The 60,948-nt window shown below is 46.0% G+C and overlaps 3 long non-coding RNA genes across 5 annotated transcripts; 1 reads left to right on the forward strand and 2 right to left on the reverse strand.

Annotated features, from left to right (window-relative positions):
• Positions 1-27,983: 27,983 nt before the first annotated feature.
• LOC128341798 (uncharacterized) lies at positions 27,984-32,395 on the reverse strand. 2 transcript variants are annotated; one of them, XR_008314582.1, is made up of 4 exons: positions 32,073-32,395; positions 31,828-31,905; positions 31,083-31,155; positions 27,984-30,901 (listed from the first exon to the last, which is right to left on the reverse strand). It is a non-coding gene; the product is annotated as an uncharacterized LOC128341798 (long non-coding RNA). The 2 variants fall into 2 exon arrangements; XR_008314581.1 differs by having other exon boundaries at positions 27,984-31,155.
• A 3,401-nt stretch (positions 32,396-35,796) lies between these two features.
• On the reverse strand, positions 35,797-44,020 carry LOC128341799 (uncharacterized). Its single transcript, XR_008314583.1, has 3 exons — positions 43,666-44,020; positions 36,623-36,732; positions 35,797-35,862 (listed from the first exon to the last, which is right to left on the reverse strand). It is a non-coding gene; the product is annotated as an uncharacterized LOC128341799 (long non-coding RNA).
• LOC128341800 (uncharacterized) lies at positions 43,732-54,942 on the forward strand. 2 transcript variants are annotated; one of them, XR_008314585.1, is made up of 2 exons: positions 43,732-44,079; positions 53,703-54,942. It is a non-coding gene; the product is annotated as an uncharacterized LOC128341800 (long non-coding RNA). The 2 variants fall into 2 exon arrangements; XR_008314584.1 differs by lacking the exon at positions 43,732-44,079 and adding an exon at positions 45,217-46,224.
• The last annotated feature ends 6,006 nt before the right edge of the window (positions 54,943-60,948 follow it).

Below are 60,948 nucleotides of genomic sequence, written 5' to 3' on the forward strand. Positions count from 1 at the left end.
TCCCATCCCGCATGAGGAGGAGGCGGTGGTGGCGGCTCAGCTTGGCCACCGACAGCCAGACACAGGCGGGGGGAGTGGAGGAGAGCCAGCGAGAGGGCAAGGGGGCAGGGAAGTGAGTGGGGCAGCCTGTGGTGAGTGTGGGGCAGGGGAGAGGGGGAAAGAGAGGGGGCAAGAGAGGGGAGAGGGGCAGGAGGGAGGGGGCAAGAGAGAGTGGGACAGGATGGTGGGGGAACAGCCGGCCCCAAAGAGCGCACAGATGCTCTGTGCGGGTCAGCTAGTATGTATTTAAAAGACACATATGAGCAGCTTAATTTAAAGGGAAAAAAACACCAGACACAGACAGTGGCTTGCTTGAAGCACAAGGGGAAGGAAAGACATGTACCTCATAGATTACAAATTGAGATGATTTGTACCAACGTGAAGAGTCCATTGTGACCACTCTCCCACTGGTTTTCTTCACCATAAAACAGGATAGGAATGTGCATAACATGGAAGGCATCTTGTGTTTTCCAGTTTGGGGACAAAAGGGCAAAAGCTCAAACCCATTTTCACCCTTTTGTCCCACTTTTGCCCGTTTGCCCTGTTTTTGCCCTTTTGTCCCGCTGCCTCAGGAACCTAACCCCACAATTCCCATTGCCTTAGTGCCCCATTATCCATGGTTTCACTATCTGTTCCCCCCTCCGCTGGAACGGAACCACCGCAGATAATGGGGTTCTCCTGTGTATGCCTCATCAGAACTCTACAGAAGGGATTAATGCTTTGGCATGGATACCCAGAAAGGTAGCCAGCTCACATCTAGAGAATGTGCATACAAATCAAAATTCCTCAATACAGATGGAGAGGAGGCAGCTGCAGCTTCTTCTACTCATTCTGTTAATGGTACTGCTCCTGGGGAATTGGCAAACACCCCTGACTACTTTTGGGCTTGTGTGGGGAACTAGCAAGCTTGAAAGGAACAGTCCACCTCAGAATAAATTTGTGCAACGCTTCGGTTTTGGAAAGAACTGACTGAGAGTTTGACATTCAAAAATAGTATCAGGTTTATTTTACCGTTTGGGGGTGCAAGAAATGAAATATTGATTAACAGACAAAACTAACAAGACCAACAAACCAATAAAACTAAGTGAAGCTCACGGAGAGGCTTTTTAGCTTGAGATCCAAATTAAGTTCACTCAAGGCTGACCAGAGAAACGGTCTTAGAGAACAGTTTTGGATTTTAGAGAGAGCAAGAAAGGTGGGAAGTGAGAGGCTTGAGGACAGAGATTAGTTATACCTAAGTCCATCTGGTGGGGTGAATGGACCCTTGTAGCTCAGCCAATGCCAAGGGATCTCTTGGACAGGCAGGAAGGCAAAAGGCAGGAACGGGGATCCAAGGGCCAAGCGAGAGTCCAAAAACCAGGCAAAATCCCAAGAGGACCTGATCTCAGAAGACCAGTATCTCGCAGCCAAGAGTGCTGTGCTGGTTGGGCTTGGGAAAAGGGCCGATCTGGAGACGACAAGCGGGACAGGAGCGAAAGTCCAGGCAAAGCAAGATGGAGTAGTCAATGCCCAAATACACGAACACAACTGGTGTATCCATGGAAGAGACACACTGCTTGATTGTATCTTGACTAGAAAAAGACAGTGTCTCTCGTTCAGAGATGGAATGCTAACCACACCTTTCTGCTGAAAAGGGGGACAATAGGGATAAACCAAATAATACATTTTTGTCCTGTTCAGATTTGCTGGGTGCGCTCTGTCAGCACAATAGGTAAATAGGTCTGAGGAACCTCTGTGGGGCAAAAGGAAATGGGTACATCAGTGCTTATCTTATGTTTTTCCGAAAACCTTGGGAGTGACTAAGAATGTTTTAACAAGTTAGCTTCCTGCTCCCTGAGCCAGGCATTAACACATTTGTTGGGAGAGGAGATGACCTATTACCTCTTATCTCATCTTCCTGCATAGGTAATAAGCTTGAACTGATCTGATGTGCCAACCTGACCTAGAGCCATCTTTCCACAGGCTATGTGACAAGTGACATACTTCATGAGTTAACTCATGTGAACCATATGGTAAGCCCATGAACCCATGAGTTCTGAAAGGCAAAAAATGGAAACTACAAGCCTATAGCTCCAAACCAGATGTAGGGGTGCTCCTAGGAGCTCCCAAACAGGCTATCTCGATAACAATTCCTCCCTCTACTGCCAAGTTACAGGAAAGCAGCCCATCCAGCCAGTAGACAGTAATTTTTAGGCTAGCATACATCCTCCTTTCCCCAGACATATCTCCATCTCTATGAGAAAGCTAAATGCCATTGAGAAAAGGTAATTTGTCCAATATTGGCCCATTCAGCTGGCAGACCTGGCCCCCTTCAAGCCAGTGGCCAGTGTGAGGATACTATCTTTTTAAAAGGGTTGGACTTGAAAGATTATTGCCAAGTGCCTCTGCATCCCCTCAGTTCGAGCTAAGCTGACAAATAGTGCTGACCTCATATTTCTCTCTAAGTATAACATGGACTCTTTAACTATGTAAATAGTTTTTAAAAAATTATTAAAAAATTATTTCATAAGTGAGAAACTGGAAGTTATTCATACCAGCATATCACATGGTACCAGGGATGGCTGGTTGATTGCCAGCTGGAATATCTGTACAGCAGACACCAGGACACAGAACAAAGGAAGTAGGACCAGCTCAGAACTCCAGCACCCCTCACTCTTTCCAGGAAGGCAGCAGAAAAAAACTGAGAAAGATTCAAACAAGAATTTGACCTCTTTCTGAGGGAAATGGAGCTGCTCAGGAAGAGGATGAGCAAAAAGGGAGCTATATTTTTTAATACTGCTGGGACTGAGGCCTTAGATTTATTTATTTAACTGTTTCCACCAGAGTGAAGAACAGCAAGTTACTAAAAAGACGGTATTACAAAAGATTTCAGGAGTATTGCACCCCTTAACTATATGAGGCATTTGAGAGTAGGGTTGCCAACATTGCACTGGACAAAACAGGAACATGGCACTGGGGAGGCGGGGAGGGCAGCGAGGGCTGGGGCCACCTAGGGGCGGGACTTGGATTGCCTCCAGCACGCCTGCCCTGCTCCCGACTTCTCCTGTCATCGTTTGGGAGGCGGGCGGAGTTCTCGGCGCTATCCTGCTCTGCCGCCACCGCAGAGCAGCAGCTTTAAAGGTTTTTCCAAAAAGAAAAAGAAAAAGAAAAAGAAAAGAAGTCAAAAAGTGGGAGAAATTGAGTCCCTAGAGGGACAAGCATTTTCCCGCAGGAAATAGGGACATCCCGCGCAAAGAGGGACAGTTGGCAACTCTATTTGAGAGATATCAAATGACTAGGAATGTCCCCCCCCCCCCTCACTCCCAGTCAAGCTGTGTCTGGGAAAGAAAAAGAAAAAAACAAAGTATCAGTAATCTGCAAAGCGGAGAAAGCGCCAGTGCTCCTTTGTAAAGAGAAGACCAACATTAGCATAGTGGAGACTAGGGATGTGCATGGGACCGATCTGGAGGCCCTTTTCGGGCCTCCAAACTGGTTCAAAGAACCGGCGGTTCTGCCAGTTCGACGGCGGGTGTGTGTGTGTGTCTAACTTTAGGGGCGTGGGAGGGCGTAGTTACCCTTCCCACCGCGTTTCCCCTGCTGGCATCTGTTTTTGTCAAAGTCCATTGTGGCGGCAGCATACCTCCCTGCCACCCAATTGTCAGAATATAACCGGAAATCTCCAATGTGCTTGTACGTGTCAGCGTGGGCATGGGCACGGCATGGCCGACGCCCACCCGCACCCAATGTGCGCGTGGGCGGGTGCGATGTGTGCGCCCCCACGAAGGTACGTCAGATACTTCCGGTTATATCTGGACAACAGGGGCAACGGGGTGGTGGGGAGGTACACTGCCACCCCAATGGGCTTTGACAAAAATGGACACTGGTGGGCGGAAAGCGGCGGGCGGGGTAAGTGCCCTCCCCCACTCTTAAAGCATCACCCTTTCTGCCTTCCAGCCTCCCCCACGCGGTTCTGTGCACATCCCTAGTGGAGACCTTTTATGTGGGAAGTTTGCAAAACACAACAGCTTCCAGTGATTGGACAATAAACTAATGGGACTTTTGTTACATACAAGCTAGAATTAGGCGCTCAAGTGAATGTGATATCGGAGGTTACTGTGAGAGGCCTAGAGGAAAAGCCAAGTCATATGGAATACAAACAGGTTCAATTCATGACTTACGGTGGGGAGCTTCTTCCCACTCTGGAAGTCTGTGAACTAGATGTCGTGGTAAAGGTAACACAATGAGGCTATTGTAGTGTGTTTGGGATACTTATCTTGATATACTTAAAACTTGGAAGACACGTGGTCTTATTGAAAGGTTATATCATGTGGAAGACCAAGAGGCTATTCACACGATCGGGCTGGCCTCTGCTAGCCCGACTTTGTCCCACCGTGGGAACCACCGGGCTCGGCTGTGAGCCCCGTGGTTCCTGAGCGGGTAACCCGCTCAAGTAGCCCGCCCCTTAAACGGGGTTTGCAGAGCGAGTGCTCTGCAAACCCGGTTTTTGGGATTGTGAGTAGCCACAGTGAGGCGCTGCGGTGTGGCTACTCCTGAGTAGACCCCCGTGGGAGGCTGAAAAGCATCCTCCTGGCTCGGGGGTCTGTCCAGTAGACCGCTTGCGCAGGGCATACTGGAGCTTCCGGGGGTGCGCAGCCCCTGAACTCCTCAGCCCTGCCAGCTTCGTCACGGAGCCAGCAGTTGTGTGGGCGGATGATCCAGCTGCCCAGGCAGGTCTGCCCAATCATCTACAGGGAGAGCGGGCTTAGCCTGCTCTCCCCGCAAACCCAGACAAAGCTGGTCTCACTGATTGTGAGACCCGCCTCCAAGCCTTCATGAACACTGAGGACCACTTTCAAGATGTCTTTATGGGCATGGGCATTATGGGCATTTACAATGGGCATTTACAATCTTATCTTATGGGCATTTACAATCTTAACAGATTGTAAAATTGAGCTGACTAAGCCTTATCTTCTTGTCATTCATGCACCCAGGAATGTTCCTTTGGCTCTGTTCCTAATTTATCTGATCATACAATTAATCTCAGGAACCTATTGTGTAAAAATGCTCAGTGGACATGGGATGCCAATCACAGAACTGAATTTGAGAAACCTCTTCTAAAACGTCTACTAAAGACATCACCAGTTCTGCAGTTTTATGACAACAAAAGGCACATCAAGTTGTCAACAGATGCTTCTCAGCATGGCCTTGGAGCAGCATTGCTACAGAAATATGGTGATCACTGGAAACCTGTTGTTTATGCATCCAGAGCATACCAGGCAAACCGTTTTTGTGCACATCCCTAACTACAACCTTGCTACGCCCCTGGTGTGGAGTTTAGTTGTTGCAGCTATTTAAGGAACACACATGGAGATCACTGTAGAGTCTAAACTAAATTGATTTATTGGTGAAGTACATTTGAGATAGGAAAGACCTAATTCCATCTATCAGCTACATAATGAATAGATAGGGGGAGAGAGATGTTTCCATCTTCTCTCTAGGAGGAAAGGAAGAGGACTGACTCACTGCAGAAAGTACCTGAGGAGTCAAGGCAGGGGTCATAGAGCAGAGGTGAGCAGGGACAGGTAAGGAGACCCTCACTAACTACCTCTGCTCCCAATGCCTCTACTGACCATTAGGATAGTTGGTGCAAAAGGTCAGTGCACTAGAACTCCATCTCCAACAAGGTCTACTGCCACTGATGACCCACCCAAGTTGATTGGAAGACCTGGCCTCTACTTGTAAGCCCCCATCCCACTAGGCAAGGCAGTAGAAAGGGTGTCCTTATTTTTGAAGTTGAAAATATGGTAGCCCCAGGGCCAGGACAGATGTCTGTGGTGAGCCTCCTAGAATGCTTGGGCCCCAGCATTTAACCAGCCCTTATATTGCTGAGTGTGGTTGAGCATCAAATGTGAAGCTGACTACCCTATTTTACAACAGTCTGAAGAATTCACCTTCTTTATAGGTTTTATAAGGGTATTGCTGATGTTTAAATGTAAATGGTTGCGGGGGAATAGGCCTGCGTTACAATGTGTCCATATAGGCCTTGATAATATTTAATGTAAAGAGACTTCTATTGGCGTGTGAGGCTACTGGCATTGCTAGGTGCCATTTCTGTTGCTAAGGAAGTGACACGTGTCACAAATAGCTGACACGTATGCACGTTGGCTGTGCGCTTACAGCAGAGCTACCATTAAAAAGATAGGGGCCAGTTTGAAATCCCTCAAAATGGCTGGGCTTTAAAAAAAAATTGCTAAATGTATATATCTCCTTTCATAATAAATCCCAAGGCAGTTCACAACATATTAAAAACAAAAATAAAATCTATAAAAGTTAATAACACAACCAATAATGGCCTTTTCAATCCCAGGCCTTTTCAGAATTCCCCCCCTCAGGAACACAAAGCTGTGTTTTCATTTTCACACAAAACTGTGAAATGTCTGGTAAGAAAACAAAAGAGTTTCCCCTCAGACATAGAAGGGATTGTGACCGTCTTGAGGGAGTATTCTTCAAGCTAATAAATTTCTCACTCTTTTTATTCAAGTCCTCCTCACCACAACATTTCATTTCACATACTGTTTATCTGTTAACTGTTAACCTCTGAGCTCATGAACATTCTGTCCCATTGACTAACATGGAGGCGCTGTGTGTGTGTGTGTGTGTGTGTGTGTGTGTGTAGGAAATGCCCTTTCTGCATTTCCAATTTCATCCACTATCAGCCCAGTGGAAAATGAAGGAGGAGGTAGTAACAGGAAAGAGGAGGAGGTCAGAAAGGAGAGGAGCAACTCTTGCCACCACTTGGCAAAGAGTGGCTCATATGGCCAGAGCAGCACAGGGCTTCTTGCTGCCTGAGGCAACCATGCCCTGCCTCATGGAAAGACTGACCATGAACAGCCCACAGGGATGGGGCCAGCATCCAACCAAAGGCAGATCTGAGCCAAATAAATTGGCCTATGAGAGAACGAGAAAAGCAGAGGAGTCCAGATGTGACCAATGGGGCATGCCACTCCTCATGCTTGTTATATAAGATGCAGAAATCCCAGCTGGGATTGGGACTTCTTTTCCTAAAAATCTAAGCTATCGATTTGTACAGGGTGGTTTTTGTTTTTTGTTTTAAATGTAAATCATACTATGTAAATTTTGGCACATGTAGAGGTATCAGTTTTGTATATCGTCATGGTTGTGTGTCCAAGGGTTTTGAATGTTGCCCAGTCTATTTGGATAAGCAAGCTGGGTCTTCTTTTCAACAGATACCCAAACCAGGCAGTACTCTTAGTTTCGATTTGAATTGCACAAGATCAAGCTCAGGGGTGCACCAAGGTAATTTGGGTGCCTGGATCCCCCCGCCCCCCATGAAGCCACTTCCAAACCTCCTTGGGGGGTGCCTGCTTCACCAAAGCTCTGCTTTTTTTTTTTACTCTTACCACAGCCAAGGGATGGCTGTGTGTGTGTGTGGGGGGGAGCAGAGCAGTCCTTCTCCCCCCCCCCGGGTGGTAGTGGGGTGTGAGCAGGAGCAAATTGCCTGTCTGTTCGGGCAAGCATCTTTAAGCAAATGCAAGGCACGCCTGCGCAGAGGAGATCGTCGCAAGCCCATCCCACCCCACTGCCGCTGGGGGAGAAGGGAGAAGGGAGAAGGACTGCTCCGCCCCCTCCCCCAGCCACCCCTCAGCCACAGTAAGAGTTTTTTTTTTTTTTAAAAAAAGCAGAGCTTTGGCAGGCGGGCGGGCGGGCAGGCGTAGGGTGGCTGCCGGAGTTCCTTGGCCCCAGCTGTTTGGAGGCTACCCCGAACCTTGGAGGATCGGACCGGGTTCCCGAGGTCTGGGGGTTAGTGCGCCTCTGACCAAGCTTGGAAATGACTCTTCCATACAGAATATTGCACCTCTAAAAAGCACACAGGATTCATTCCATCAAAAAATATTGGATACGTGCATTTGGATAGCTCCCAGGCTGATGGCTCTGCTCTTTGTTGATGTCTGAAGAAATAATATATGTAAACTAGCTAAACCGGGAGCAGAGCATCTGTGCCTCTAGTTCTCCCACTTTCTCCCCCCACCCCCGCTTTCTCCCCGACCCACCCGCTTGCTGGCTTGCCATTTGGCCGGCAGGCGGGCCCAGAGAGGGAGGCTGCGCTGCCCTCTCCACCACCTGCTTGGCAGTTCTCCAGTGCAGGCCAACCTGGGACCGGAGAGGGAGGCTGCGCCGTGCTTTCCTCATTTCACATTTGGCCCCAGTGCAGGCCATCCTTTGTTTGGTCCAGCAGGTGGGCCTCTCATTCACCCCCACCACTTCCCCACCCACCAGCCGGCCACTGTTTTCTTCCCAGCCACTCCCGTACACCCACCATTTTCTCTGCCCGCCCACCAGCCGCCTGCCCACCACCATATCCCGCCCGCCACCAGCCTAGCTGCCGCTGCCACTGCCATTTTCTTCCCTCTCTCCCGTGCCCATTGCTATCTGGTCAGCTGCTAGTGAACTCTCACAAGAGCTGCCACACATGGGATTAGCAACGGGTACGCCTAAGAGAAATATATAGATATAGATGCTTCAAAGACTATTTTAAAAACAGATAAAGCCAATCCTGCCAGTGTAAGTGGTACTAGTTTCTTTTGCTTGTGTGATTATAAAGGAATTATAAGGCCATACTCAGTCAGCAGCTTCATCTCAGTAGATTTATAGTTCATTTTTACTGGGAAGAACCAAAGTACCCAGAGATGCACCTAGATAATTTTGGAGCCTGGACCTAAAGGCCTTGAAGGGCCCCCTCCCCTGCTAATTAAGCATCAACGCTCCGCCGGGTGACCACACCACTCGGGACAGACTAAAGAGGATTGGGGGTGGGGCTGGGGCTAAGGAGGCCCTAGACCCCGAAGTCCAAGGTAAGAGCGCCTCTGAATGTACCATCATGAGAAATGAATCTACAAGCTTTAGGAGTGTTCAAGAACTCCCTGCAGCCCTTCCCCGCCATAATCAGTGACTCCTCTGCAGGCTTTGGCCTTGAAGTTCCATCACCAGGTGGCTTCAGTAGTTCACTGGTAGGCAACAGTGTTGGACCAATTTTCTAAGATAGCACTGAGCATTCTGGACGGACTAGCACAAAGGCACAGGATAAACAACCTAGAATGTTACTGCACTTCTGATCAGAAACCCATTATGTACTGCCACAAAGATCTCTGTGTTCTTGACAGTAACCCCCTGGAAGAGTTCTGCTCCCTGTTAACAGGGAGGTGCTCTGCTTCTGAGCAATGTGCTCCAGCAATGCTGATAGTACCTCGTCTGATGTGCCTGCTACTGCTTCTGGGATTGGCATAGTAGTGAAGGTAGCATGCTAGGAATAGAAGAGGTATCTGGAGAGGAATTGTTATCCAAGGATGTTGTTACCCCAACAACTGCTTCCTGAGTTTTCATCCAAGAGGAGAGTCTCCACCACTTTCAGAGTTCCTTATATTCCAAGATTCCTCCTCTAATCCAAGCCCTGAACCTCAAAAGAAGTGTCGTTAAATGGCCTAAACACTTGACAAGACCATCTGAAGCAAAAAGAAACTTGAGCTATTGTATCAAATGTGGTGTGTTCCATTTGAATGGGCTCAATTTATTGGGTATCAGTTTCACGGAATTCTACTACCCTATGGACTATTCATGCAACAGCTTTTTACATGGTGACACCAATATTTTTTCAAGAACGTGTGAGTTGAGATTGTGTCTCACCAAATCCTAGTTCTGTCTGCTTCTGGGGGAAGGTTTTCCAGGATACAATAAATCATGATCTTGACATATGTCGAAATCTGTTGGTCCACCATGCCCACATCATCTGAGGACTCAATTTGTAATGACTTCACAATGGAAATCATGTTTTGAACTCCTCCTTCCCCAATCAGTGGGAGTTTCACATAATCTTTTGCTGGGTAAACTGTATTCCAAGCTTTGGAGCAGCAGAAAGCACAAGAGACTTAGGACGCCTATAACACTTCATTTAGAAGTGTGCAGGTTGACCAGGTGAACATGGGTGAGGAAACAAGCAATCTGTAGCTCAGTAGTACAGCATATGCTTCGCATACAGAAGGTTCCAGGTCCAGGTTTGATCCCCAGCATCTCCAGGTGTGGCTGGAAAAGGGTTCCATTGGAAGCCTTGAAGAGCTGCTGTCACTCAGTGTAGACACTAAACAATACTGAGCTAGTCAGATCAATGACTTAACTCAGTCCCTAGCAGCTTCATATATTTATTTATATGGCCTTAGCTAAACCTCTACATGTATGCACAGTGGCCTGAAGCTCTTGGAAGAAACTATAAAGTTATGAAAAAGTAAAGAACCCTGAACTCCAATGAACCTATGAAGGGGACTGACAACTCACTCAAGTCACATTTTGAAACTAATACATGAGAAAATTATAGTATCTCTGCAAAATAAACATCTTGATTAGAACCATGTGTGGGAGGGCAAACGCACTGAATAAAAGTGCTGTGATGGAAATTACCGATGCTTAAGAGGCAGCAGTTCAAAAACTGCTGTATGTACATGCATGCGTGTGTGTGTGTGTGTGTAGAGAGAGACCTAACAGCTGATCTTAACCAAAAGCAGATCAAGCTATCATGAAATGTGAGCAGCAAATCCTATAGAAGAGAGTGAAAGTACACCTGTCATGCCCATTGAAGAAGCTTGCAAATATGTCCATAACAATGCCTACACCATAATATGTTTAACTAGGACACCTGCCCACACATACTGCACTTGTGTAAGTCATTTCTGGTACATCAGACGCCTGAAAAGGTGTGGGAACGAAGTGGCTCTTCCAAATTAGGAAAGTGTCTTGAGCCATTTCACATTTATGGCAGCCCCCACACAAGTGCCTCAGACAGGGCCAACATAACCAGTTGGCATTGTCAGGCCCCAGCAGGAGGCCCACAAACAACCACAGCAGTGCTCTGATCCTGCAGCTCATGCTGCTCACCTGCCCTCATGAGTCAGTGGGCAATGACTCTCTTTTTGGAAGGCCATGCGGACTGGGCGGTCGAGGCCTGTGGGAGCTGGCGAAAAAGGCTGTTGCTGGGCCAAGAAGAGAGGGAAAGCGGCCGAGGGAAAACTCGGGGTGGGCTGTTAGGAGGTGGCGGTGGAGGCGCTGGCAGTCCCAACTGCGGCAAGGAGGGAAGGAGGAAGAAAGGAGGAAAGGCAGAGTGGGGGGAAAGAGGAAGAAAGGAGGACAGCCAGAGTTGGGCGAGTGGGGAGGGGGAGAGAGCAAGAGAGTGGGGGGAACAGAGTGAGAGATAGAGAGTGGGGGGGAGTGAGAAAGTGGTGAGGAGAGAGTGCGAGCGAGAGAGTGAGCGAGAGTGGGGGGAGGAGATACCGAGTGAGAGAGTGGTGGGGGAGAGAGTGAGAGAGTGGTAGGAGTGTATCTAGGGTGGGGCAGGAAGAGCACGTGCCCTGGGTGCCACTTGAAGGGGGGGGTCGCCATTTAAAAAAAAATTTAAATTAAAAAAATGGCTGCTGAAAACAAAATGGCCACCGCGCATGCTCAAATGGCCTCTGTGAGGCCTTAGGCCATGCCAGGTCTTGCAGGGGCCATTTGAGTATGCGCGGTGGCCATTCGGTTTTTGGCGGCCTTAAAAAAATTTTTTAATGGCCACCACACATGCTCAAATGGTCCCCGTGAGGCCCTAGGGGCCAGCGGGGGGAGGGGGAACCTTTGCAGACCCCCCCCATGGCCTTTAGGAAGCCGCCAGAACGGGCTACAGGTATTTTTTTAAAAATAATATAATATAAGTCACGGTGCACATATTCAAATTGGCATTATGTACAGAGAATCAGGGCTTGTGAATACTGAGCTGAAGCTTATGAGCTAGGATTGTATTCATTTGCTCTTAATTTGCTTCTTGTGATAAGTGAGTTAAATGTGATGTCTTAATAATATGGCTATTAATGGTGAGTTTGTCTCTGAATCAGTGTGAAATCCTTAGTATTAAGGCCCACTGGGAGTTTCTTGCTCTCTTTCTCTCATTTTAACTGTCTCTGAAATACTAGAATATATTCCAAGCAGTGACACAGTTTACTCTGCATATCCTTTAATTATTAATTAATCTGGGAAAAGTCAAATTCTCCATTGATTTTTAAAACTTATGTAATAGTGATGCTACAATGCATAGTAGAGAATTAGACAGGCACTTCTGTTTAGTTTGCCAAGTACACCTCCACATAGTATTTGGGTATTTCATGAGCCCCAGCATACTGAAATTGGTAGTTTTCCAGCATTTTTTGGTCTGCTATGTCTACTGCTAAATAGTTTTTGAAATATTAAAAGATTAATGAGCTTGACTTGTATTTTTCAGCTGATATTATGGTAAAGTTATCTGATAGATGGGTGTCAGATATTTAGACAGGTGGCGCAATTTCAGTGCTTGCCCTAGGCGCTATTTCCCCTAGATATGCCTCTGGGTGGGGGGAGAGAGCGAGAGAGTGGTGGGGGAGAGCGCAAGCGGGAGAGTGAGCAAGAGTGGTAGGGAGGAGAGAATGAGCGAGAGAGTGGTGGGGGGAGAGAGAGAGAGAGCTAGAGTGGTGGTGGGGAGAGGGGGGGATGCCACAGGCTCAGTTCACTACTGCACAGATGCTCTGTGCAGGGTCAGCAAAAAACTCCAAAGTAAGTAAACTACCACACAGATGCTCTGTGTGGGTTCAGCTAGTATTTATTTATATGGCCTTAGCTAAATCTCTACATGTATGCACAGAGGTAGAGCACTGCTATTTTCTATTCTGACAGGCAGCAGCCCTTCAATGTTTGAGGCAGATGTTCACTTATCTCAAAACTAAAATATTTTGAACTGAAGATACCAGGAATTGAACCTAGTAGGACATGCAAAGCCCCTGGTGGCGCAGTGGTAAAACTGCCGCCCGAAGGTTACAAGTTCGATCCTGACCAGGGGCTCAAGGTTGACTCAGCCTTCCATCCTTCCGAGGTCGGTAAAATGAGTACCCAGAATGTTGGGGGCAATATGCTAAATCATTGTAAACCGCTTAGAGAGCTCTGGCTATAGAGCGGTATATAAATGTAAGTGCTATTGCTATTGCTATGTGTTGCACCACTGAGTTAAGGGCCTTTCCCAAAGTGATGTTGGAAACTTGTCCAGTTGATGGGACTGTGATTCCCTCAGCATTTTTGGTAGTCCTGTCTAACATAAGAAAGAAACACAGCAGCATTAGGGCAGGGACCAACATTTTTGAAGAACGTGTTAAACCTACAGCCAATCATCTACAAGGGCCAGAAGATGGGGTTATTGAACACATTCCAAGGCCAAAGGTTTAATTTGAGCTAAGGGCAGCCAGGGCTCAGCTTCTGCATGTATTTTAAATGCCAAACCTCAGTCTTCAAATATGAAGAACAATATATCTGAATATGTGTGGAGTGCCTCTTCCTGATTGCTGAGATTGGGGCAAGGTTCCATATCAGATTGTGGCCTTGGTTAGAAATTAAGCACCGATTGTCATTTCCCCAGCTCCAGCTTTCCTGAACCACTTAGAATATGTTCTGCAGGTTATCACTGGGTGTGTATATGTGTGTGCGCGCATGAAAGGGGAACTTTCAAATAACCAGTGTCCAACTCCCATGTTCTAAAAGCTAATAGATTTCCGAGAAAACTCATCAGAGGGGATTCAGGGCTAGCAGTACAGTACAATTGAATGGCTGGAACCAATAAGCTCTTGAAAGAAAAGTTGCTCACCCACCATCTCGCTAATGGCCAATATGGACAGCCTGTTCACGGATGGCTGCAGAGCAGAGTCTCCTGGATACATAGATGTACTGAATTGCAGTGTTTAATTTCTAAAACGGGGAGATGCTGCTATGCTGGAGAGACTCAGACTTGCTGGGTCACAGTGTTATCTGACTCAGAAGATCCTGCTCATCCCCAGATGTGTGTGAACTGAGTGCCATTACTTACTATTGAGGAGAAATAGCACTTTGTTCATGCACAGGAGTAAGCTCACACACTCCCACTAGCTTTACTTACTAGGAACAATCCAGTTTTATAGTATCTGTCCCTAGTAAATCACAATCCCTATTTTGTTGTTTGTAATGCCTTATTAAAATGTTGCTAGAATCTGCTTCTAGAGGCGTCAGTCTCCAAGGATCAGTTCATTCCCCCTGGGTCTTGTAGAAGTTATAGTTTGGAGTGGAGTGCAGATACCTTTTGTCCCTAGTGCGCATGCATGCAAATACATGCGTGTGAACACTAAGGCACTATGCAGTACATACAGGCTGTCAATTCAGATTGCAGTCACTGAGAAATGTTTTGGTCTTTTGACAATACATTGTAGAATAATGATCTTTTTCTTTAACCAAAAGAAGCATCCCCTTTCCTTTTAGAGCAATAGAGCAAAAACAGGCTTTTGCAGAATAAATTAGTACAGGATGCACCAGGTGGAATAGAGCCCTCTGCAGCATGTGTGTAACAGAAGTGGGGAAGCCTTGGCCATGATCCTTAGCATGAGCAGGGGGAAAGGATGGTACAGGTGTGTCCTTATTTTCATCTGTAAAATGCTGGAGGATATGGATTCTTTTGTTGCTTCACATGTCCTAGGGAACTAATCTTAGTTCAGGAGAGGCTCCCGGACTGTATGGAAGTTGCCCATAAGCAGCTTTTGTAATCATAAATTTGTGTGTTTATTCCACAGAGCAACTCTAAGCCATGGGAGGCTAAAACAAATAGCGAGAAAGACGTTAATTCTTATTATAAATTCAATTCTGTCTGTTTCATATTAAATTCTAAGTAGTACACAAAGAAGTTTCCAGTAAAATTACATACAGTAAAGGAAAAAATTATGACACACTGAAATCTGTACAGTAATTTGAACCAGAAACTGCAAATTCCTGAATTTAGAAGATCATGCACATGCTCAAGTAAAAACAGTCTGCAGCGCCTTGCAGATTTCAGCTGTGTCCAGAATTGTCATGGCAGTGCCACACAGAAATAAAGATAGACCTCAGGAGTGGGGCTTACTTCTCAGTAAGCGTGCATTGGATTGTGCTGTTAGTTGATTATAACTGTATGAGTTTTGTTTCATTGATTAAATATCCATAGATGTGCATATAGATCTAAGAAACAGTTCTGAGGGGAAAAACAAACTTTCTTCTTCTTAGAAGATGCATCATATGTTGTAGCAGGTAGCATCATGGAAGAGGTATTCTGTCGTAAATCTGTTGGCTCAGCTGACCTGACAGGAATTTACAACCCCTTCAGCTCTACTTCTGTGAGTTAATTAGAAATTCTAGAAATAAGAGTAGCAGCTTGACTGCACGAAAGTGAAAAATGACTCACAAAGAAAAATAGCATCAACAAAATAAAGTCCCTTGAACTAAAATAGGTACCCCTCCTCTACAATAACTGAGTAATAACTGAAATAAGGGAACAAGGAATGAACAGAACAAGGACAGGCTGACACATGAAAGGTTGGATAATTCTTAAGTACGCACACTGTCTGCGATAGGCAATGTTGCTGACAGTAATCTGTGCCAAGAACAGTCTGCTTAATATAGGGCTCAAGATAACCGTCAGCCAATCAGGCTTTCCTGACTCAGCATTTCTATTTCCTCTCCTATGAGGTCTTGCGCCTGCGTGTCTCCCACTGAGCCTTTCTCTTGAGACGTCTTCTTAACACAGGTGAAATTCCAGCTTCCTCCTGATCAGTCTCCTCAGCCCTCATCTCTGCCAGCTGTTCCAACTCAGCTCCAAAGTCTGTTCTCCCAGCCAAATCCTGCTGCTGTGCCTCTGAACCTGTACTCCCAACCGAGTCCTCCCGTTCCTCTTCTGACTCAGAGGTCTGAGCCATGATATATTCCCTCCTATGTACGAACAAAAGGGAAATGGCCTCTTCTAAGATGGCACCGAATACCTTTTGTAAATACTTCTATTTTAAGACACTAACATTATTTTTTAAAAGCTGCTACCTAGTAATCATATGCTCAGGGGCGTAGCTAGGGGAGAGGGGGCCCGTGTTCATCCCTCTTTCTGGCAGCCCCCCAGACTAAGGGAAATAATGAAGAAAATAGGGAGGGATGTAGCTGGAGGGCCCTCAGGAGCTGGGGGCCCGTGTTCTTTGAACCCTTTCGTTCAATTATATCTATGCCCCTGCATATGCTGCAAAATGAGCTTCTAAGAACGTTGTAGTAGTAGAAGGGACTGTACCATTTCAGACTACAGGTAGGGACACCAGTGTTGAATGCTTCCTCATATAAAAACAAGTTGTTTCAAGAAAAAATGGCACATCAGGGAAGAAATTCTAGCCCAACTCATTCCCTGTTGTGCTAGTTTTCTGGTTTCAGGAAATTGTTTCCATGTAGGGATGCATTCAAAAATGTGGCCTGAAGTGGTACAGTTGATTCTGTCACGTCAGAACATTTCCTTCTTATTTGACTACATGAGTAGACAAGGCCTGAATAATCACAGGTTAGACCTATTCACACAACCATCAATATCAGTGTAGGAGGTCTTGTACCCTGGTTTGCATAGTTGTGTGAACTCACAAAAATTCCTCCAACCCAGTAGCTCAAAGCAGAGTAGCCCAGCTTTTGTACTTTGATCTTAACCAAGGTAGGAGGAGAAGAGAGTTCTCCTACCTTGGTTTTTTTTGGTTACGTGGATCCAGACACCTTTTCTATCAGCAGCAGGCCTGGAAACAGCAAAGAGCTGTGGTGACAGGGACCTAGATCCTAGTAAGTAAGGCCAGTGGGAGTGTGTGAGCATACCCCTGTGCATGAACAAAGTGCTATTTCTCCTCAACAGTAAGTAACCACACTCAGTCCACACACGTCCATGAGTGGCTTTTGCCACTCTGCAAAACACACTCTATTATCCTATACTTGCAGCCACTTCAGCAGGGCTGAGCCTGCCTTCTGCCCCTTCGTGCGCAGTCAGAGGGCAGCTGTTGATGAAATGAGACTTTCTAGTCTACTGGCAGAACAAAGCATGCTGGGAAGACCTGCCAGGCCTTTGAAGAACTCTCTATGTTGTCAGTTCCTGATTTTAGCAATGGCTGCCTCACCTGGCTTAATCATGTGTTTCCTGGGTTTGCTGACCCAGTCAGAGGTTCTGATAATCTGTTGCTACTAGGGTAGGAGCTCACTAACCCCCCAACCCACCTCCGTATGGTCACATGAAAGGCCCTATTAAATATATGATTATGATTGATGGTGTATACATTTTGTTTCTTCAACAATTAATAAGTGGTAGCAAGATTTCAAAAAACGATTGTTTTATTTTATTCTGATATAATTTGTTAACTTAGTCATTTTAGCACATTCATTCTATTTGTTTCCCCACTCTTCTACTTGTGAAACTGACTCTTACATCTTCAGTATTTGGCAGAAAATATTATTTAGCAGTTACCTTATGGACAACCATGCAGAGCATCTGTGCCACCAGCTGGCCCACCCACCCACCACCTTCTTCCCAGCCCGCCCGCCGCCTTTTTCTTCCCCTCCCCACCACTTTCTGGCTGGCTGGGTGCCAGCTTCTCCCCCCCCCCCCGCCTTCTGGAGGGTGGGCTGGCCAGTTTCCTCTCCCTCAACCCCCCCCCCCCCCACTTTCTGGCCGGCCAGGCACTGGCTTCTTCTCCATCCAGCCCGCCGGCTTCTTCTCCTGCCTGCACCCCACTGCCACTTTCTGGCTGGCCAGCCGCTGCTTCTTGCCCACCCCACCCCGCCTTCTGGCCAGCCAGGCACTGGCTTCTTTTCTCTCCCGCCCGGCGGCTTCTTCTCCTGCCCGCAGCTGCCACTCTCTGGCCAGCTGGCCAGCTGCCTCCGCCACCATCGCCATTTTCTTTCCCTCATCCCTTCCGGGGCTATCCGGCAGCTCTCTGAACTCTTACGAGAGCTGCCACGCATGGGATTAGCCACAGGTATATCTTAGAAAACTATATATAAAGAAGATAGTTTTTCATTGTCTCCAGACATGGTCAGGTCTGTAGTCCTGCATTATAGGCAGCACTCTGCACATGACTAGAGTATCTCTGCTGGAGTAGTTCATGATAAGGCCAAAGTATCAAGGCATTAGAAAGAGTCAGAAAAACACGGAGAGAAGCAGATCACATCACAAAAGGAACAAGAACATGGTCACACAATGACATGTACATGATGGAGCACACAAGCTGCACGGATGCAATAAAAGTAACGTCTAGTTTGAGCCTGGGTTGGACTTGGAAGCTACCAGGAAGATGTTGCTATTCTTTTCAAGTGAGCAGCCCGAGGCTTCTGGAATTTCCACCCAAGGATAATCCCACACGGAGTGTGCTGCAGAAGTTGATCCTTGAGTTTACTAGAATGTGGAGGCTGGAGCCTCTGTTTTCCAGGGACGGAATTTAGCCTGCAGATAGAGCTGTAGTAGCAAGGAAGGTTGCACATCTTATCCAGGGGAATAGCCAGCCAGTGACATGCAATGGGGTTGCATTTGTACATGTGGTGAACAACTCAAGTATTCTCACCATGCCTGCAATATAATATATGATGTTACCATATGCATCAATTACCCATGTATACCCATGCCATGTCATATATGACGCCGTACATGTGCTGGAAGCTGGGTATGTCAGACCCTGAAAGACACAGGACATTGGGATTGGCTGGACCACTGCTAGATTCTCACCAGAGTGATCATTCAAGAAACCCACCAGGTTTTTGCTGCCTCCAAATGAAATGAATCCAGAAGAGGTTACATGGGTCAGAGAGTTTGTAGTTGACATTGCCTAAATTTGCATTTGATTTCATAGAAAAAGGTCATTTTATGCTACTAAATTGCCCCTGGCATTTTTAGCAGGTGCATTATGTAAATTAGCAGCCAAGGTGGATAAACTATGGAAATGCATCTCTAAGAATCGATGATAACAGACAGGTCTGAGCCCCAGAATCAGGTGCTTCAGAGCTTTGAGTTTACATGGAAAACAGACCGAGTAACTGAATATCCTCTGGGCATCAACTTTGTATTTAGTCAAACTGTTTAGTGGGCTCACACTGATTTTAATTCCTACCTCATGAAAGTAATTGCACCCGATTCTAGCTCTGTGTGATTGTTGCTTTGGTTCTGTAGTCACAGATTTCAGATGTGTAATGATATTTGACTGCTGAAGGAGGGTGGATACATCTGCAAAGATGTGTACATCGAAGGAAGTGGGCTGATGCACTTGGAAGATCGTGCCACAATAAACTGAAAGCCCTTTTCTCTGTATAATGTGATTGAGTCCAAACTCTGCCAGAAGGCAAGCCCATCAATCCAGTATTCTTCCCCCCTCCCCAATCATTAAAAAACAACCTGGGCCACAAGTCAAGAGCAGATGTTTACCAGCTGTCGGAGCCATACTATAGGCAACTGCTGAACAGGAGCTGGGATCCCTGGGAGTCAGAGCCAGGAGTCTGAGCCAGAGCCTATAAAGACAATTATTGCCCAGGCCAAGTCCCAGTCTGAACAGGAAGCATTTATAGCCCTTCCTGTGGAGGAGAGCCAATGGCCAGCCTGGGTGGAAGGAGCCATTCCGGTACCCGGAAACCTGCAAATGCCTAAGGAGGGTCTCATCATTGCACAGGGCAGCTGTGTGCACTGAGCCTGGGTCCCCAGTTTGCCCCTGAAGCAGTGACTTGCAGTGAATGGCCACTCCAGAAGCCATCAGATTGCAGTTTGAGGGGGCAATTTTGGGGGTGAACATAACATAGGGGGAAAGCGTTAACCCTTTTCTCACCATACATTATATTACCACAACAGATTCCCCTTCCGACCCCTACTGTGGCTAATTTTTGAAGAGCAAAGGACTGCTTGCAGTCCACTTCCACAGCAAGCGTATCTTCTAAAGCAGGGGCGTAGCAAGGTTGGAGTGGGCCCAGAGACAAGATTTTAAAATGCCCCCCCCCCAAAGTCCAGGGCCTCCGCACACCCCAGGCCCCCAAGGATTTAAGTCTGATATTCCAAAATAAGTATGCTGCCTGCAAATACATTTCACTGAATACACACACACACACGTCACAATATATAGTGATATACATTGAGTACTATACATTTGTATTACTTTTAATGCCTAGAACACACTAGAAAGATGAATTATTAAAATGGGCCCCTCGCTGCAGATTAGCAAAGGAGACTTTCAACCATGCAGGGTGAACCTATGTTTGTTTTCCCAGAATTCTGAACAAATTCAGTCCAGTTTGATTCCAGGAGGTTTTTCACAGGAGGCTTTTAAAGCCCTTTAAGACACATCTCCTCTGGAATGGAGGTGCTGCATTCACATGTTGGCCAGATTTACCCTGAAGTCCCTGCAAGTTATTGGGGAGCAGTTCACACACAAGAAAAATAAAATAAAATAAAAGCACCACACATGCTTCACAGTTCTCACTCAGACCTTCTGGATTGCAAAACAACTTGAACATAAGTGCATTTATAAATGAATGAATGAATAAATAAAATTAATAAAATACTGTTCCAGAAGCTTTTGCAATTTTCTGCCATGAAACAAGCCACTTATAGGACTTTTTAGATAGTTTTTTTTAAGTCAGCAAATTTTCCAAGCTGTTTCAAAATAAATATTCAGAGACTTCTCGGTCCCTCCCCCCCCATCCAAGCCCTATGGCAAGCAGATCCCTATATATGGGGGGGCGGGCGGGAAAGGTAACCACAAAAAGGAGTTCACACTCTACCTGGCAAATGCTGGTCTGGGTTGAGCAGGGCAGCAAGGGGTCTTCTGCTGCAGAGAACACTCTGGCTGCCTCCTCCTTCCTGGCTTGCTTGGGCCCTACTCGAGTTCAGGCTTCACTGCGGCCTACACGGAGGCCTCCCTGGAAGCCCCGCCCACCCGCCGATCAGCTGAGAGGCGGGAGAAAAGGAGCTCTTGGCAGCTGGGCTGCTGCTTCGATTGCGGGCCAGCAGAACAAGCAGGAGAGACGGCGAAGAGGGCAAGTGGCTGAGAGGCTATGGGGCTGGGCAGGGGGCAATGGGGAGTCACATGAGGTGCCCCTCCAGGCAGTGGGGCCCCCAGACAACTGTCTCCCCTTGCCCTATCATTGTTACCCGCCTGAAGACATATTTAATGTCACGTGTAGTTTGGCTCTCAGCTCGAGCAAACCAGCCACATTCCCTTCCTGGTGGCGGTGGGCGTGACTCACCTCCCTCCCAGAGACTTGGGACAACCCACTGCCCCTTTGTCCTCCATCAAGGACCATACCACAGCGAGAAGGGAAGGAGAGAAAGTCTTTCCCTCCCTTTACATAACAAAACAGCGGGACTCACCGCAGTATATTATAGGTGTGAAGGGAGAACACACGTTCACGTCAGTCTGTGCTCCTAACATTCTGCAGACAAGTCTGAATTAGAGGTGAGGCAGTTGGTCCTGAGGTAGCTAAGGTCAGGATGGCAAACACAAAAGGTTGTGTCTCTTGTGAGATACTGCTGGTCCCTACTATTTGGATTCCAATGATTTACATTCCATTCCCAGAACAGGTACAAAGAGATGCTTTTAAAACTTGGATGAAGCTAGGTGGTTAAGGAGGAACCGAGTGGTGACATCAGAACAGAACTCTTGTTTTTTGTTGAAGACAAGGACAGAGAGGCTGTTGTTAGTCGCCAGGATGAGAGCACTCCTTGAACAAAGTACAAAAACCATGTTTCTAAATTACATACACTGCAAGGAACACTCCACTCTGCCAGGAACCTCTTTGTTCCTACCTCATTGTTGGTAATTAAAACTTAAACACTGCTGTACTTGTTTGAAGCTCGGAGCCAATATTGTTTTCCAACCGAGGGTCACCTACATACCTCTGGAGGAATAAGCCCATGACCCTGTGGGAAAGAACCACGGCATATGTTTTCGTTGAAGGGGCAGGGTGTGTGTGTGTGTATGTGTGTGTGTGTGAGAGAGAGTACAAGTTTCAAACCCTCAAGGTTCCAAAAATATGTTTGAAAGTACATGGGTGTTGCCTGACGAAACCTCACAAGCTATAGAGATTGTATGTTAAGATAGTAGTCAGGGGCGGGGCTACAGTGCCCTACATAGCTCTTTGCCCAACCTACAATTACCAGAAACAGGCTAAATTATGCAAAATCGTCTCCATGTGGCAGAATAAATTATGAGAAATATAAGAAAATACTAAGCGAGGTGGACCAGTGGGCTGACTTGTAGAAGGTAGTTTCCTAAAGTACATACTCTACCTAGATCACAGATTTCCACTTTTCATTGAGTAGAATCTGGGTATTCACATGTGTATTGTAGCCACATGGGACTGCACCTTGAGAAAGCAGCTTACACACACCTGTGTCCTGTGACAACTTGTACATGTTGGGAATTCTCTCTGGTAGAGAAACCCTTTCTCTTTATAGCAGAGTGCACAGAGGCACAACACAGCGGAATTTACTTAGGCATGCGTGTATGCTGAGAGTAAAGTAACTTGGAGCCAGTTCATAGTTTCAAATCAATATAAGTGGTATTTATTAGAGAACTCCATTCTAGATAGGGAAGTGAGGAGTTAAGATCTCTAATCTATCTGTCTAGCTGGATGCAGATGGATTCTGCATCTCTGCACACATAGTGCAGGGAGAGAAGGGAGAGAGAAAGTGCAAAGCAGGAAGGAAGGAAGGAAGGAAGTTAGTCCCTAAGAGTAGCAATCTACATTCCAAAGGGATAGTGTCAGAGCAGTAGAGAAGGGATGACCAATGTCTTGACCCTCTAGCCCTCTGACTCACTAGTCTGTCCTCCTATGTCACTGAGACAAGAAACAGCGCAAAGTCCTTAACTTCCAACAGTACATAATGGTGTCCTGTGGATTGCCTGGCTTTGTTTGCTGCAGGGTCCAAGGGTAAGGGGTTTCTGAATCAGTAGGTGTTGCATGTGCCTGGAGCAAGCAGTTCTAGACTCTGAATGGGGAATTCTTGGGGTGTGCTGTATTCAGGCATAAAAAATTGTTCCTTGTAGAACTGCCCATGCGCTAGACCAGGGCTACACAATTTTGGCCCTCCAGCTCTTGCTGGAGGAGAGCTGGCCTTGTGGTAGCAAGCACAAAGTGTCCCTTTTGCTAAGCAAGATCTGCCCTGGCTTGCATTTGAACAGCAGATTACATGTGTGAAGATTGGAAGATATTCCCCTTAGGGAATGGGGCCGCTCTGGGAAGAACACCTACATGCTTGCATGCAGAAGCTTCCAAGTTCCATCCCTGGCATCTCCAAGATAGGGCTGAGAGAGACTTCTGCCTGCAACCTTGGAGAAGCTGCTGCCAGTCTGTGTAGACAATACTGAGCTAGGTGGACCAGTGGTCTGACTCAGTATGAGGAAGCTTCCTATATTCCTGTGACTACAACTCTCATCATCCCCAGCCACAGTGACCAATAGGGATGAATGGAGTTGCTGTCCAACATCTGCAGGAAGGCCAAAGTTATGCAGTCCAGTGCTAGACTCTCCATTCCATCTCCTCTCTTGGCCTATGAGAGACCCTGCTACAGCTCTGCCTGTGTTAAGAGTCTTGCCAAAGGACTGTACGGAAACAGGGTTGCCAGACCTCCAGCTGGCACCCACATTTGGTTGCGTGTGTGGGTATGTAATCCAGTCTTTGGGGTCCAGGGAACTCAAATCACCCAGTCTCAAAACTGTTCACCACCCCTGAGAAGCGGGAAAGAGGTGGACTGGCACCACAGTGATTTGCCTCTTCCTTCTCCTTTCCTGTTCCTCCTTTGCTGTGTTGTGCTTTTCTGCCTCCTGGAGTAAAGGTGGAGTAGAGCAGTGGCAGTAATGGGAAGAAGAGAAACAGGCATGTGGTAATAGCAGTGGCAGTACACTTGCCTGCCCTACATGGCAGTGGTGGTGCTGCCAACAGGTGTGATAGTCAGGATGGTTTGCTCCCCTGTCCACCCTGCCTTGGGGACAGCACTGCCACTCCAGGCAGATGTGGCAGCAGGAGCAGCAGCAGCAGCAGTAGCAGTGTACTTCCTGTTGGAGGGTGAATTTACCCATGACGGGTTTTGTGATCAATTAGCAGAGCACTAAAAAGGCTACCCACTCCAGTTACAGAGTAGAACACAGAGTTTAGTTGTTGCAGCTATTTAAAGAAGACACATGGAAATTCTTGTAGAATCAAAATACTAAGGAGATTTATTGGTGAAGTACACTTTGGATAGGAAAGACCTAATCCTATCTATAGGTTACATAATGAATAGGTAGGGAGAGAGATAGATGGTTCCATCTGCTTTCCAAGAGGAAAGGAAGGGATTCTGACTCACCACAGGAAATGCCTGAGGAGTCATATCAGGGGTCATAGAGTAGAGACAGATAGGAACAGCTAGGGAGACCCTTACTCACTAGCTCTACTACCAATGCCCCTAGTGGTCATCAAGATAGTTAGTGCAAAAGATCAATGCACTGGAACTCTATCTCCAACACTTCCCTGCCTACTTGCCTACAGCAGGAGTGGCAACTCTAACAGTATGCCTACCTGCTTGCCTACTCAGGAATGGCAGCAGAAGGTAGGGGTGTGCATGGAACTGCGGAGCTGCGGTCCGGCACTGGGGTGGGGGGTTCCATTAAGGGCGGGGGGGTTACTTACCCCTCCCGCCGCTTTCCACCGTTGGCACCGTATTTTCTGAAGCAATGGGGCGGCAGGATACCTCCCTGCCGCCCCTTTCCCCGCTTGACTGCGCGCCTCCTGTAGCAATGGGGTGGCAGGATATCTCCTCAGCTCCTGAGGTCTGACTTGATGGGGTCGGGGGGACAGAGTCGACCAGCACAAGAAAGAGGGCTGTACTCTCTCCAACTACCAAGCAGTCCGCCTTCATCAAAAGCAGTGCACACCAATAAGGACCATGTGGGGTTGATTCTGTCTGTGCCCTGCTTTCCCCCACCCTTGTTTTCTATCCTCACGCTTTTCCTTCTGTCCTGTCTCCCCATTTAATTTAAATAATTAATTGCTAATCAGACACAAGGCGGGCTGGTACTTCCGCGGCTGAAGCTGCCTGCAAACCACCCCGCTGCTGCCGCTGTCCCAAGGGCCACTAACACTCGGCTGCTCCACCCAAGGCAGAAGCTGCCGACCAACTCTCTCCCCACCGCTGCTGGCCAAAAGTGAGTGAGGCACCAAACCGTGTGCTGTGCTGCCGCCTCTGCTTCCGACCCCGCAGTCCTCCACAATAGGCTGTGCTGCTGCTTAGATGCAGCGTAAACCTTGCTGGCGACGCTCCTCCACGTGGAGCTACCGCTGCCAGCAGAAGCCCTTGGCTGGAGGCCTGCAGGCCCCAAAAGGCCGGCCACTGGGGCGACCGTCGGAGGAGCCGCTCGAGCGAGCTCCTCCTAGCCAGCGAGGGACCAAACCGCAGCGCCGGCTCACTGGATGCTGCCTCGCCGCCACCGCCCGCTGCCGCATCGGCTCCACGTGGAGGTGCCGCGGCTACCGCCGCCGCCACCACTGCCAGAAGAAGCCCTGGGCCGGAGGCCAGAAAAGGCCTGCTGCCAGGGCGATTGTAGGAGGAGCCACTGAAGGGAGCTCCTCCCAGAAAGGAAACCAGCGCTGGAATGTAGTGCGCAGTCAAGCGGGGAAAGGGGCGGCAGGGAGGTATCCTGCTGCCCCATTGCTACAGAAAATATGGTGCCAAAGGTGGAAAGCGGCAGGAGGGGTAAGTAAACCCTCCCCCCCCTTAATGGAACCCCCCCACCCCACCCCAATCCATCCGAACCGGAACCGCCCGTCCCCGGACCGTTCCGGAGGCCTGTAGAATGGCCCCCGAACTGGTCCGGGCACATCACTAGCAGAAGGAACAGTGTACCTGTCTGCTTGTTTCCAGCACTGCATTTTGAGCTGGCCAGTGGTGGGTAGTGGTGGTGGCGGCGGCAGCAACAACTTACTCCCGGGCCGGGGGGGGGGACAACTGACCCGCTTCCCCTCTGGACACCTATGGCTTTAACCATGTCACAATTTGGACTCATACAGATAGAAGCCCAGTCTGAGGCTCAGTCTGCCCAATAGGAGGTAAGATGAGGACATATGGATGGATGGGAAAGGGAAATAGAATTAGTGAATGACTGTGTATATGTGTAGATGGATGAATTGATGGGGAAGACAGAGTGAACGTGAGTGAGTGAGTGGAATGATGTGTGTGGATGGATGGGTGGGTGGGTGGAAATTGCATGAATGGATGGATGGTGAGTCCACGTGTATTGTAGTGGATGCATGCATACATGAACAAATGGGAGATATGTGGATAGAAAGATGAAAGGTATGTGTGTACAGATGGATGGATGCATGGAAAGTGTAATAGGATGTGTGCATGTGTGGGGTAGCTTGAGCAGTGATCCTTGATGTTGGAATTGAGGCGTGACAAGTATGTCTCTATTTTCATCTGCGAAACTTTGGAAGGCATGATTTAATAATTCAGACAAATGCAGCACTAGTGCTATGATCTTTAATTACGTAATCCATGAAGCATGGATCTAGACGTGTTGCAGGACTGTTGCAATATTGTTTTAGAACACTCCTTTTAACAGTGTTTCACTCATTCTGGAAATGAAAATATTGCATTAGAGGTTTTTTCAGTTGTTTCAAAATCTCAAAATCTTCCAGGTCTTCACACAACTGGGCTCAGCCCTTTCTTCACTGAGGGCCCTAGCACCAGATTTATTTGTCTGGCCGGAGTTGGTGGCCATGTGACATGACCAGCGCCCAGCTTGGAATCTCAGAAAATGGGATGCTGTGGCTGATCTGGCAAACTTAAAGGGCCAGTTCAGACAATATTGTCAGTCACTGGCCTGTTGAATCATGTGGGGAGGAGTGCTTGCACATCTCCCCCCAACCCAGTGCACAGTCCTGCCATCACAGAATGATGTGAGGTGGAATGTCTAAACCATTCCTCACTGTGTGATTTATAGGCAACTATTTAAACAAATACTGTAGGAATTACTTCAAAATGTAGCATTTAAACACTTGTGGAGGGGCAGTTTGGAATTGGATGCTCTATCCCTATGTGATTATGTAGGCGTGAATGGGGATACGGGTGGGGAGGACAGGATGTACAGAAATACAAGATTCATCACACAATTGGGCAGTCTGGTTGAGCAGGATCATTCAAACCAGGCCACTGAGGACCAGATTTCCATAATCAGGTTCTGTTGTGGACCACACAAAGGGGAGAGGCCTATATTGGCCTCTTTGGAATGTGCCGAGGTTAGGAGGTATGCTGCTGCCTCTAATGCCATCTATGTGGGTACGGGCCCAGTGAGGTGTGGTGTGCAGAGGGAGACATGGGTAGAAGAGCAAAATGGAATTCTTGTTGTGGGATTTTGTGTGCAAGATCCAGCCCAATAAATAAGCAGTGGGGTTTGGGTGTTGGCCAGTTGGTCGCAAAGGCATTGGACTGAAGAAGAAGACACCCAAACGTTTGTGGGCAGTGGCAAATGAGGACACCAGGAGCTGGCTCCTAGGTAGAAGGTACCTTATTCTGAGGATTTCTAAGTAAAAATTTCAACAGAAATATAAAGTGTGCTTGGCTTTCTAGGAAATGGTATTGGTGTCCAGATCACAGTGTCCTGATTCACAATTACTAAGTGTAACAAAAACACTGGAAAAGCCCTGTTGGATCTAGGGTTGCCAGATCCAGATAGTGAAAAAAGTCAATATCCACAGAGGTGCACCGAGGTAATTTTGGAGTATGGACCTAAAGGCCTTTGGAGGCACATGCACATACATACACACACACACACACCAGCTGCAAGTTAAGCATCACCCCCATACACACAAACATACCATGACAAGCGCAGTATTTTTAACAAGTGTGTTCTTGAGGGCACAAACAGCAACTAAACTCACAAGAATGTAAGAATATAAAACAGGTATATTTATGCAAATATGCACTAGCAGAAACATTTCAACACACAACTTAACATATCCCCATTCCACATATTTCTTTCCCCTCTCCCCAATCTCCCTCTAAAGCAGAGGTCACACTCCCCGCCCCCCGCCCCCCCCCGCGCACAGGTCAGTCACGGCGACCACACCACCCGGGACAGACGAAAGAGGATTTGGGGACCCCCAGGGGGTGTGGAGGCCCTGGACTTTGGCCTGGAAGGCCCGAGATAAGAGCACCTCTGGATATCCATCCCCGAAAAAGTGGAAATAGAGGATGCTTTGAACCAAACAAGTCTCAAAAACATCTCCACTTTGCATAAAATCTGCATATTTATATGTATAAAATAATTATTATTTTAATTGTTTTCACTCTGTTTTATATTTGTTGTTTTAAATTATGTACACCGCCTAGAGACACACATATCAGGTAGTATATAAATTTAAGTAAGTAAGTAAATAAATAAATATTCATATTTTGATAAAAACTGGATAATTTGAGAATAAATAGAAGAGATTTGTTAGCTAACTGCTGACTTCTCACTGCCGCTGCCACCACTGCCACCACATGAAGGAAGCCAGCTGCACCTGCTGCACCCACCCATCCGTGCTCCTGCATCACGTGGCTCTGAAACCCACCGCTGAAGCCGAACCTCCCCTCTGGCTTCCCGATTGGATGGATGGTCAGGAGGAAGGGGAAAGAGACAGAGGAAGAGGAGCTGCTCGTGAGAGCAAAGTGTGCTGAGCAAACAAAACCTTCCAGCTGCTCCCCAGAACTTCGGGCACCACACCACACATGCAAAAGAAGTTGTTTGGGCCCCAAATACTCTCTATTCCTCCTAATACAAAAAAGTCATTTGGTCCCCCAAATAGTTGCATGTCCTCTACAAAAGTCCCTCGTTGGCAACCCTAGTTGGATCAGACTAAGAGTCCATCTCTTCCAAGAACCAGGGTGGTGTAGTGGTTAAAGTTCTGGACTTGGACCAGGGAGACCTGAGTTCAAATCCCCATTCAGCCATGAGACTTGCTGGGTGACGCTGGGCCAGTCACTTCTCTCTCAGCCTAACCTACTTCACAGGGTTGTTGTGAGGAGAAACTTAAGTATGTCGCACACCGCTCTGGGCTCTTTGCAGGAAGAGCAGGATATAAAATGTAAAGGGGAAAAAAATCCTGTTTCCTACAGTGAGCAAGCAGATGCTTCAAGGAAGCCCATAGGATGCTACCAACCCTCCTATTGCTGTTGCTTCCTCCAGGAACTGACGATCGGAGAGGAAATGCTTTGATTCTGCAATTAATTTTACATATTAACTCATCTTTTAGATTAACAATTTAGTCAAACTGTTCCTATGAGCTATTGGGCTGCTGCATCCTAAATCCTCAGAGTTCCAGGAAAAAGGCAGTCCCCTGGAGGCTTTACACACAGGGCTTTTAGTGTGAATCTCCTCTGGAATGGAGTGTGCCAGTCCACATATTAGCTGCATTTACCCCAAAGTCTCTGCGGGCTATCAGGGACCAGTACAGACAGGATTCTGTGCCCCCCCCCCCGAATCAAGGCTGTGCATTCTCGCTTAGCCTGAAGTATGTCAAAAAACCCTCTAGTTTCAGCGGCTTTTGGAGAGAAAAACCCTGAGGCTTCTATTATGCCCCTCCGCTTCTCCTTTGATGTGTGGAGTGGCCATGCCAGTAATTCAGCGTTTCCCCCCCAAAATTCTATGAAGGGGATTTTGATAGCTGTGTTGGGTATGTTGTGAGGGGGAAATTCCTGAGTGAAATGCAAGCACAAACTGCAAGAAACTGCAAGATGTGGGTCTTCCTATGCTTTTTATGTAGGATTTAGATATGCAGAATGGAGACCACAGCGAGCTTCAATGTGCATGCTTCTAAAATAACCTGAGGTAATGCATTCTGCTAGTCCCATTACAAAGGCATTGGATCATGCTGCTTGGCTTCTGGAGTCTCGAAGCCTGTTAAGCTGCACTAGAACAAGAGTCGTGAGGTCCAGTGCATTCTTTTTACTTAACAGTGCCAACAAGAAAGTATTCTGGGCTTAACTCATCCTCTTGCCAGCAGCCGGCTAACCAGCTGAGGGGGACGACAGGTTTGGGGACTGGATTCTCTCTCTTTCTCCGTCCCGGACTAGTGCAGTTGCTTCTTTCTAGGGATGGCTGAATTGAGAGTGGTCAGCGCTGCAACAGATGGATGGATGGGTTTCTTTTTGTCTTTTGTTTTGCCAGCTTGTAGCCAGGCATCTCTAACCTTTTTCCAGCACAAACCTGGTTAGGAAAGTACCCCCAGAATGTAACATTCCCTTTGTTTGTCTTTCCATTTGCTGCTTTGTTCTTCCATCAGCCCCCTTGCCGCCTGGTAAGATCAGCCTTTCCTCTCTCTCTTTCTGTGTCTGCATTTTGTTTGGCTCCCTTTTCTTCCCCTCTGCTTGCGCTCCACCTTCGTGGCTTCCTCTGTCTCTCTGAGGAAACCAGGAGCACAGCCCCACCCACCCCCGCCATTCCAGCAAATGTGTCGTCGCTGCTTTCTGCTTGTGATTGAAGCGTTGCCACCACCTCTCTGATGTTGGGCTTTTTGTGCAGAAGCAATTGGGGCGGCCAGGGATCAGTCCCAGATCTTGCCAAAATGCGGGCGAGACTGGACGACGATGCTAGGGAAGGCTGAGTGTGGTCAGTTGCAGGGCATGGGGCACCAAAAGGTCACAAGTGAGCTGCTAGCAAGCAGCAGGGAAGCTTTTGGGTGTCTGTGTGTCAGATTTCATTCCATGACCCAAAGGCTCCTGGTCGGAGGGGTCTCTTGCAGCCCCCTCCTTTGGACCGTGCTTAGTTGGGGATCAACAGGCTCAGTCCTCTGCTGGATCCAGATCTTGGAATGCCAGGATAACACAGTACTGAAAACACAGTAGCTGTAAACTAAAGCACTGATTTCTGCTTTAAAATCCCCTGCCTCTTAAGTGGTCTGGGGTGTGGCGGGGGGGGGGGGATGAGGTGATGAAGGTGGTCACTCACAAAGGCAAGGCTTGGCAACTTGTCATGCTGTTCTTCCATTGCTGTCAAACGGAAAAAGAAAAAAGAAAAAGCTCTCTTGCGTCCTCCTCTTATTAAATATTAATAAACATATTAAATGGGCCGTGCTTTGCTTCCTGGCCTATTTCAAGATGCTGGTTATGAACTCTTCAGGGTACTGATGACCTGAGTCCAACAACACTCAAGCTGTGCCTCTTCTCATACCTTCCCATATCCTCCAGATCTGTAGAGGAAGTTCTGCTTTGTGTGCCATCTGTGAAGGTGGTAAGGTCACAACCTGAAATATATGAAATGATCGTAAATCAAGCGGCCCGTTTAAGCTTTCAAAGAGAGATACCTCTCTTTTCTTGAGAGATCAGTGGTGTATGGACATTTAAAATGGGAATCTTCCTCCTCATTGCATCACCATATCAAGAAAATGTCACCAGTTTCAAGCAAGGAATTTCTGCTTATGGTGCAGGAAGAATAAGGTGTCAGCCCTGGTGATGAATGGGGGCTGAGCTGAGCACATGCTAAAAACAATCATGCAGTTGCTTAAATAAGTGCCAAAATGTGCAAACTAACACAAACCACACACACACTGAGTCCCACCGATAGCCATGCGCTGAGACTTGACCTGAGCACCAAATGAACAGTGTGCAGTAGATCAACAGTGTATCCCATTGAACCTGGCCAGACTCTGGCTATGTATATCCCACCACCATTCTCTAACTGGAGGAATGGAGTCAGTTCAAGACAAGAAGATGATGGCTTATCTTGTCCCTGTCCCTTTGTAAGGTGTGACTAGCAATGGGGTCATGAAGTTGCTCCAGAAAATATACAGAGATGTCAAATGCTCAGCCAGGGTGAACTTTAGCAGAATGTGTAGAAGTGTAGAACTTTAGCAGAATGTGCCATTCTTAACCTTTATAAAGGCAGCATGTTGAGTACAACAACTGGAACATTTTACCATTTCTTCAGAACTCCGACTATGAGTTCAGCAACTCTGTAGAATGTACCGTTTCTTCAGAACTGCACACAGACAAACCTACAAAAATATACAGAGCCCCAATTATAATAAAAGTTTAGAGCAAACGGTTAGCCACCATACAAATCCCATTTCTCTCTCTCAATACTTTGTGTTTCTCATCTTTCTGGTGTTGGGGAACTCTGATGCATGCACTTGCAACTTTGAGCCTACAAACAAGTACTCACAGACCATCTCCCTTTTGTGTGTTTCCTTCCTTCCTTCCATCCTTCTGATGCTACTAGGTGGGCTGACCGCAGAGTTTCCCCCCTGCAGTTAATAATATGCAGGCGGTTTACGCACTGCACAGGCATCGCAGTATCCTTGCTCCTTGGTGCCAACAGATCAGAGCCAACTCCCTCAAATCTTTAACAGAACAGCTGTCTTAATGAGACATAAACATGTGTTACAGTCACCGTCAGTTCCCATCCAAATGAGTGACATTTTCCTTATAATGCAGGAAAATGGTATCCGTGTGAATAGTGGCTGATACTGTACAAGGATACATCATCAGCCTAGTAACACTGCATGCAGAATTTGTGCAAATGATGTTATGGGAGTAAGCCCATTATTTCCAATGGGCTTACTCTCATGTATTAACATTTGCACCACTTGCGTGCATGCCACATTACTAGGCTGATGTACCACTACACAGTATGTCAGCCACTTTAAAGCATCTGTCTTCAGCTGGTGGATTGGGACGTACAAATGAGCTATGCCTTGACCAAAATGGCCACAGCAAGCGCCATTTTATGTGGTTTGTTTAGGATTCTTAAAAAGAGGAGAAAGATGGAGGGGTGAGAAGTGCAGTTAGAGCAGGAAAGAGAGAGAGGGAGGGAGCAAGAAAAGGAGGGGAAAGAGAGGATGATGATGATGATGATGATGAAGAAAGTTGGCTCCATGTTGCAGATTCATGTTGAAAATGGGGCCCAAATAAATAAATAAATAAATAAATAAATAAATAAAACACCTGCTGAAAGGGAACATATTTAGGGCCGTGTTTGATGTTTCATGCCACAATCTTGGGAAAAGATATAATCACAAACAAAGGCAGGATATCTAGCCAGGATTCCTAAGAACTAAGGGTGGAGAATTTGACAGTGCTTCCACAGGGACTGATATTCCCAGAAACTACAGTGAGGGAACAGATCTGAAATATTGCTCAAAGAGAAGGAAATGCTACAAAAGGCCTGTGAGAAGCAACACCCAGAATGCCATACTTGGAGGGCTTTCTGAGGATGCTTGCAGACAGAGGATTCATTTGGACACCTGGAGGTTTCCAGACTGGGTTTTTGTGTGTTTTTTAACTTCTACTACAAATATCTATATACCATTTTCCAGCAAAGGTTCCCAGAGCAGTTTACACAGAAAAGTAACAAACAAACAAACAATCAAAGATGGTTTACTGCGGTGTAAAGTGGTGAAAGTTAGGGCGAGTGAGGATGGGTGTATATGAAGCACATATAATCAACATTAAGCATTAATAAGCATAAATCTGTGCCACTCACACTGTTACTTTCTATTACCGTTCATTAGAGCGCCTTAAATTTCTTCAAAAGTTGGTTTGTTCATATGGCAGGCTTTCCCCTGACCCATCCTGCCCATTTCTGGCCAATAGGGTTCAAGAGGAGACAGGGGTGCTATTGTGGCAGCAAAAATGCCACGCTGCTGTTTTCAGCACTCTCCCAAAATACAACTTTTAAAACACTTTTACCAGTATATTATATATTAAGGACCAATTGTCATGAATCACCATGAAAAAAGCCATTGGTGTACAAAAACATTTTGCTGTTCTGTACTGAAGGCATTGTAAATCTCTCCCTCATGCAAACCCCTACCCCCACCCCATGCGTACTGAAGCAGGAGGAAATCACCATTTGGAAAACCTCCTTTGCTGGGCACTTTCCGGATTACACTCTAGAACAGCAGTAAAATGCTTCAGCTTGGTAGGATTGTATTGAAAACAACCCCCAGCATCTCAAACTCCTACATCGGGAAGATACAGCGATTTTTCTGCAACGGACTTGCAATGTTGTAGCACTAAATCGCAAAGATAAAATCCGAAGGTAGGCATCGGGAATGTGAACGGCACCTTGCTCAGGAGGTACGGAAGCACACTTTGCAGATCCGTAGTGACACCATGGTAAGGGTTAATCTGGAGAGCATCCTGGAGTGTTGGAAATGGCTGTGTGGTATATTCTAGCATTTTTGTGGGGCTATGTGAAGAGACTCCGTAGATAAGCCAGATAAAGCAAGAGGTGGAGGTGTGGCTACCTGCCTAAGAGTGACTTTGGGGAGCAGACTGTGCCGATCCTCCTCATGCAGATTCCTGACAGGCCAAACAGCAGTTTAGGGAATGAGCCCACAGGGAGAAGAGCAAACAAGAGGATTGCTGCCCAAAGGCCTACCTTAAGAATCTGCATGAGCCAGTTCAGCACCTCCTCTGGGAAGCGCCAAATTGGCTCAGGTGCCAGTGTTCAAACCGGCTTGGCAAGGCGGAGAATGGTTCCCTTTAAAAGCAGGTAAGGAGCTCCTTACCTGCTCATCCCCGCCCCACCGCTCTTCCAGCAGCAGCACCTGCTCTCCAGAATCCCATGCGCAGCTGCAGCGCTGTTCTCTGCAGCCTCTGCACAACATTGGCAAGCATATGGCCGGCGTGCCCAAGCTCTTTGTGCACATCCCTAACCTATGTGTTCTCCATGTTCTTCTGATTGCACCGTGCAAGTACAGAAATTGGTGCTAGGTATAAAATTCAAAATTTTGGGAATGAATGAATGAATGAATGAAACTATTTACTAGTGTTTATCTTTCAAAGTGTAAAAGCAATACCTGGTAAAATATTAGAAGCCAATGAGGGGGCTAAACAATTGATAGGTGACAGCTTCAGTGCCCTGAACACCTCTTGGCCCTTCCCTATAGTTGGCAGTAGCAGATTATTTTAAAAATAATCTGAAGACCTAATTTTGGTGTGGATTTTTAGACTCTCTCCCTAAGCAGGGAACTGTAGTTTGGGAAGTTAGGGAGCTACAGACCTCTAAGAGCATCCTCATCAAACTACAGTTCCCAGAATTCTTTTGGAGGGATACTGTAACAGTTACATTAAATCTATCTATATATGAGATTATCATTCATCCAGTATTTCTGCATCATTGCAGAGTTTCCTGTTCCATTCCAGATTCCAGCTCAGACTAATGCAGCAGAAGCTCTTCTGCAGACAAGTCACTGATCTGAAATCCTAGAGTCATTAACTACAGTGGAAATGGGACAGACTGTTCGTTGAGATAAGAAAACATTTATCTTGTTCGTCATTTTACTTTCGGGAAGGAGAAAGCTAATGAGGCAGAAAGTTTCCATCAGTGAGATGCCCTTGCAATGAGAAAGGTGTGTGTGCATGTGTGTGTTTATCGATATCTATCTACAGAGAGAGAGAGAGTGCAAATGGGCCGGACTCCGAAGATGTTCATGTGTGCTGTGCATGTGAAATGGTTATACAAGTATTTTCTTGCAATAAAACTGAGTTTTATAGTTTTGGCAAGGAGGGTGGAGAGAGGAGAAAAGAAGGAGGGGTTGCTGGGTATTGCAGGAATCCAGTTTACTTCAAGGAATTCATGTTTGTAGATGCCAAGAGTGGGGTTTTTCCCCCATGTAAGATTTACCCTCAGATGTAATGAAATGATTAAATATGCAACAAATGATTCCAGGAAATGCCTGTAATGATTTAGGACATGTGACACATGGAGTTCTGGGGGGGTGTGTGTGTGCGTTTTTAAAAAGAAACTTGAATGATGAGGAGGCCACAGTCTATAAATCTTCTCATTGTGGCTGGGAGAGTCAGACGATTCCTCAAGGAAACCAAAAATACCCATCCTACATTGGTGACAGCATGGCCTACCCTTGGCGCCAGATATGCCAGACAAAGAGAGTGGTCGGCTGCTTCCTTTGCCTGCTGGTAGCTCTGGATTCCGACTGGAATATCTGCTGGAAAATACAAGCACATAAGGTGAATTGGGCCAAAATAGCCTAACCTTCTGAAAGCCCAAGATTACCTTAACATAGGTGGAGGTGGGTCACCCTTGCAGAAGAATCAACACAGGTTGCTTTCATACTAGCCCTTTTATCTGGAATTGTCATCCTTCATTCACTTATGTTTTATAAAGCATCCAGATGAGGTTGTTGTCAAATGAATGCAGTCCAACATTTTCTGTGTTGTCTCTTTTCAGACCTGTTTTGTTGTGGCAATGTTTTAACAAGAAAACATAAGCACCAGCCCATCCACTATGCTTGTGAAGAGGCAAAGCACTCTTCAGCGCTCCTGTGCCTTTAAAGTAAACATTTCCCCTTTGTAGGTTCGTTCAGCTCATTTTATGATCAACCGCTGAGGGATTACTGATGAATTGCCCGTCTGAAATGCCCCAAAGTCAGTTTCTGTTCCCATGGGAGGAGACTTTTTAATGAAGATGCCAAAAAAGATGCCAAAAAAAAAAAAAAAAGACCAGAACAAGAAACTAGTGTGATAATAGGCTGCCAAAAATTCAGAATGTAACTGAAAATGGATATATTAATATAATTTACAAGTTCTACATAGAACAACTACACACATTTAAAATCATTCCATAAAAACATTCCTGTTCAGACAATAATACAATACAAAATCACAGAAAGGAATATTAAAAAAATGTGTCTCTGAATAGGCATAGTAGGCTCACGGTGAGCCAAAGTTCTTAGGATGACCAAATACCTTTCCACCAAGAAACAAGGAGTCTTTTCCAAGTGTAAGAGTCCTTTTCAGTGGGTCATTTCCAATGGGTCAGACGCATTTCGACGTATGTCTTCCTCAGTGACTTGTACCTTCATAAAAAAACCACCACTTTTATAGACTTTGGTTATCTTGACTCACACATTTGTACACTCACTGTTCCTCCTGTGTAAAAGCCCGCCCCTTTTCTCTTTAAAAAGATTTTATAATAGAAAAGTTAAAAAGTGAATCTTCATCAAAATGTAACCTCCTCTCATCTCATGAATTTTTCTTTTCTTTAAAAAAAAAAAAAGCAAAATAGTGCTATGTAACTATACAATAATAATAAGAAATCAGTAACTGTCCTGCCCCTTTCTGGGAACAGAAATGTGTTGGGACAATTCAGACAAGCTATTCAAGGGGCAATTCATTCTTGTTCCAAGTTTGCAAGCAATAAACTTATAATTGAAGTTGGCAACAATCATTGCTGAACAGGATGGAAGATTTTGGCCATGGAGAAGAGCATTGTTGGCTAATACAGCTCTATATTAAAGTGCTGTGTGGCACTTCCACTTTAATTCCAGCACTTCCAGGGTTTTTTACATTGTTGTAAAGGGGTTTTAATGTACCTGGTTTTTCAGGGTTTTAAAACTATTTTTATTGTTTAACTGTTGTATTATGGTATTTTAAAACCTTTGTTTTAATTGTTGATTGATTGTAACTGTTTTGTTTTATTTGTAAATCTCCCTGAGCCATTTCGGAAGGGGAGTATAAAAGTTGAATAAATAAATAAATGAATAAATAATAAATTCTTCTTTCAACTAACTGCAGAAAATTTCAGCAGGCTTAGGCACTCCACTGGGGAAGTGCATCCATAATGTCAAATGCCAACCCCATCTTTGAGTATACGCCTTTCTGTCATCCTTCCTCGGCATAAACAGCATTGAGGACCAATGTGCTATCCATCCAAGGAATGGCTCGAGGTTCAGACGATAGACCTCCAAACTGGTTTTGAGCCCCTGAACGGAGCCTTAGCACATGTGAAATAATGATGAAGAGAGCTTTATGCATACACAGAGAGTATTTTGCCATTAACTAAAACTAGATTACCTCAAACAAATGAGAATAAGTTGGGGTGGGGGGGATATTCCAATACAAAGTACATAATTTCCAAGTGCCCATTTAAATTCCTTGTATATGTCAAGTGATTGTAATGTCTTCTCTCTTTTAGTTTTGAATAAAAGGAACTCCGACCCTCTTCCTTCCTGCACAGACTGGGATGGCCAAAGCTATTTTTTTTTAATATCCTAGGGTGTAAATTAAAAATGTTTCACCTTGGCCAATATTATATGATGAGCAGCATAACAATGGCATATTAGTTTATTGAATGTCAACCAGTGTTCTCTCTAACAGGAATTCCCAGATGTTGTTGACTACAACTCCCAGCATCCCCACCTGCAATAACCTTTGCTTGGGGGTGATGGGACTTGTAGTCAACAACATCTGGAAATCCCTGTTAGAGGGAACACTGGTGTCAACCAGGACATTTTTGGGATTTTCTTGTTTTCATGTCTAATGTTTGCCACTTCTTTGGCAACTGTGCTCTGGGCAGCTAGTGAAGGCTGGAAGGATGCATTCTTCTCAGAATGCAGGAGATCGCACTTAGCCCATGAGTCCTAAGTGGTCTCAGTTTGCCTCCTTTAATTGCAAACATTGACTCCATCAAAGTACATCTGGTTTTGAACCTAAGCATACAGGCAGTTGCTTTCTCTCCGATACATCCAAATAGCAATGTTAAGCACATCTAGGATTTTTAGTACCCCAAGTTGCCTCTTGTTTGCTTCTGTGGTTGAACCAACCCTGGAGAGCAACCCTGAAGACCAAACAGTGCCCAGAAGTTCTATTTGACACTGGATGGAATCAAACTGTCTGCTAGAGAAAGAGATTGGATGGCCATCCTGTTGGAGTCTGGGACTTCTAGGGGTGAAAAGCAGGAGGGAGAGGACTGAGGAGGAACATGCTCTCCATTGTCCAGGTTGTAAACTGCTATGGGATGAACCCAAGCATTAGTGGGAAAACCTTTACGTGGTTGCCTTATAGGCAGCTATGGTCTACTCTTGGTCTACCTTGGCCATTATTAAGCTCTCACTATTACTGAAATCACAGCTTCTGCTGTACACTTCTGTATTTTATAGGGAAACTTTGTTCACTGCTGCATTGCTTTTGTAAATCAAATGTTAAAACATTATCTAATAAAAAGTCAATCTATTCTGACTGGAAGCAGCACTTCATGATTTCGTGCATATGTCTTGTCCCTGTCTCCTGTTGCCCAAGATCTGTTAACTGGAGAGTGTACCTGGGACTTTCCATACACAAAGCATGTGCTCACCCATTGATTGATGGTAGCTGTCTTTCTTAGGCCTACTGTTTGGAAAATCATCATTAGTGAGGAGAACTAGGGATGGAAAAGACTTGGGATGTCCCGACCCTTCAACCCTCAGCAAGCTTACCCAATTGAATCCACTGAGCAGGACAGACCTGTCCACTAGGCAGACTTACACAGTCTCTTAGGGCACCAATTTTTTTGTGGAGGGGGGCATAGGCAAATCAAGTCTGAGCATTCTGTCTGACTCTGACAGGGCTTCCCTCTTGCCAAACAGCCACCCAGGAAGGCATGCAGCGGCCCCCACAATAGCAGCAGCTGTGGTGATGACTCTGGGTGCCTTGGCTGGCTGGCTGGCTAGCTACTCTTGCCACTTCCCCCCTCTGCAGCAGCAGCAGCTACATGCAGTATTCCCTCTAAGGCGTGTGCACATGCGCATCAAGTTTTCTGATGTGCATGCAGTTTATTTTAGATCCCGCTCAGGTTGAATCAGGAAGGCCCCACTCTGAATGCAGGTGCGCGCACACTGTCTGGATACTGCCACCCAGGACAAAATTCATTCCGCACACAGATGAATTTTTTTAAAGAGAGAACACAGACTACATGCCTCCCTTTCCCTCAACCACTGCCTTGTCTGATCTGCCAGAAGTGCCCATTCATTATTCTCCCCAGAGGGGGAGTGGTGGCGGGGCAGGGGGAGAAAGAGCGAGCAAGCATAGCCAGCCTTGCCTTGCTTTGCCTTGCCCTGCTCTCTCTCCTCTCCCAATGAATGAGAGCAGCCTGAGCAGCTGGAACTCCGCACTTCTCAGCTGGGGAGGGGCAGCCATTGAGTGCTCTTCAGATCACAGCTATTCATCTAGAAGTGGTAGTCTGACAGGGGAAAACAACAACAGTTGCTCAGATCTTCCTGGGAAATGTTTTATGGAAGAAAAAGGGGGAAAGGGTGAACACATCATCATCACGGTCTTGTGGTTTTCTTTATAAGCAGAAACGCCCATGTAGAATGTTGCTGCTCACCCAGATCTTTGTTGCCCTTTTATCTTCATTGTTTTATATGGCATTTGGAGGGCGGGGGAATGCTAGTGCTTAATCACCATCCTGACATGTCCACAAATACCCTGCCAGCATGTAAGGCTTTCTAGAAAATGTGATTAGGCTAAAGATTGTTATCATAACCAACAAAATATATTGTCACTCTTGATAAAATATTTAAATGACACCCATTGTTCATGTTACCCCTTTGATCTCCAAGATAATCATTATGTGTTAGGTGGAGATAGATAATTTTGTGGCTTTTGCTGAAGTGGATGGGGCCTTCCGCTTCAAGGGGCTGGGTGTCACAAATGAAGCCAATGCATCATGGTTGTTGAGAGGATTGAGAGGAAAAACCAAAGAGCACCCCCACACAATACCCCCTGCCATTTGGAAACTATCAGCTCTTCACTGACCCCACCTTCTGACCTCAGTTCACTGCTGACGTTTGTGGCAATGTCCATCTGGAATGATTACCAGAATGCTAGGATTTTCCAGCTCACTTCTGGTCAGGCAGCCATCATAATCATGCAGACAGCTGTTTTAATGAGCAAAAGATGGTGGTGGTGGTGGTGGTGAGAATACAAAAACCTTCCTCTATCTGGGAGGCGTCCCGGGTAGCCTGCCACCATCCACTTTTTAATATGAGCAGATTCACCCTTCCAAGAAAATATTCTGGGAGAGTAAAGTGGAAAACCTCTCCCTACAAGAAAGGCTTCAGCAGTCTTAGGCCTTCAGGAGCATGAGACTAGGGTAGGACCCAATAAGGAGTGACACTCCTTAAGGAAAACTATTGAGGCATCAACAATCTCTGCTTCCATTCAAGTAAAACCCTTCCCCAGGAACGACAAGAACCATGCAATCAGATCCAAGCACTGAAATAAAAATAAATTCCCTGATGCCATCTAGCTAAACTAGTCCCTATCCTTCCTACTTCTCTCCACCCTCACCTGAGCTGCACTCCTCCTCCTCCATCCTGTTGCTCCACCCCCCTCACCCCTCTTGGTCATGGCTGCGGCGTTGCCAGTGCCAATTGGTTAAGCCGCAGCACCCTAACCCCAGAGACCTCCCCACCCTTACCTGTGCCCTGCTCCTCCCTGCAGCAGCAGTGGTTGACCGGACCCTTCCTTGCTGGCGCCATGGCAGCTCATTCCCCTCAGGCTGCTGACAGGCCCAGCCTTGTTCCTCGTCTGCCTGCCTCCCTCCACCAATGACCTTGGTAGCCCTAAGCAGCCTCGGTGGTTGACAGGGCCCTTCCTTGCTGCTGCTGCTGCTGCTGCTGCCACTGCCACTATGGCTACTTGTTCTCCTCAGGCTGCTGACAGGGCTGGGCCCATCCCGGGCCTGCCTCCCTCTGCTAATGGTCTTGGTAGCCCCAAGCAGCAGCGGCTGACCAGGTCTTTCCTCGCTGCTGCCACCATGGTCACTTGCATGGCACAGGAACTTCACTGCCAGAGAAGTTTGCTGGCTTGGTAGCCCCGCTCATGGCCACCTTGATTGGGCCTCCGATGTCACTGCCGATTGGTTAAGCACTGTGTGGGCGGGGTTTGCCATGTATGACCTAAGGCTTTTATATAGAGAGAGATGATGATAATGATTTAGGGAGCAGAGCTGGTCTTGTGGTAGCAAGCATTAATTGTCCCCTTTGCTAAGCACGGTCCACCCTGGTGTGCATTTGAATGGGAGACTACATGTGTGAGCAATCTAAGATATTCCCCTTAGGGGATGGGGGGGAAGAGCATCTGCTTGCTTGCATGCATAAGGTTCCAAGTTCCCTTCCTGGCATCCCCAAGATAAGGGCTAAGAAAGACTCCTGCCTACAGGAGAAGCCGCTGCCAGTCTGTGTGTTTCTCAACTGCCGATCCACAGACCGGTGCCGGTCCATGAGGAGTTGAGTGCCGGTCCATGCTGGTCCATAAGGAATTAACCCCTGCCAAAAAAACCCAATTTTGAACCAGTGGGGGGCACTGCTGTCGGGAGCACTCCAGAGCTCATATCTAGGCAGGCAGCCCTCACTGCTGGGATTATGTTCATTTCAAGGAAGTAAAAGGAGCATTATCCCAGCAACAAGGGCTGCCTACCTAGAAATGAGCTCCAGAGCTCTCGACAGCGGCAGCCCCCACCAGCTCAGAATTGTTTTGGGGGGTGCCTGGGGTGGAGGCGAAGGGGGCAACACCTTTACTAACTGCTGGTCCAGGAAACTGCTCACAAAAAATGTACTGGTCCATGGCTCCAAAAATGTTGAGAAACACGGGTGTAGACAATACTGAGCTAGATGGACGAATGGTCTGACTTGGTAGAAGGCAGCTTCCTATGTTAATAATGAAAGGAAGGAAGGAAGGAAGGAAGGAAGGAAGGAAGGAAGGAAGGAAGGAAGGCAGGCAAAAAACAATGCGAGTTTGGGCACTGAGATGACAATGTCATCATAAGATCCTGTTTAAAAAAAAAAAATCGCAACAGACCTTCCTCAATTTAGCCATCAAAAACAGGCGTTCCTCCATTTTCTTGCCAATAGACGAGGCCAATCTAAACGCTTCCCCGTTGCCTCTGCAAGGGCTTTTCAGCTGGGAAAAAGATGGTTCAGACAATAAAAACAATAGAGGTAAAGCTCTGGTCATCTTGTGCAGGCCTTCCCAGGCTGGATTGTTTTAGTATCTGATAATATCAAGCACAGGGACCGAAGACGCTGTCAGATGACTGTAAGACAGAGCAAGCCTGGTCACATTTTCCCCACTTTATGATGGTAAGACTGCCATTAAGGCCAGAAAAGGGGTTGCTAAAGTTGTCTTGTTATATGTCACGCACACACACATGCACACACAGAGCGGATTTTTTTCCTGGTTGGCTCAAATCATTCTTTTTCAGTAAAGATATTGTCCCAAATTGAATACATTCCCTAGGAAAAGCAACACTGGCGAGGCATGGGCCAAATCCAGTTGTCATAGCCCAAGAATGTACCAAGTCCCAGATGGATCAGACCCAGAGACCATCTAGTTGAGCATCCAGTTTTCAGATGAGCTCATCCAGATGCTCCTGGAAAGCACCCAGCTCAAGCAGGGCAGGAAGGCAGTAGTCCTCCTCTCCCACTGACTAACTCCCAGCAGCTGGAATTTAGAGGCACCCACCCTCTGAATCACAGAAGCTCCAGTAACCATTGATAAGCTTCTCCTCCAGGCATCTGTCTAATAAATCCCCTGTTAAAGCCAGTGATACCAGTGGCCATCACCATATCTTGCGGCAGTGGAAGCCATACAGTAATTATGCATAGTGCAAAGAAGTACTTTCTTCTCTGGTCTGCATGACATCTAATGACAAACAAAAGAAAATAGTTCTTTACACAACACAGAATTTGCTTATGAAATATGAGTGACTAAAGGGAGCACTGTTGCTCCGAGTACTGCTACTACTACAAATATCTATGAACTTTTCAACAAAAGGTTCTCAGAGCAGTTTATAACTCATCATAGCTGGCTTTGAAAAAAGAAGCAACTGCGAGCAACCCAGAAACTCAGCTGTCGGCAAGTATGGTGCAGTTTGCCTTCCCCTCCAAGAAATGAGGGTGCAACAATTAAAGGCTTTCAGATCAATCCAGAAAGTGACTAAAAGTGGGTTAAGCAACGAAGCCCCTCACCTCTGTGTTGTGCCCTAGACCGATTCATCACCTCCAGTCTTGTTGATAACGGCTAGCATTTCGAGAAATGGAGACTTCTGGAGGAAAGTCGTTCTCTGAACCTCAGCAGAGCCACAGAGAAGTAACTTGGGCCTCAGGGCAAAAAACACAGACTTGGGATAGAGTTGCCTTTGCCAGCCCTGCAGGAAATCTCCAGCAATCCGTATCCATCTCCAGGTCACTGAAACAACCCTGGAGATTGTCTGGCTTCTTACTATGACAAATATTGGGAAGGGAGGGGGAAGTATTGGGAACAAATCTCCATGAAAAGCTTCAGTCAGAGTTGGCATGGCAACCAGGACCTTCCTCCTGCCTAGTTGTCAACCTTCCCAGGACTGGCCAGGGGAGTCTCCAGGAATCTGCACGTGTCCTCAGGTGATTGGTAAAAGCAATCCTGGAGATTGTAATAGCTTGTTATTATGAGGAAAATAGGGGGGAGACATTGCGGGGCGGGGGGCAGGGGGACACGGATCCAGGAATAGCTTCAGTCTGACAGTCTCACCTACACACTCCCAATGCTGTTGACTTTCATCAGTATGTTGGATACCCTCCGTCTTAGGGAGCCCAGGGGCAATCTGCCTGTTACACTTGTTGACACAGACGTACACACTCACATGTGTATCTATGCTCTTAGACTGACTTGGGGGAATTTAAGTCCACATCTGATTTGCAAGGGTGCTTAAACAACCACAGTCACTCTGGGCATAGGCAAAACGCCAGCATTGGAGCTGGAAAGGTTCCTGGTTCACGGCTCACCCTAGCTAGAAATTCACTGGCTGGTGATAGGCAAGTTGTTGTTGTTGTTGTTGTTGTTGTTATTTATTCAATTTCTATACCGCCCTTCCAAAAATGGCTCAGGGCAGTTTACACAGAGAAATAATAAATAAATAAGATCTCGCAGCCAGCCAGCCAGCGATAGTAGATGAATACCAGCCTGTTACCTGGAGAACCCAGTTCTCATAAACCAGACGACAAGGATGATTGAAGGAAGCAAAATCACCTTTTATTTACCAGTAAACCAGCGCTGGTGGCTTCTCCCTGTGCCTCACGGCCTGCCAGGGAGACGCACGCAGCTGCCTTTGTCTCAGGTTTTTTATACTTTGGCATAGTTACATTCAGTGGGTACTATCTTCATTGGTTAGCATCATTGTCCGTCATATTACAAATATTATAATCATTTGCTAATTAGACAACATTCCTCTATTACAATCAAGCCTTTTCTACTGCCTATTGATAAGCAAAACCATCTCCCTCCCCCCCCTCCAGCCAGATGTGTCCTTGAGGTGTTATTTTTCAGGCTCGGCTATCAGGAGATACTAGAAGAGGGGCCTCTTTTCACATTCTAGCCAGGTCAGCAAATTTATGGTTTTACAACTTGCAATTAGGCAAGGCAACTTACAAACCCTATTAACCATTTCTTGACCAGTGCAAACCTGAGTTCTGTCTCACGCGCTTTGCGGCTGAACCACCGCCCTAAAACTTCGAGCAGTTTCTATCTCGGAAAATGGAGAATGGAACAATTACGAAGACACTGGATTGTAAAGACACTTTCCCATTCCATGAGAACAAAGTAATTACAAAGCAGCTTTCAGAAAAGGCATTTCCCCCTCATTCCACAAGCCTACTTTTTAAAATGGTTGTGATGACTAAGAGAGCCAGTGCAGTGTAGTAGTTAGAGCAGGGCTGTGCAGCTTTGGCCATCCAGCCATTTTTGGACTACAGCTCCCAGCATCCCCAGCCACAGGGGCCAATAGTCAGGGATGATGGGAACTGTAGGCCAATATCTGCAGGAAGGCCAAAGTTCTGCAGCCCAGGTTTAGAGCATTGAACTAGGACTGGGGAGACCCAAGTTCATATCCCTGTTCTGCTATGAAACTCACTGGGTGACTCTGGGCCAGTCACTTATCTCAGTCTAGCCTACCTCCCAGGATTGTTGTGAGGATAAACACAATGATGCAGACTGCTCAGGGCTCCTTGCAGGAAGAGCGGAATATAAATACAGCATGTAAATAAATAAATAAAATAAAATAATATTCCCAAAGCATTTAGGGAAAGTGCTATGTAAAGACTAAGCATTAGAAATTCTTTCCTCTGTCAAATGCTGGAGGGCATAGTAGGTTCCCATTATGATGCAACATATTGCAGTGCAATTCTTATTCCTTATTCTACTATCATCTCATTCGTTCTGTGTGAGTTTCGTATGACAATGGTAATTACGGCTGTGGTAGGAAGCTGGAATGTTTAGTATCTGGTGGATTGTTTTCTTGGCTCGGCCTGTTGAACAGTCAATGGCAACTTTGGGATAACTAGCACACCACAAGCGAGGCAAACAGAAGTCCACAGTAGGTGTTGTGGAAACAGTGTGTTCTTTGTGGTGGTGTCTCGGTGCCCTCTCTCTTCTTGCAGGAAAGCAAACACTCCGGGAGAGCTCTGTCAGGCCCTGCCTGAGAGAGAGACAGCCAGGGTGAAGAAATGACTCACAGACTATTTTTCAGCTACGTCTGCTGGCTGCAGGAAGGGGTGAGGAACCTAATCAGCTTTGCATCTTTAGAGGGACGCGCTGGGAAGATTTGGATTTATGTATTTATTATTACATTTGTATACTGCCCCATCCAAACAGCTCTGCACAGCAGCAAAAGTAAAGCCCGTGAATCAGTCCTTTAAAAACAATCATTAAAAATAATTCAAACAGTATAAAACCATTAATGACTGAAACATTGAAAACAGTTAAAAAGCCCTGGAAAGCCAGGCCAAACAGATTATTATTATTTACATTTTATATCCCACTCTTCCTCCAAGGAGTCCAGAGCGGTGTACTACATACTTAAGTTTCTCCTCACAACAACCCTGTGAAGTAGGTTAGGCTGAGAGAGAAGTGGCTGGCCCAGAGTCACCCAGCAAGTATCATGGCTGAATGGGGATCTGAACTCGGGTCTCCCCAGTCCTAGTTCAGCACTCTAACCACTACACCACACTGGTAAGGGTGCTCCTGAAGGCCAACAAAGAACTCAAACTACCAATTTCTGCCAGGAGTGCATTCCACAGCCCAGGAGCAGCTACAGAGAAGGTCCACCTCTGAATCACCACCCAATGTGCCGGTGGTAACTGGAGACAGAACTCCTCAGATGACCTTAATGTGTGATGGGGTTCATGCAGAAGAAGGTGCTCTCTAAGGTAACCCGGACCTAAACCATTCAGGGCTTTAAAGGTAATTACCAGCACTTTGTATTTTGCCCAGAAACATATCGGCAGCCAGATTATGGGACTGGAGTGTATATGTCTGTCTGTGGGCTGGTTCTCACATTGCAGTGTTAATTAAATTAAAACCGGAGATCCCTGCCGCATGTGTGCTCCTGCAGAGTATGGTGTGTGAACTCAGGACTTCAGAGCTATCTTGGATGGGTGCTGTGACTGGGCAACATTCAGCCAATATCCGTAGTCTAGTTTCTGAATTTAGCTTGTCAATGTCGGTGGGTCGCATTGCCCATCTGAGACCCTCGTAAAATAGTGAGCTCACCTGACATGTTCTACAGCAGCATATGCTTAGTAGGGATGTTAGGTTTTCATTTAACTTACATTTGAACGGCCATGGTTAATGTCACAATGCCACAAGCAGTAATGGGTGTCTCAGACACATGCCACTCCACTCTGGGATGCATAACACTTGTGAACCAAAGCAGGTCACCCAGATTTCACACTGGCTGCTAACACTGGGCCATCCTCTGTGGTTACATCCAGGCAGAAACGGCTAGGTTTCACAACAGTCAGGACTGCTATACATGTTGGTACAACTGTGTTAGGGGACTCCTATTGACTTTCCATTAAAACGCTTATCAGTATTTAATCACAAATGAATCATAAGTAACTCAGATTTAGCATGGGCCCACATGACACGTGGCTTTTGTAGATCAGTGCTTCTGGATAACTCAAGACAGAACAAAGAAATACTGAAACAAAGATACAATCTATTAGAGAGAGAGAAACCCAAATATATAAGTAAAAGAAGTTATATTGCCATACTCCTCTTTTTTTTTTATACTCAGCTGGGTCTCAGTCAGGAATTAACTGCATAAATCCGTGCATACTTTCTTGGTACTTGTATTTATTTATTTTACATTACATTACTTGTATGTAGTTTTCCAACCCACCACCAGTTTCCAGCCCACCTCTGCATTATATGACCCATCCTCTGTACTCAGGCAAAGTTTTGTGGTGTGGATGGCCAGAGCTTTGAAAGTGCTTAAGGTCAAAGCTGGATTATTAAACAATGATCATTTCAGAAATAAAGTCACATTAAAAGAAAGAGAAAATAGCATCCCAACGATTATATCAACTGAATCATTTCTGGAACCTAGTTTCCTGTCCTAAAGATCATAGGACTATACTTATCTAGGTCATTTGTAGAGAGCAAAAAGTTTTGTTAGTAGGAAACATAAAGCAGCATGTGATCAATTAACTGGTGAATAAAGATCACCTTGTGCAAAGCATCAGTTCTTTTTCAAGAGAACAATTTTTCTCATGGAGAGTAACAGCACATACCATCGTAGTGTGCAACTATTTGTAGACTTGTTTGGTTCTCAATTACAATGAACATTTACTAAGGTTTAGAATACTAAGGCTGTCCCACGAAAGAAATGTTACATTTTAAGAGGGGTAACTTTGTTAGTTTATAGCAGTAAAACCAAGAAAGAATCTTTAAAGACATTTATTGTAGTATAAGCTTTTGTGGACTACAATCCACTATGTCAGATGGCATAATCGAATGTGAGGCCTTTTGCATTTCATCTTGTATTACCATTTGCTGTGTTCAGTTTTTAGCTTATGTAAGCTTATGAGATCACTTGGCATTATGTGTGTGTGTGTTTGTGTGTTTGCACGTACATGAGTCCATGTGACCATGCATGTCCCTCCCCCTGATCGACTTTGCAATGTCTGGACCAATATGAATCAAATTGGGTACAGTTGTTGGGACAGTGCAACATCCTAGTTTGCATGACATCATCCACCCCAAGTCAAGATGGCCGACATTTGAGACACAAGTAGGCTAACTTGTGAAACGCCTAACTGATTATAACCAAATTTGCTACAGCTGTAGGGACATATAGGGACACCTCAGTGGCGTAGTCTGTGATATGTCACCACTCCAGTTCAAGATAGCAGACATGTGAACGTTTGAGGCACAAGTGGGCCAACTTGTGAACTGACTAATTGATTTGGATCAAAAGTTGGCAGATTTGTTCTTACCAGAATTTGTTTCGACTGTGCATGTGCACGCACAAGCGTGTGTGCGCGCGTGCCCACACTCACACACACACACTCCCTGTCTACCCAAGATTACACTTAATGGGATTAGTGGACTGTAATTTACAAAAGTGTATGTGACATTACATTTAGTTCCTATTAATATAAGAAGACATTCCCATGATTGTCCATGATCCATAAGTTTCTGACAGGAAAGTTCTGATAGAGATAAAAGGGTGGGGGGGAACTAGACAAAAAGTGAGGACTATTCAAATATTAATTCTGAAGTAAAGGATAGCATGGGCTGGAAGGCACAATTATAGAAGTAATGCATGTTTTACTGTCCAGCTGGTTAAAAACTGTACTCTTGGAAAAGTAATGCTTTGCACAAGGCAATCTTGATTCACCAGTTTCATTGATCACTTGCTGCTTTACGTTTTCCACCAAGTAAAAGATTAGAGAGTTAGAGCCATATTTATGTACTGCTTTTCCAGAATGTGTTCAAGGTGGCTTACAACACAGAGAAAAAATAAAATGATTATTCAACAACAACAACAAATATTTATGTACCGCTTTTCAACAAAAACTTCCAAAGTGGTTTACACAGAGAAATAATAAATAAATAAGATGGCTCCCTGTCCCCACAGGGCTCACAATCTAAAAAGAAACACAGAAAGACACCAGCAAAAGCAACTGGAAGTACAGTGCTCTTTGATTTCATTCTGGAAAGGTATTACATCCTTACTTTTGCATCAGGCCTTTGGAATGTCTCCTTGGATGTTTTTCTGACTGACTGATGTATTTTCTATAGTTATTTTATTCTTTCTTGAATTAATTAATTGCGTATACTTTAATTATATATATTTTAAAGAGAATAAAATAACTATAGAAAATACATTAGTCTGTCAGAAAAACATCCAAGGAGAAATCCCGAGGCTTAGTGAAAAAGGAAGTTTTTGCTGCCCCCCAAAAGCAAAGAGTACGTGGGCTCTAGGCCATGTAGCAATAGCAATAGCAATAGCACTTACATTTATATACCGCTTTATAGCCGGAGCTTGTAAGGCTTTAGAGCCTTACAAGTCAAAACCAGTCCCTTGAACTGGGCCCAGAAGCACACTGGCAGGCAGCACAGTTCATGAAGCAAAGGTTGCATATGGCCCCAGCTTCTGATATGTAACAGGAATCGCAGTTTTCCCCTGCTGAAGCTTCCCAGCTGTTGATATCCATCACCAAAAAAGTGGGAACCGCGGAGGCTTTTCACACAAAAACTCTCCAAAGCTTTTCATAAAAGTTGCATATATTTATTGGTATGAGGTCTGCTCAAGCTGTATGTCTTCTCAATCTGCCATCTAGATGCAGAGCTCTCAAGGCCTCTGCTTCTTAACTGTAAGTTTAGCTCTCCTGGTTAGGTTTACCACACACAGGGGCCATTCACATGACCAGGAGGGTGTGAGGGGAATGGCCGGGCAGGCTGCTCCAACTCACCACCCCCACCCCCAGATGAACAAAGCAATGCTGCTGCTGCTGGGAGCGTGGAATGCCCTCCCACATGATCCATGCTGTGCCACACAGCGTGGAGTTCTGGCGGCTGAGATGACATGTCCCGGCCTCCAGATATCCCACAATGCACCGCATGACATGCACGGTACATTGGGGGATTCCCTCAGGAGACAGGTACTCTAGGTGCCAATCTCTGTGTCCACTGAGGCTGAATGCAGCCCAGTGAACACACAATCTTGGAGCCTATGTTAGGTGCTAGCTTGAGCCCTTAACCCTGGCTAAAAGCTGGGCTTGGCGGTGCTGCCCTGCCGAGATGAGGCCAATCTCAGCAGTTCTGACACACAGCCTCACTCTGACTGGGCTTCCCTAGCATGGGTTAGGGTGCCCATGAGAAAAGCCTCACACTCTCCTCTGTCCTCCTCCCCCATGGGTCACCCAAGCCGCTCTCCCCAGCCAGGCCAGCAACTTCACCTCTTGGCTCGAGGCAGGGCAGCCAGATAACTACCCAGCCAGCCTCTTTGCATGCTAGCGCAGTGGTGCATGCACGGTCCCCCATTCGCTTGCTGTTCTCTACGAGTACAACCATTTCTGACTGGCTCTTCAACAGAAGGTTTCACAGTGGTTTTCAAAGGAAAAATAAATAAGATGCTCCCCTGTCCCCAAAGGGCTCACAATCTAAAAAAGAAACAAGGTTTCCAGGCTCTGCAACCTGCCACTGAAGCAGAACCTCCCCTCTGGCTTCCCCATTGGATGGATGGTCAGGAGGAAGGGGAAGGAGACAGAAGAAGAGAGAAACCTTTGCTCATGAGAGCAAAGTGTGCTGAGCAAACAAAACCTTCCAGCTGCTCCCCAGAACTTCGGACACCACACCAAACATGAAAAAAAGAAAAAGTCATTTGGTCCTCCAAATAGTCACATCTATAGAGGACAACTGACTAGTATTTTGGGGACCAAGTGGCTTTTTTTTGCAGGTGTGGTGTGGTATCCGAAGTTCTGGAGACTTCTGACTTCTACAGAGAAGTCCCTCGTTGGCAACCATATTTCCTTCTCAGGCTGGGCACTTCTCGTACCCTACCTGTGGTTGTGTGAACAAGCCTAGTATTTCAAGGCTAGTAGTAAGCTGGCACTCGAGCTGGGAAGCAGACAGACACATGGGAATGACCACTCCAAGAGCAGCTCACTCTTGTCTGAACATGAAGCTGCTCAGTTTGAGGAACCAGACCAGAGTTCGCAGCTTTATAGGGCTAGGTGGAACCCTATTGGCCTCTTGTATCACCTGATCCCTGCTGTGCTGGTAGCTGAAATTCCATCACTGACCATTTGCAGCAGTAGTGCTGAAGCACAGGAGAGAACAGTCCAATGGCTCTCTCCTCCGACAAGCTATTTTGGTGCTACAGAGAGTAAGCCTCCTCATTCCTGCTGCTTGAGTCCATGTGAAAGCCCAGCTGTAGGCAAGTTAATATGGACTCAGTCCACACCAACAACAGAGGCTCCGTCCTTTACTTCTGTTTCTCTTGGACTCGAAATGCCCGGGAGCTGCATGCAAACAGTTGGGAGTCACATGTGGCTCATGAGTCAGTTTGGCCCGTTCTGAGCGTGAAGGATATGACTGTCACTCACGGCTGCTCATTTCTCAGACATGAGCCAAGGGCAGTACAACTTCCTCCTACTTGTTGATTGTTTTTGTTACCATCCAGCCTTTCCCAGCCACTCTTTGGTTTAATCATGTTGACACTGCTGGAGGAGAAAGACTGTGGTGGGTCTTTCCCTGACCAACGGAGAAGCGCGAAGCAATGGAAAGTAACAGTCTTGACTGGTGAATTCCCTACCACGGGCAAATTTGCAATCATTCCTGCCCACTTTGTGTTGCAACTTCTTGTCTGGAGGGGGAAAAAACCCTATTTTTTTGCAGTGTGTTGTGCCTCTTGGGGAAAATTTATGGCTTTAGCCAGCTCCCTTTGTGGCAAGCAATAGCATTGGTGGAGCCACTGCTGCCCCTTTGCCATTGTGGACATAGCTTTAAATCATGCAAAAGACAATCCCAGACAACAGATTCTGCACCGCAGTCTGACAGTGGTCAGCTTTAGAAAGTGTACTATGTACTCCCAAGTTAGAGATGAGGTTAGGATCTGCAGATACAATACTATTGTGGTTTAAACCTTGGGTTTAAATTTTCTTCCAGGAGCTAAGTCATAGAACAAATGTAAGTTTTTGCTCTGAGCTTACTCAGCCCAAGTGCATGGGGAGCACCCATATTAGCATCGTCGACTCCCAAAGAAGCACTGCACTGATCTGGATACTTAATTAGCAACGTCCTCTGGTCAACCAGCCTGTGAAGCTGATTTCGTTTTCAACAGGACTGCCGCCGTGTAGACCCTGACTACACAGAAGTGCTCTTCACTGGTACCCGTGCCACTGAGTCAACCCTAATCAAGTGGCTCTGTTTGCAGAGAATTACAGTTTTTAAGAGTACGGCCAACTTCCCAATGCTGCACTTGTGCAAAGATATTGCACAAACACAGGGATACTGTGCTAGGTAGCTGGAGCTTGTATTCCAGACTAAAGTTGTGCAAGTGCAAGCACGTTTGTGCTTGCACAAAGTGCACACACTATGGCACACCTCATCTGTTTTGTGGGGAACCTTTGCACAAGAGCACGGTTTTGAGCATCCCTGCAATTTTGCACAGCAACATGAACTTCTTGCCCTAGTGCCACTTGGTTCATTGTGCAAGCAAAGCATTAGTCAAGATGTTGCTTTCCTATTGCTGTAAATTGTGCAAATGACCAACTGATTTGATTTTTATTCTGGAAGGTGATTGATTGATTAAGTGCCATCAAGTCAGTGTCAACTCTTAGCGACCACATAGATAGATTCTCTCCTCTGTCTTCAACTTGGCCTTTAAGGTACAGGGATTTACATTCTGGAAGGTACAGGGTTTTCATTCTGCAATGTACAGGTTTTGATCTACTGGCATTTTGTAATAACTGATGTTAACGTACAACAAACCCTGAGAGTGTGCAGTGGGCCTAGGAAAAGAACAAGGGCTACAGTGTAGGGGAGCTTATATCCGCCCCCCTTTACAACTGAGTGATTGTGAACTCTGGACCGGTGTCAGGTCAGCATTCCTGGTCAGCTACCCAGGCGTCAGGAAAGACCCACTGTTGCCCAGAACCACTTGCTGCTGTTCCTTGCTGCACAACTGGCTTGTTTGGGTAGCATACTGGACAAAGTCTAATCACTTGTCCTCTCCCTCTAGGTGGCAAGTGGGACCACTGAAGGTGTTTTGCCCGAGGGCCTCTCAAACCCCGGAACTGATGCTGCAAGCAAGTGATACGTGCCACGTGCAGGACAGCTGTTTCCTGTTAAAAGAGACAACTACCACCTGCATTTCTGCCCTTTAAAACATTTTATGATCCATTTCCTTCTCCCAGCCAACCGCAGAATATTTAGCAAGATGTCTTCTTGATTTCTAGATCCTGTGTTTTCCCTGGCAGCCCTCTCTGTAATTTTCTATCTTTAGTTTTGGATTTCAAGTGGTGGTTGGGTTGTTTACCCAACAATATCTCTGGATTCCTGGAGGGAGGAGGCTGAAATTAGGAAGCATAAATTATCTGGCTAAGTGTACATTATAAACTGCATGCTGCCAGCTAGTCCTTTAGAGGAGAGTTCTACTACTACCAGGGAAAGAATAAATAATAGGCTTTCACCCACTACTAGCTTCAGTAGTTCTCAGAGCTAGCAGGTGAACTCATTGACATCAGGGACTCATCCTCAAGCCGAAACACGCATTACTGTTTATTGCAGCAATTGCCAAACCACATGCCTTGAGAGGTAAATTAATACATAACATGGAATAATGAAATAATTAAAGGCTCAGGGAAGCCAGAGGCAAAAGGCAAGGGGCAGGGTGTCCTCACCTGTTTGTTCTGTTACTTCCCCCTTTCTTCTGTATCTTTTAAATATAACAATTGACAGATCTTACTGATATTTGTGGGGAGATGGTATCCAGTTGGCCTTAACACTTGCAATTAAGTGACAAAATAAATTTTTTAGTGCTTTTGGCATCATGGTGAACAAAGCTGCTCAAAATACACATCTGTTTTCATGTGTACAGAAGAATGATGATGCCATCAAGCCAACCCCTAAACACATGCGATTACCATATAACTCCCATCAACTCTGGTTTATTTAAAACAAGAGACTACAAGCAGAGCTCTTCCAACCATCTGGTGCCATCTAGTGAAGTGTGGGGAAACTGCAAAAATATATAATGAATACGCAAACTTGTCTAGCTTGTCTTTTCCTCCCATGAGCGGCCTGGCCGGGCAATCCCACCTCTAGCAGACTTCTCACTCACTCCCTACTACTTTTGACTTACGGCAATAGTCTTGAAATGTTTGTTGATCCTATCAGTTTCCTTTAAATAGATTGATTTCATGGCTGAAAGCTCCCCAAACAATACCTCAGGCAATAAGAATAAAGTTTTCAAGAGCTGAGCTGTGGATACAATTGGGAATCCTTTCTAGGTGAACTAACATATACAGAGGCTGCTCACGGAGAGTTCTGGGATCTGTGAGGATCCTGGCTGGCATTCCTGCCCAGCCAAACCTTACTTCTAAGCCGAGCTCTTAGCGGAGGGGAAGGGAGCGAGGGATCCCTTAACCCGGCTGCCAGGATCGTGTGTCTCCTCAGGCTGCACAGAGACAGGTGCCTAGAGCCCTGTATAAAAGAGGTCTAAATCTGAAGTTCTAAAAACAGTTATGGTGATGCAAGTTCTGCTGAACTCAGGAACATTTCTGAGCAAACACATCACTGTGAGTCACTCACACTTACAAAGAATTGACCAAAACCCCCGCAGAGTTTCAGACCCTTACAATACTAAAAGATGTTATCACTGGCAGAGCGGGACTGCCGGCGGCCTGTGTGCGGCCACCACGGCGGCCCTGCTGACCCCGTCCCCACATCTGATGTCAGATGCTGGGGCTAGCCACTAGGGATGTGCACATAACCATGGAGGCGTGGTCCGGCACTGGGGGGAGTGTGGCTTTAAGGGCTGGGGGTAGTACTTACCCCCCCTGCTCTTCCCCTTCCGGCGCTGGACTTTTCTAAAACGTTTTTGAGGCGGCAGAGTTCCTCCTTGCTGCCCCTGCCCCCGTCGTTGTCTCCTGATTTTACAAGTAGTAAAAGCTGCGTCGCAGCGCGCGCCCCCCGCATACATCACAATGACGTCTCTGGTTCATGTGCGGCGGCGACAGGTGTGCGTGCGCCGCGACGGGCGCATGTGCGGTGCCAGCTTTGACTGCTTGTAAACTTGGAAGACAACAACGGGGGCAGGGACAGCAGGGAGGAACTCTGCCGCCCCAAAAATGTTTTAGAAAAGTCCAGCGCCGGAGGGGGAAGAGTGGCGGGGGGGGGGAGTACTACCCCACCGCCCTTAAAGCCACACTCCACCCCCCCACCGAACCGGCCGAATTCCGGACCAGTCTGGAGGCCTCTTGCGTGGCCCCGAACCGGTCTGTGCACACCCCTACTAGCCGCGCCCCGTGTCTGGCGTCAGACACGGGGGCGTGGTCTGGCCGAACGGAGCCTTGAGGCTCTGTTCGGCCTGGGAGAGTTGCTGTTTAACTCCCGAAAGGGCCACGCGGCCCCTCCGGCAGTTAAATGAAAGCTGGCGCTGCTTTCGCAGAGCAGCCCAGGAGCAGCTCTTCCCTGCAGGGCCAGCCTTTTAACTCCTGAAGGGTCCGTGCAGCCCTTTCAGGAGCGACTTAGGCTGGTGCTGCGTTTGCAGCGCACAACCAGGAGCGGCTCTTCCCTCCCTTTGCAGGGAAGAGCTGCTCCTGGATGGCGCTGCGAACGCAGTGCCAGCCTTTGTTTAGCTCCTGAAGGGGCTGCACGGCCCCCACTCGGGAGCTAAACTAGCAGCCCCGTGTCTGACGTCAGACGAAGGGGGTGTGTAGGGGCCACAAGACGTGGCTTCTGATTGGGTGGCAGCCCGGGTTATTTTAACCCATTGGCCCAATGGTGGCTCCGCCCCTGGATGTTATCTTAGGAGATGTTAAAAGATCTTAAAAGATATTATCTTAGGAGAGCTGGTCTTGTGGTAGCAAGCATGACTTGTCCCCTTAGCTAAGCAGGGTCTGCCCTGGTTGCATATGAAGGGGAGAGTTGATGTGTGAGCACTGCAAGATATTCCTTTCGGGGGATGGAGCCGCTCTGGGAAGAGCAGAAGGTTCCAAGTTCCCTCCCTGGCTTCTCCAAGATAGGGCTGAGAGAGATTCCTGTCTGCAACCTTGGAGAAGCTGCTGCCAGTCTGTGAAGACAATACTGAACTAGATGGACATATGGTCTGACTCAGTATACGGCAGCTTCCTATGTTCCTATCCACAGAAACATGAGAATAAACCCCATTGAATGTACTGTAGCAGGACTTACTTCCAAGTAACAAATGCATACGATATGACTGAAATGCAATTGTTTTGGTATTAACATACAAGGAAGTAAGTAAGTAAATTTATTACGGTCCTTAGACCAGCTTAACATTTAAAATAATACATTTATAATTTACAAAATATTCAAATTGCTGATACAAGCTCTATGAAGTTTGGATGCAAGAAAACAAAACTTGGCCACATTTATAGAAGTAACAGATTTAAAATTTGACAGCAAAACATCCAAGTAAAATTGATCCGTATGGCCAGGATGATTCTTTAAGAGAGGAGCAATAAACTTAATACGAGCATCCCTATAAAATTGACAATACAGAATAACATGAACAACTGACTCTATATCCCAAGCCACAAGGGCAACGACACAATGTGTATGGAACTCTTTTATTTCCCGTCTAAGAGTGCAAATGGAAGGGCATTCAAACGAACAAGGGTCAATGCTCTCCTAAGGTAAAAACATATGATCCAAATATTCAGCCGGTTTGACACACAAGGAAAACATCTTCAAATGTTGCTTAAAAACACTGACCCACATTACGTGCAATAAATTGGTGGGTAGTTGAGCACTTGCCAGTTTCGCCCCAACTTAAAAGTTGTGCAACTGCAGTCAGGTGAAGCGACTCCCATGGTCGCTTTCTAATTATTTCTATTATTTTTTTCCTATTGTGTGTCACGTGCACAACTACACTTGCGCAACTTTAAGTCAGAACAGAAATGCCCTATTCCGCAACACCTCTGGTGGTGTTTATACAGATGCAGCAGTGTGGGCAGGCACTAAACCACCCACCTTTTGCAGCATGGTATGTGGGGTCAGCGAAAGAGGGAGCCTGGCACACCTCTCTGGAAAGTGTATTTGTTCTAGGGATGTGCTTGACCTGGCTCAGGCAGCAGGTGGGAATCTGTTCCCTTAAAAAGCAGTGCTGGGAGCAGCACTGTAGCTGCACGTGGCCTTTTGTAAAGTGAGCACCGCAGTGGAAAAGTGGTAGGTTGGCAGCAGAGCAGGTAAGGACCTCCATCCCTGCTTTTTAAGGGAACCAATCCCTGCCCTGCTGAATGGGTTCGAATGCAGTTCGGGCACATCCCTAATTTATTCCACAGATGAGGCACCACCACTGAAAAGGTTCGGTCCCTGATACCTGCCAAAAGCACCAAAGACAGGCCAGAGAACAGGGCCTCCAAGGGGAACCTAAGGGCTTGGGCAGACTCATATGGAAGTAGGCAATCCCTGACAGGCCCTCTCAGAGGTCCAGAGAGGCCTAGGCCACTTCTAGCTTTTGAAGTCCTTAGACATAATCAAAAATAAAAAGTTAGATGCATGAAAATAAAGTAAGGCACTAAACAATATGAGGGTTCCTCTGAGACCCAGGCCAAATGGCCCTGCTGTTCCCCCCATCCGATTGACCCCAGTCCCCACACTGTGTAGGGTTTTTTTGAGTCTTAAATTTTTTATTGGTTTTTACAATATCTTAACAATTCCGTTACATCTAATTAAGTAAATATAGACTTCCCGCTCATCAATCTGCGCAATTCATTAACTATACAAGTCAACCATTGGTATAGTAATTCAAAACATATATCCTACACATTGCAAACTTGATTTTGCTCTACCCAACCAAATTTCAAACTCTGCTGAAAGGTCCATATTAGAAAAATAGTTCTTTAAGTATAGTAAGAATGGTTTCCAATCTTCTTAAAAAGATTCCAAGTTTTCATCCCTTATCAGTACTGTAAGTTTTGCCATCTCAGCATATTCCAAAATTTTTATCAACCAATCTTCTTTTGAGGGCATTTCATTGTCCTTCCATTTCTGCGCATATACTATTCTGGCTGTGGTTGCATACATAAAAAATGTTAAGTTTCTTCTGGAAAACTCTCCTTGCGTTATTCCCAGCAGGAAGGATTCTGGCCTCTTAGGAAATGTCATTTTAAAATTTTTCTTCAACTCATTATATATCATATCCCAAAAGGCCTTTTCCTTCCCGCAAGACCACCACATATGAAAAAAAGTTCCTTCACAATGTCCACATTTCCAACATTTGTTTGGAACATTTTTATACATTAATGCTAATTTTTTGGGTGTCAAGTATCACCTATACATCATCTTATAATAATTTTCTTTTAAAGTATAACATGCAGTGAACTTTAAACCCATTTTGCATAATTTCAATATCTGTATTATGACCCACATCTTGAGCCCATTTTATCATAGTCATTTTAACCACTTCATCTCTTGTCTCCTTCAAAAGCAACAACTTATATATCTTAGAAACTATTTTTTCATCATTTTCACACAGCTCCTTCTCAAATCTCGACATTTGATCCTCAAATCCAACTTTAAGATCCTTCTTATAAATTTCATTTAACTGATGGTACTGAAACCAGTTACTAACTAAATTTTGTACTTCAATTAGGTTTTTTAATTTGCAGCCCTTTTCTTGGAAACATAACAAATCCCTATAGGTACCCCATTCAGATTGCATATTTATATCTTTACGTGCTAAAACTTCAATCAGGGATAGCCATAATGGAGTTTTAGATTCCAACCATTTTTTATATTTTACCCACACTCTCATTAGACTCCTTCTTACATAATGATTAAGAAAGTCTTTATGCACTTTACTTTTATCGTACCACAAATATGAATGCCATCCAAACCTTCTATCGAATCCTTCCAGATCAAGTATTCTGAGATTTCTTAATGTTATCCATTCTTTTAACCACGTCAAACAAACAGCATCAAAATACAACCTTAAATCAGGCAGGGTAAGACCACCTCTTTCTTTAGCATCTGTTAAATTTTTAAATTTAATTCTTGGTCTTTTCCCTTGCCAAACAAATTTGGTTATGTCCTTTTGCCATTGCTTAAAACAAGTTAATGTGTTAATTATAGGAATAGTCTGAAAAAGAAACATTTTAGGTAAAACATTCATCTTCACAACTGAAATTCTTCCCATTAAAGATAAGTTCATTCTAGTCCATCTTTGCAAATCGGTTTTTACTATATTCCATATTTTAATATAATTATTTGAAAACAACAAAGAATTTTTGTTTGTCAACCAGATGCCCAAATATTTAATTTTCTTCTCCACTTTCAGTTCACTTATTTCAAAAAATCTATCATTAGATTTCTGGTCCATATTTTTTGTCAACACCTTCGTTTCAGTCTTATTTATATAAAACCCGGCCAATTGGACAAATTGTTGTATTTTTTGCAAAAGTCATAAGAACATAAGAACAGCCCTGCTGTATCAGGCCCAAGGCCCATCTAGTCCAGCATCCTGTTTCACACAGTGGCCCACCAGATGCCGCTGGAAGCCTCAGACAGGAGTTGAGGGCGTGCCCTCTCTCCTGCCATTACTCCCCTGCAACTGGTACTCAGAGGCACCCCGCCCCAGAGGCTGGAGGTGGCCCACAGCCCTCCGACTAGTAGCCATTGATAGACCTCTCCTCCATGAAGTCATCCAAACCCCTCTTAAAGCCATCCAGGTTGTTGGCTGTCACCACATCCTGTGGCAGAGAGTTCCACAAGTGGATCACGCGTTGTGTGAAAAAGTACTTCCGTTTGTTGGTCCTAGACCTCCTGGCAATCAATTTCATGGAGTGACCCCTGGTTCTAGTGTTGTGTGAGAGGGAAAAGAATCTCTCTCTATCCACTTTCTCCACACCATGCATGATTTTATAGACCTCTATCATGTCTCCCCGCAGTCATCTTTTTTCTAAACTAAAAAGCCCCAGGTGTTGTAGTCTTGCCTCATAAGAAAGGTGCTCTAGGCCCCTGATCATCTTGGTTGCCCTCTTCTGTACCTTCTCCAGTTCAACAATGTCCTTTTTAAGATGTGGTGACCAGAATTGTACACAGTACTACAAGTGTGGTCGCACCATAGTTTTGTATAAGGGCATTATAATGTTAGTCGTTTTATTTTCAATCCCCTTTCTAATGATCCCTAGCATGGAATTTGCCTTTTTCACAGCTGCCACACATTGAGTCGACACTTTCAACGAGCTGTCAACCACAACCCCAAGATCCCTCTCCTGGTCCATCACCGACAGCTCGGA

The sequence above is a fragment of the Hemicordylus capensis genome, chromosome 2 (genome assembly GCF_027244095.1).
Source record: "Hemicordylus capensis ecotype Gifberg chromosome 2, rHemCap1.1.pri, whole genome shotgun sequence".
Classification (NCBI taxonomy): domain Eukaryota; kingdom Metazoa; phylum Chordata; class Lepidosauria; order Squamata; family Cordylidae; genus Hemicordylus; species Hemicordylus capensis.